The following is a 60,948-nucleotide window of genomic DNA, read 5'->3' as shown; positions in this document are numbered from 1 at the left end:
TGGTTCTGCAGTCCACATTCAGTTCCAGCCCTAAGGTTCTAGCTGGAGCCAAATGGCGCCTCTTTTTTCAGAGGCCTGATTTCAAAGGCCTCTTGATGCTCAGGGTGCTGAGAGACAGTACTGCAAGGCCTCGAAGAAAGAAAGGGGCATCAGAGCAGACATTCCAGTGTCGTCGGTGAGGAAGTGACCGGACGGTGTATCCCCAGGCTACTGTTTACTCCCTGCGGTCCCAAAGCCCGGCCAGCCCCAAGTGGGGCTGCAGAGGCACTGTCTGTGGGGTCAGAGCAGGGTCACCAGATTCTCAAGCAGGTCTCTGTTCCCTCTTTAATGTTTAGAATCATCAGATTAGAGGACCAAACCTTGTTCCCGACCACATGAAAAGCAAAATGAAGCCTGTGACTCAGACCGTACAGGAGGATGAAGGACGCCATGAAATCTCAGAACCACAGACTCCTAGAGTAAGCAGACACTGGCCAGGGTGTGACTCTGGCTAGATGCCAGCGTAAGCTCACAGTCCTCCAGGGACACCACCCTCTGAGGTGGCCCAATTCATCCATGCACAGCTCTGATTATTTCAAAGATTGCCTTTCTACTGATCTCAAGTCTTTCTATCCTGTAACTTGTAGGTACTTGTCTGAGTGTGTCCTCCAGGCCCACATAAATCACACATTTGATATGTTCGGTATGCCTAGGTCCCTTTGATTCTCTCCTGTTGATGAATTTGTCTAGATCGGCTCTCAACCTGGCTCTCAGATCTAAGCAGAGTTCTCTGGCCATGTGGCATGCTGTGCAGGGTAGAGCAGGACTATCATGCCCTTTGTTCCTGGTACCAGGGTGACCACTGTACTTTAGAATTCTGAGGACCATGTCACACTGAACATGTTGCTCACAAAAACCTCAGTCAACTATGAGCAACTGATTTTGAGGACCTAAGACAGAGTCCTGGGATCCAACAATGGGGTTCACATGAACACACTGATACACTGGTCACTCTCGAAGATCCCTCCCAGGTATGTCTTTGGTAAATATGATTACTTCAAACTCTACTAAGTTGCGTTTTTATGCAAATCATTGAAAAAAATGTACATTGGGGTAGAGGCCTAAGAAATAATGTTTTCACTTCTTCAAAGCACAAAGGACTACTGAAATAACTGCTTGAAGCATTAAATTCATTCAGATTACGTACTAAGGCCCCACTCTACTCCAGGTCACAATCTATGTACATTATAGACCAGTGTAGTCGACATTATAGGCAGCATGGTCGACAGCACACAGCAATAGCAAACCTATGCAAGCATTTATGGAGTGTTTCCCATGTGACAGACATTGTTCTAAACGCTCTTCGTGTTTATTCTTGATAAAACCTCATGTGGCGAATGCCACAATGGTCCCTGGTTATAAATAAAGTCCATGGAAACACAGAAAAGTGAACTCATTTTCTCTAGGTCACACGGATCCTAAGGCCACTGTACGTTTAGAATTCTGAGGATCGTGCCACAGAACTGATTCCCACTGAACGGACTGCTCCCAAAAACCTCTATCCAACTGGGCAGCCAACTTAGGTAATCTGGCTCCAGAGCCTGGACACCTAGCCACTCCTGACACATCTGTGAAAATAAGTATAAGCACACACTCATAGATACACACACACATGCTATCACATTCAAGAAAGGAATTTCTGGTCGGGCAGTGGTGGCGCATTTAATCCCAGTACTCGGGAGGCAGAGCCCGGTGAATCTCTGTGAGTTCAAGGCCAGCCTGGTCTATAGAGCGAGCTCCAAGTCAGGCACCAAAACTACACAGAGAAACCCTGTCTCAAAAAAAAAAAAAAAGAAAGAAAGAAAGAAAGAGAGAGAGGAAAGAAAGGAGGGAGGGAGGGAGGGAGGGAGGGAGAGAAAGAAAGAAAAGAAAGGAAGAAAGAAAGAAAAGAAAGGAAGAAAGAAAAGAAAAGAAAGAAAGGAATTTCTTTTTCTTTTCTTTTTTTTAATTTTTGAGATCACTAGGTAATTATGACAGCTCTCCCTTTACTTCCCTCTCTCCAAGCTCTCCCACATACCCTCCCCCACTCTCCTTCAACTTCTTTGCCTCCCTTTTTTTATTAATTGTTATTGCATGTGTATATGTATATGTATACACATATATATTCCTAAATATAACCTACTCAGTCTGTATGTTTCGTGTATGTATGTTTTCAGGACTGACCACTGAATACCAGACCACCAATTGGTGTGTACCTCTTTGGGGAAGGTCTGAAAGGAGACATTTTCAGATGGGGTCTGGGTGACAGGAAGACAACTTTCCATGGTCTTGGAAAGGAAGCGAGTATGGTAAGGGATGAGGCTGGGCAGGGGCTTCATACACTAAGGACTTGGGTTTCAGTAACTCAACCAGTTCAGAACATGACGAACTGCTCCAGCATCCAGCTCACTTACACCTACCTTGTCCACAAGTACACCGTGAACGATTGCACCATGAAAGACTTGCTGATTCTCCTACAAGACCCAAGAATATCCCTCACACTCCAAGCAACGCCCTGAAGTCCTCAACACCACTTTGCCCATCCAGTAGGCCACACTGGACCACGACTCAGAACCCATGAACTCCCCACCCTCCTCTGTGATCTTAGCCCAGTCACAGCCCATCTTACTTTTCATTTCCATGGGATTTGCCGTTGCTGCCTAATGTTACCGCATTTCTAGAGCCGAGCCACCGGGACCAAGCGGCGACACTTTGACCTCAGGAGGACTCGCTCCTCCGGCCGCCCCTCCCTCGCCCCTCTCACCCGTCTCCCTGTGAGGCCCACGTGAGCTGTGTCACCTTGGTGCAATGGCTCCTGTTCCTAACGGTGCCCTGGCCTGCTCTTTCAGCTCTCGGGAGCCCTGCTGGTCTGACCCCATCAAGTTCTACTTACCCGAGTGTTATACAGCCCTCCCCTTAATTACACACTCAATCAGTTCCTCCCCAGCTCAACAATTGGTGGTCTCTGAGCATCCCCAGCTGCTCTCCAGACGTGGCTCCCTGGCTGAGCCTTGGCAGCCTCTGAAGCCCTGACTGGGTTTCTGAGGCCGCGATGCCGGAGTTGAAAGCCTTGCTTCTATTTCACACCCTATTTCCTTCCAAATTAATTCTCTGATGAATACTGTCCTTTCCAGTGACTCAGTGTAGGCCAATTCCTTACATCGTTCCCTTACCTTCGAGACTTTTAGTCTCTCTCAAATCCTGATTTCTCTCTGAGAAGCCTTCCCCGGGGGTGGGGGTAGGGGGAAGCTCTGTTTGCTTATCAAAATATAGAAACCAATTCTACCAACACCACCCAACCTCAGCATATGTCTGCTGGTGTAATTAGGCCATATCTCTGATATCAAATTATGTACTTGCCTTCTCCAAAACCAGTGCCATGGGGCGCAACCCAATGTCTGGGCATATAGTAGCTGCTAAGTTCTGGGTTCCTTCAACCCCCAGTTCAAGCAGCTATGGATTCCAAATTTGTATTTAATCAAGTAAAACATTGCAAATACTTCTGCAGTAATTCTGTTTAACACCTCCCCACCGCACCCAGCCCTCGGCAGACAGCTTCATCACCCTTACCACACAACAGAAGCTCTGCAGTGATTTGAGAGTTGCCCAAGGTCCCAGGACCCAGGAAAGTGGCAAGGCTGAATTCAGGTCCCTGCCTGTCAACTCCAAGCAAGGTAGGTGTGTGGCTCATGCAGTCCTAGACCACCATAACCGCTAGTCACAGAAATCACACCTCCTGGGGGTATGCCAGCACCGAGCTCCAGCTGCCCACAGTGACCTGAAGACTCTGAAGAGCAGGGAGGGGCACACAGACTTCTCTGGAACAATACGAGCAAGGCCTTATGGTCATATAGCACTTTTCCTCTTAGGAAGAGGATCACGTACCTAACCTATGTGACCCTTAGACAATACCGATAGGAAGAAACCGTGTTAGAGCCCCTTCTACAAGTGAAGATACACAAATAATTTTGTTTGTATACATACAGCTGTGGTGCTAGGGATCAAACCCCAGGCCTTGTGTACGCTAAGCACATGCTCCACCAGTGAGCCACACTCCAGCTCTATACAGTTTAGCAGCAGGAGGTTAACCGACTTGTCCAAAATTATACCAGCAATACAGGCAGAGGGGAGGACTTTAACCCCACTAGTCAGGACTCCAAGGTCAGTCCCCCTCCAGTTCTCAGGCCTCGGTTTAGGCTTTGCTTCAGAACTATTGATTGTGCCCCTCCCCTACGTCTCCAGCGAACGCCACCTCTTAAAAATCGGGGAGAAAGGAGAAGGGCAGCTTTTTGTAACTGGGTTCTCGGAGGCTAGTGGGGCAGTCAGGCTTGCAGAGCCCCTTGGCCACTAGAGGGCAGGGCCTGAACAGAGCACAAAGCCAGTTCCCCAGAGATCCCCCTCCCTGCCGGCTGAAAAGGGACTCAAACATCCCCAGGACACACCATGCTAGCAGCTCTCCCACCCCACCCCCACCCCCGGCATGCAGCAAACACAGCAATAGACCCTTCACTTCTCAAACCCTTATTCCCACAAGCCTCTTTTAGGGCTCCCGAGGTGTCCAAAAGGTGCCCTGCAAAGGACTCCTTTAGTAGGGTGCCAGGTACCACTTAAGAGGACTTGAGTTTCTTAGGACCCCAACAGGCTTGGTGCCTGGTCCTGGTGTCTTGAAGACAGCAGTGGGAAAGGCGGGGACCCTGCTCTCTCTCTCTGGCTTGGGTTTCTGTTCCCTTGTCTTCCTAGAAGTTCCCTTTCTGCTTCCTAAGAGAAACTGCTAAGGAGAATCTGCACACAGCAAAAGCAGAGACTGGGTTTATCTAATGTCAGTTATTCCATTCCACTGACCAGCAGAACAGAGATCAATAAGACAATGACTGAGGCTCTCAGAAAGTTCTAGCAGCTAGGTCTCAGGTGGAGTTACAGCCTTCCGGCTCAAGCCAAGCTGAGGGAGGAGGCAGGGAGAGCTGGAAGAGCGAAAGCCTCGGGAGACCCTTTACTTCACTTGCCGCCCTTGAGCGGACATCTCTAGGAGTTCTTTAGCAGAGTTCTTGCACCTCCAGAGGAAGGAGTTGGGGCTAGGGGCAGAGGAGAAGCTATGAAGTATCTTCACACCCATCCTTCTCCTCCCACGAGGAGGCCAAATTGTCCGGTGGGCAAATAGTAATGCCCCTGTCTGGTTGATAGAAAAACACAAGTTCACAGAAGTTACATGACTTGCCCTCAGTCACACCAGAGATGAGGGAGGGATTCAGGCTATGAATACAGCCTAGGGCTGTCACAGGGAGGGCACTGCTTGCAGAGGGCTGGTGGGACTCAGGAGAGGTAAGCCTCACAGGCAAAAATGTAGTGGGAAGCCGGGAGACATCGAGAGAAGACAAGTGGGGGTCTTTCTGCTTGCTCAGTCGATCCTCACAACTGAGGCATAGTTATGAGGAATAAATAGCAATCATGCATCGCTGTTGCCATTTTACACGAAGAGAAAACAAACAAACAAACAAAAAAACAGGGTCTTTGAAAACGGAATTTGAACCCAGGGACAGCCTTGGCGTTTTCCTTTGCTCCAGGCTTCCCCCTAGTGGTGAACAGGGGAGGATGTACACAAGGAGACAGTTCTCACTTTCCTGGAGGGCCAGGTCATCTTTGCTGACGTTCAAGTCCTACCAATTCCTGCACTTGGCTGTAGACTACAATAACTTACCAGACCCAGAATGAATGGCCAGCTTCCTACGTGCAAGTGACCAACAGAAACGGATTAGCAAGGATCGGAAGACAAAGGTGACCTGTGTCCAGTGTGCCAGGGTAAAAAGAAAGAGGCCAGAGAAGTGGAATTTCCTTTTCTTAAAATACAGTTCTCAGGGCTGAAAGGATGGCTTGCATCGGGGGGGGGGGGGAGGTTGGGAGGTAAAGGCACTTGCTGCCAAGCCTGATGGCATGAGTTCGATTCCCACATGGTGGAAGGAGAGAACCCATCCCGGCATGTTGTCCTCTGACCTCCGTATGCACAGTGTCATACCCCCGGCCCATGCACACAAAATAGATAAATGTAATAATTTGAATATATATATTTCTTCCTGGCCGGGGAGGTATGTGAGGAACAAGGCTGGGAAGGTAAGGCTTCAGAGGATGAAGGGAAGCAAATGTGTGAAGCACTAGGCTGTCACAACAGTGACTTAGAAGGGTGAATATGAGTTCAGGAAAGTAGTGACAGAGAAGGGGACCTGCCACTCAAACACTGAAATATCCGAGCATGTGTTGGATACCATTCTGCTGCTGAGGACACATTAATGGATGAGATGATCAAGTCTGCCTTCATAGAGCTTACAGTCTAGTTGGGATAAGCAAATAAATGCAAAGCTCTGTAGTGGCAAGCGCTGATAAATACTGTGGGGGGCAGTATTTTTGAGTGCCGCCATAAAAGGACCACAGGCTGCCACAGAAATTCATTTCCTTAGTACTGGTGCAAGTCCAAGGTGAGGAGTGTGGTAGGGTTGGTCTCTTGAGGCCTCTCTCCTTAGCTCAGAGAGAGCAGCATTAGAGTGTGGTCCATGGAATTCCCTCTGTTCAGTGCCCCGATTTCCTCTTCCTATAAGGATGAAGTCATTTCGGGTCAGGACTCACCCATATGACCTCATTGCCCTTAATGACATCTTTAATCTGTCTGAAAGAAGAAGTTCTAGAACTTCAACACAGGAGTGTTTGGAGGACCTAAGCAGCTCATGGCACAAAGTGGTGGGCCGTAACAAAGGTTCAAAGCAGAGAGGCAAAGGAGCTGGTATGTTATTTACATGGGATGCTATGGAGCCATCCCGAGAAGACAGTGAATAGAGATCTGAACGAAGAGTCAGATCTGACCCCACGGCTCTCAGGATGAACACTCCAGGAAGAGACCAGCCTGTGCAAAGTTACTGTAGTAAGGACTTCTGGGCTTCTTGGCACACTCATTTCCAAAAGCAGCAAGACAGGGCAGGGGTTGGGGACAGATGGAGGTCAAAGGGCACAGACTTTCAGGTACGAGTCATAATGATCTGCTCAGTGTGGTGACCATGATTAAAAATGTGTTGCTAGCCTATGGGCACTTTTGTAACAGAATACCACAAATGGGGTGATTTTAAAAGAAAGACTTATCATATAGTCCTAGAGGATGGGCCATCCAAGATCAAGATGCCAGCCAGTCAGAGCCTGGCTCTCTGCTTCTAAGATGGCGACATGTGCATCCTTGAGAGAAGGAAAATCATGTGACAGGAAAGGAGACAGAACTGTCCCGAAAGTCCTTCCTCAGTGGCACTCATTCATCCATGAAATAGAGCTGCTATGACCCAAACACCTGCTTTTAGACCACAGGCCCCAATACTTTTACCTAGGGTGTAGGTTTCCACATAAAATTTGGACAGGAAAATGCATCCAAATCATGGCAACTCAAGTATAGATTTTAGTTTTCAGCATGTACAAAAAGTGGCCAAGGTGGTTATGTTAATTAGCTTGATTTAATCATTTCATACATAGATACACATCAAACATTATATTTTGCTTTATAAATATAGACAATCATTACTCATCAATTACAAATGAAGTCAAACGTTACTATTTAGGGGGAAAAAGAATGAGCAAGAAGACAAAGCATTCCAGGGCCTCGAGGACATTACAGTGACTGGCACTTACTTTGAGATGGGACCAGAGAAATCGGGGCAAAAGAGAATTGGGAATTGACTGTTTTTATTTTTATTTATTTTTATTTATTTATTTTTTTTAAAAAGATTTATTTATTTATTATGTATACAGTGTTCTGTCTGCATGTATGCCTGCAGGCCAGAAGAGGGCACCAGATCTCAATACAGATGGTTGTGAGCCACCATGTGGTTGCTGGGAATTGAACTCAGGACCTCTGGAAGAGCAGTCGGTGCTCTTAACCTCTGAGCCATCTCTCCAGCCCCGAATTGACTATTTTTAAAAGCAGCACCTGTGTTGGGACAGACTGGGGAAGAAGGGTGGAGAGGCAGGACTGGGTAGGGCCTTTTCAGGAATCCAGGTCGGTGGCGATGAGGGAACTAAGACAGTAGTCTTAGGAAGGGGTCAGTTCTGGGGACAGCTGGAAGACAGAGTCGGCAGAACTCGCTGATGATGCAGTGGGCATAGGCTATGAGAGAGAGGGGGGACTCAAGGGTGCCCCCAAAGGTCTTGGCCCAACCAACTGAGTGAATGGTGGTTTAGCTAAATAGATGAGGGAATTGTGGGATGCGAGATGGAAAGGGGGGCTTCCGAGCTGATGGCTTATTGTGGGCCATGGAAGGTCTCATACCCATGAAATATCTTTAATATCTAAACTGAGGGACTACTGAGTAAAAAGAAGTGAAACCAAAGAGTAATTTCATTGTACAGTTGATATTTAAAATTACAGAACTACTTGGGGGTGAGCGCAGGAGGAGAGGTGGGAAAAAAGGTCCCCAAACTAAGTTCAGGACTCTATAACACTTGGAGATCAGGGAAGGGGGGGATTCAGCAAAAACAGACAAGTTGAGGAAGTGGAGGAAGCTAGAGAGTGCCCTGGAAGCCGAAAGACGCCCAGAATGCTGATGAGCCGAGGAAGACACTGAAAATTGGCTACTGGATTTGCCAGAGAGGTCACTGACGATTTTGACAAGGGCTGTCTCCATGGAGCTTGGGGGTGAATACCTAATAAGAAGAATCAGAGATGGCAACTGTTTGAACAGCCTTGCTAGAAAGGAAAATGGCATAGCTGAACGATGGGGAGAAATTTTAAGACAGGAGATTTTATAGCTTATTTGTATGCTAATGGGAAAAGAACTCTGACGATGCAGAAAGGCAAAGCTGGAAGGCTGGCCTGGGGTGGAAAGAGGGAAGGTTCTAGTAACAGGAAGGAAGGAGGGAGAGAAGGAGACGGGGAGAGGGTGGAGGAGGGGGTCACGAGGCAGAGATGTGAACATTTTTTGGTTTTTCCCTTCTTAGGGAAATAAGGTTTGCAGCAAGCAGCAGAGTGAGCCGGACATGGAAGACAAGATGGAGAGATGTAAACAGATCCGAGAAGCAGGCTGGTGGCACGTAGAACTTAATTGACAGCACAGGATGACGTGAGAGGAAACACCGCCCGGTTTCTAGTTAACCGACTGGAAGACTGGAGCCTTCCCTTCAGGGCCGGGTGGGAGGGAAGCCCTCGGGAGCAGGTTTAGAGGAGGAAAGGGATTTTCTCAAGGAAGATCCTGTCTACAGGACAAGCAGGTGGACAGTCTGAAGCCGCCAGGGTCAGGCTTGAGCTCCCCATCTCAGCGGGTGTGTCAGACAGCGGTGGTGGTGGTGGGGGGCTCTCCTGGCGGCTCACTCTGCCTGAGAAGTTGGTGGTTTGAAACTGACTCTGGGAAAGAATGGGAATGTTGACAAGGGAACCGGACCATGAGCCGCAGCAGGCATTCATGGCTGCCCTGTGTAAGGTGAAGCTCTCGCCACTCAGCCGTGTCTCTACCTTTTTATATTAGTGTATATTCATTGTATTATAGTAATAGTCTTCATCGATATTTCATCCAATCATACCATATGCTTGTCTTAGTTACCCTTCCTCCCTTTCCTTTTCCTATATGGTCCTCTTCTTTCACATCATCTATCTTTAGATCTATAATTAACATGTAACACACACACACACACACTGTAAGACCCACATGCGAGAAAACATCTTTGTGAATCTGGCTTATGTAGTTTGATACGATGATCTACAGTTTGATCCATTTTCCAGTAAACGCCACTTTGTTCTTTTGATGGCTGAATAGAACTAGGTTGTGTATGCACACCACGTTCTCCCTTTCCATTTCTCCACTGATGGATTTAGTCTGGTTCCATATCTTAGCCAATGAGTACAGTGCACAGAAAACATGGATGTCCAGGTGCCTCTGTGGTATGCTTCAGGAATACCCCCCACGGCAGAGCTGCATTGGATGGCAGATCTGGTTCTAGTTTGTAGAGGAACATCTTTGGGATTTCCACACAGGCTGGACTAGTTTCTGTTCCCAACAGCAGTGTACATGACTTCCTTTCCCCACATCCTCACCAGCATTTGTTGTTGGTGGACTTAATTATAGCTTTCCTGACTGGACTGAGACGAAATCTTGATGTGGTTTTCACTGTCTTACGAGGGTTATGGTTGTTGAACCCCCCTTTTTTTTCATAGACGTCAAGGCACTTCTACATTACTGTCAAGGCATGCCCACTTACCGACTGAACTGTTCGTAGTTACTTTTCTACTGCCGCAATAAAAGACCGTGTCCAAGGCAATGTAGAAAAGAAAGCGCTTCATTGGGTTTATGACTTCAGAGGGCTAGAGTCCACGATGGTGGAGCAAAGCTAAATCAATAGAAATAGCTGAGAGTGCACATCTTAAACTGCAAGGGGGGCGGGGCAACAGACAGACGGGGGCAGGATGGAAATGGCAGGAGTCTTTTGAAACCTCAAAGCCCACCCCCAGTGACACACCTCCTCCAACAAGGCCACACCTCCTAATCCTTCCCAAAGAGTTCCACCAACCTGGGGACCAAATATCCAAACATGAGCCTATGGGGACCATTCTCATTCAAACCAGCACAGAGGACTGTTAGGTGTGTGTTGGGAGGTACGTGATTTCTTTGGGGTTCTTTATATAGACTAGGTGTTAGTGCCCTGTCAGACTGGCAGTGATTTCTCCCGTTTTGTTGACTGTCTCTCATTGCCTCCTCTGCTGTATGGAGGGCTTTTTAAACCCCCTTTGTCACTTTCAACTTCTTCTTGAGCTACGGAGTCCTTTTCAGAAAATCCTCCCTGGTGCCTCTGTATTCATGTTTTTCTTTCCACTAACAGAGTCTGAGCGTCAGGCCTCCAAAGCTATTTCTCCATTTTGAATTGATTTTGTACAAGGTGACAGATAGGGATCTAGTTTCATTCTTCTACCTATGAACATCCAGTGTTTCCAGCACTATTTTTTGAAATGTGTCTTTTCTGCAGGGTTTCTGACATCCTTGCCAAAAACTGGGTGCCTGTAGCCACATAGGTTTGTCTGGGTCTTCCATTCCATCCCACCGGTCTCTGTGTGGTTTTGTACCAGTATCATGCTGGCTTCCATACCATGGCTCTGGAGTGTGACTTGAGGTATCATGGTACCCTCAGCACTGTTTTTTGCTTAGTATTGCCTTGGCTATTTGGGATCTTTTGTGCTTCTGTGTCAGTTTTGGGGTTGTCTTTTCTGTTTCTGTGAAGACTGTCACTGGAATTGCGGGGTTTGCAGTAACTCTGTGGACTGCTTTTGAGAGTATGTCCATTTTCACAGTATTAATACTGTGGATCCATGAACAGGAGAAGCCCGTCTATCTACTGTCTTTGGTTTCTTAGTGTTTTAAGGTTTTCATGGTAGAGGTCTGTTCTAGTTAGCTTTCTGTTGCTGTGATAGACCAAGACCAAGCGACTCGGGAAGGAAAGGGTGTATCTCATCTTACACTTCTAGGTCACAGTCCATCACCGAGGGTCGCGAAGGTGGGGACACGAGCAGAAACCACGGAGGATGCTTCCTACTGGCTTGCTCCATGTTACTGCTCAACCAGCTTTCTTACATAACCAGGACCCTGTCTTAGGGATGGCACTACCCACAGTAGTCTGGGCCTTCTCACATCATCAGCAAGCAAGACAATGCCCCACAATCCTGTAACAGACCTATCTGACCTGGGCAATCCCTCCATCAAGACTCCCCCTTCCCAGGTACTTAGTTCTGCCAAGGTGACAATTAAATCTAGCCGGGACAAGGTCTTTCATTTCTTTGATTAGTTTTCTTACTTTTAAAACGATTTTTATTTTGGGGGCTATTGTGATCAAGACTATTTTTCTGATTTCCTGTTGTTATATAAAAAGGCTGCAGATGTCTGGATGTTGACTTTCTATCCTACTTTGCTAAGTGTTTTTCTGGTGAGTCTTTAGGTTTTCTAAGTACGGGACCATGTCGTCTGCATATAGAATAATCTGGCTTCTTCCTGTCCTGGTTGTGTGCCTTTTGGCTCTAGCTGAGGCTTCAAGCACCACGTTGGGTAAACAGAGTGGACGCATTTGTCTTACTTCTGACTCCAGCTTCTCCTCACTTACTACAGGTCTGACGTATGCAGCCTGTGCTATGCTGAGGCGGTTCTTCCATTCCCAGTTTCTTCAGGGCCTTAATCATAAGGAACGATAGACTTCGCCAGAAGGCTTTTCAGGGTCTATTGAGATGATTGCCTGATTTCTGTCCTTACGTCTGTTTACGTTCTGTATTGTATTGATGAATGCTGAACTTGACTCTACTATCCCATGTCAACTTAGACCAAGACAGAATTTCCCAGAAGGCTTCTTGGCTTGTCTGTGAGCCCCTACCAGGAGGAGCAGGTCTGTTCCCATGTTCAGAACACCCCACATAATACACTGTCATAGCTTAAGAAACATATGCACTAGGGCTGGAGAGATGGCTCAGAGGTTAAGAGCACTGGCTGCTCTTCTAGAGGTCCCGAGTTCAATTCCCAGCAACCACATGGTGGCTCACAGCCATCTAGAATGAGATCTGGTGCCCTTTTCTGGCATGCAGATAGATTACTGTATATATAAATGAATAAATCCTAAAACAAACAAACACACACAAAAAAAAACCCACTGCACTATAAGCCATTGATTGCCACCTTTCTGATAACCATGAATAGAGCCCAAGTAAAGTTGACAAAAAAAAAAAAAAAGCTTGAAGTCCCAAAGCAACACATTTCCCCAGGCTCACACCAACGCTCTGACCTTAGAAATCATGTCATGAGGGTGGAGAGATGGCTCAGTAGTTAAGAGCACTGGTTATTCTTCTAGAAGATCAGGGTTTGGTTCCCACCACCCATATGGCAGTTAGCAACCATCTCTAACTCTAGTTCCAGGAGATCCAACACCTTCTTCTGGCTTCCATGGGGCACCAGGCATGCAAATGGTACCAGACTTACTTACAGGCAAAACATTTAGACACATAAAATAAGAAATCATGTGACAAAGTAGAGCAAGCCCCTCTGATCTCAACATGACACTCTTTTATATAAAGGCACTTTATTTAAAAGTCAACCTGTCTGTGTAAATGAGTCACTCTCCGAGTTCCATTGTTCGGGCTTGGGAGCAGAGCGTGCGGTATTTCTCTGGGCTCACAGCATAAAGTGACACGGTGTTCAGGAACTTGTCCAGTGGACAGAGCTTGTCGGGGCAGCCCCTTGGTACTTGCTCCTGTGGAAGAAACCGAACCCAGCAGGTCTGCAGGGGACCCATCCTTCTGCTGTCTTCAACGGGGCCCAGCAGCCTCACCCAAGCAGTATGCATGGGCACACATGTAACAGCCAGGAAGACACCACTACCCCAACAGTTTCCAGAACAAAAAGCACTGCGTGCTGACTGCTGGATAGACTGGGAAAGCCTCGCTGAGTTCTGATCCTGGGCTGGAAGAGCTAACAGTCCCATCCCCGGAGAGTGCTCAGCCTCTCTCCTGGACATCAACAGTCATGGGTCGCCCAAGACATCAAGATGCTGGCAATAAAGACACCTCAGTGGCTTCCGAAACTGGGTCTCACAGTCAGGATGTACCTGGCATCACAGTGTGCCTGGCAAACACTCGGGAAGGCTGGCGAGCAGCCCTGTTCCTGGAAGGAATCTGTAACAGGCCTGAGATGTGGTCATGCTGTACCTTGCTACCACAGGCCAACTACTGCCCCAGGCTCTAAGGGATTCAGAAGGCTGAGGCTACCACTCGGGACGCCACCGGGCCCGAGAAGAGACACCTGACACTAGACCCGTGTGAGGGGGGTGGGTGCTCAGCCACCATCCATGCCCACCTCGGAGCTCTTACCTCCCCATGGTAATAGAGCTGCACAAACCACTCCTTAGATTCTCGATGCTGGTAGAGTTCCATGGTCAGGTCAGCAGCAAACGGAGGCCATTTGTGGTCAAAAATCCCCAGGGCCATTAGGATAGGCATGAGGGTTACATCGTGCGTTGCATACAGGTACAGCTTCCTGCAAGAAGAAAATGGCTCTCCACAATGGCTTGCTTTGGGATCAGGAGGCCAGAACGCTACCTGTCTCCTCTGAGTGAAAAACAGCAGCTGCCTCAGAAACAAGGGGCAGCTAGCAGCCGGCTGAGCTGGTTTAAAAACGCCTCTGAAGCAGACGGTGAGGACCTACTCCTACCCACGTCTCATGGAGAGGGAGGTGAGGACCTACTCCTACCCACGTCTCATGGAGAGAGAGGTGAGGACCTACTCCTACCCACGTCTCATGGAGAGAGAGGTGAGGACCTACTCCTACCCACGTCTCATGGAGAGGGAGGTGAGGACCTACTCCTACCCACGTCTCATGGAGAGAGAGGTGAGGACCTACTCCTACCCACGTCTCATGGAGAGAGAGGTGAGGACCTACTCCTACCCACGTCTCATGGAGAGGGAGGTGAGGACCTACTCCTACCCACGTCTCATGGAGAAGGACCCCTGGAGTAACTCTCCTCCCCTCTCCTCCCTGCCCCCCTCCCCGCTGGGAGTTTCGAAGGAGAAACAAATGTCCTCTGTGTCTCGGGTCCTACCTCTCTACCTCTCTTCCTCCTTTGAGTCCTGCCACCCATGGCCGACGCTCTACCTACTCTTGGCTACATGCGTATAGTAGGGCAACCCCTGCTCCTGGCAGATTTGGAAATTTTAATTAACTTCCCAAGAATATAAGCTGATTGGTCTTCAACACATTTCCCAAGCAGTTTTAGTCAGTAATACAATAAGCCATTTTATGGTATCTGCGTGACGGCAGCACGTCCCTCTTCAGGATGGCCAAGGACTTCACTGGCTCTCCGCCTAGGAGACTGGCACCAGGCCCTTCCTCATATAGAAGGCGCAGAGCGGCAAGGCAGCAAAAGGCACGACGTATGCGGTGCCACCGCAGGTGTGCGAAGGGCGGGGAGGGACATGGTGACGTGGTACTGTTAGAAATCCTGCTCCAATTCCAGGCCTGTTCCACCGCAGGAACTCGGCTCCCCGCACCTCTCACAGGCTTTTAGCCCTGCCCTCCCAACCCCACCCCTCTCTTCATGCCCCAGCAGCACCTCAGCACCAAGGGGCATCTAGTTACAATGCAGTTTCTGCCTTGGTAGGACAGAGAGGGGCCCGGGACAAGTCTCCAGGTTACAGCACTGTTGGCAGACCACAGTCTGCTCATCAGGTGCCCAGGACACATGCCACTCCAAATCTGGGGTCCCGACCTGGGGTCCCAGGCTCTGGCAAAGTGGGGATGGAGGCCCATGAGCCCTTTCCAATATTTTAAAATGTACACTGAACACATCTTCTGTACACTGAATAAAGGATTCGAACTGAGTCACCATTGTTTTGGACTACCAGAATAGCAAATCAGTGTGATACTAATGTATCAAATTAACCAGTGAGATATTAATGTATCCAGTTAGCCAGTATGATATTAATGTATCCAGTTAGTTTTTTTTTTTTTTTTTAAAAAAAGGAAAGTAACTTTGAGACATTAAAGTAAAAACACGCATGGGAAGCTACAGCTGGAAAAGTAAAAAAACGTCATCACCTGCCTGGGAACACACGGCCTGGGAAGCATTTCCTTGCGGCCACTGACAGCCTGGTTCTTGACCCATACCCTGGAGTCCCTCCCTGCAGCCAGAGGCCCCTCGGCTCTCCCTGGCATAAGCAGTCACTGTGCCGGGTACCTGGTCTTGCTGGATGGGGTCGTGGGGTCCGCAGCTTTGAGCAGGTTTCCCTCCAGGAGGTGTAGGAATGGGCCCACGGCCATCTGGATGCCTTCCCTGTGAGATGTAACATTCAAGCACCCAGCAGGCACTCGGCACCCAGGACAGGCATCAGTTCTGCCTCTGAGGACCTCAGGAGCACAGCCAGACGAGGCAGAGAAGAAGGTAAGTAAAGCGGGGGGCACAGCAAGGGTGGGGGAGAAAGAGCTTCGCATCAACTTAGAGGGTGCGCTGTGAAAAAGAGCCTTCCAACAATAAAAACATCAGGACGCACATCTACCATGAATGCTGCTGAGCTGGAGACACTCAGGGAGCTGGAAGTTCTAAAGGATGAGGCCCTGGGCTGGGACGGGGCCCAGGGGGTGGAGGCACTTACAAAAGGAAGTATGCGTGGAGGAATAAAAGCAAAGCCGGGAAGAGCAGAGGTAACCAGACTCAGAAGTCCAGAAAGACCCCTGGAAGGACACCTGCTAACTGTCCCTGCATGCGCTCTACCTTCTGGAGCTGAATCACAGGAAAGACTCTCCTTTAACTTTGCGAGTTCAGAGCTCTGCCCCCGCCACTTTCACTCTGGGTCATCCCATGACCGCAGGTAACTGTGACGCAACACCTGCCCTCTCACAAGCAAAGCAAAGAGAGGCTGGCAAGTGACAAAAGGCTGGTCTGTGAGTGTGCCTCACACTTTTTATTGGAGCGGGGAGGAAGGCGCTCTAAAAACTAAAAGTAAACCTACCACTCTTGGGAGTCCCAGCACTCAACCGCACAAAAGAGGAGGCGGCCGACATGATCGGTGGAGATCTAGTTTAGAAATGGCTACCTCTGTAACTGAAGGGATGGTAGGAATCCATGGGGGAGGCAAACAATACTGCATGTGGCATGCACCTGCCAGGTACAAGGCCAGACAAGCCAGACTGCATTGCAACACTGTACCATTTATCCTTGAAGAAAGCGTCAGCTTTATGAAACTGATACAAATGGAAAGAACGATGGGTCTGAAGGAAGCAGGCCGTGGTGCAGCCAAATTACAAGCTGCCTGCCCGTTCTCATAAAGTTTTACTGGAACATGCCCATGCCCATTTGTGTGCATATCCCCCACGGCGGCTTCATGATGCGTACAGATGAAGTTGCAATAGAGCCGGCATGGCCCACGGACCCTGAGGTATCCACCCAGTGTGTTTATGTGTGGACTGGCAGGAGGGAGGGCAGTGAGTGGCGGTTGAGGTCTGGTGGGACCACTTCACGAACAACACTTGGAAGCTGCTGTGTGCCCCGGAGGGGCAGCTGAGCAGCTTGGCTGGAGAACTTCTGGATGCCCAAGGCTACTGCACAGATGGGCACGCTGACTCCAAGCCAATGTGACCAGGGGCTCTTCTCTCATGCAACAGACCCTGCAGATTCTTGGAATGTTAACTGTTCCCCTCCCCCAGCACAGCCCCAGATTACCCTTCCCTCTGTCTTAACCGCTTCCAAGTCACCTATCCTTACGGCAAACCGAACGCTCTCAGCCAGGAAAAAAGAAAAAGCAGTCGGCATTCCGGAACAGAATCCAAGTACCAAGAAGACACAGCAAATGGGTCAGAGGATCTGGGACCAAGTCCTAGCTCTGCCTCCTGCCAAATGAGCCCAGGAAAAGTAGCTAGCTCTCTCTGCCCAGTCCTCCCTCCCGAGCAGTGCTAAGGATCGAACAGGACTTTGTGGATTCTGTCTAGCTCCTTTACCTATGAAGGCAGCAAAGAATAAGCGATACCTCCCACCCGGTGGGAACGGGGACTGTTTGTTAACTGAGCTGCCGTCAACAGAGTGTAGCACAATGGCGCCTCCACTCAACCTTCTGAAAGGTGAAGCCAAAGAGTGGGAGACTCAGTGGAGGTCCAGGTCACCAGCCCCAGCTTAGAAGGAAGAGCAGAGGCCTGAGGGTAGGCTAGCAGAGAGGGGCTTTTCACCTCTTCACACGAGGATGCCAGCTGGCAGGTGAGGTGGCCTGATGACACTCCAGCCCGCCACTGACCAAGTATGACTTAAGGAGAGCCCTCCCGTCGCCATTCACCTGTCTTCCTGCTGCAGCATGTACAAGGCTGTGTCCACAGCCCTCTGCTCAATCATCTGGGCAAACCTCTTCAGCGCCGGGCAGCTCAGGAGGCTGTGCACCTGTAAGGGTCCCCGCAGTGTTACAGGAGAACACGTCCTGCCTCCTAAGGCCACCAGTCAGCTTCCACGTTTCTTCCTGGGAGCCTAGGTCCCCACGGCCCTCTAAAACTTTGTATTAATCGAGATCTACAGGCATAGAATTGTGGTTGTTTTTAAGATTTATGTATTTTTATTTTATGTGTATTGGTGTTTTGCCTGCCTATATGTCTGTGTGAGGGTGCAGATGCCCTGGAACTGGAGTTACAGACAGTTGTGGGCTGTCATTGGGAATCGAACCCAAGTCCTCTGGAAAAGCAGCCGGTGCTCTTAACCACTGGGCCATCTCTCCAGCCTGGTATAGGCACGGTATTGTAAAGACCGCTTCATAGTCATGACGGCTGCCATACACTCCAAGTTTTAAAAAGCCAATAATTTTTAACTTTTAAAAAGAACAAAATATAAGTTAAGGAATTCAAAATTTTCATTTGATTTTTATTTTCCCTAAAATGATTTTAGAAACTGGATGCCATATAAATACTTTTTATGAACCATTGCCATATAACCTTAAATTTACTACACATAAGCACAGGCAGAGGGATGCCTCCGGGGCATCGTCATCATTGTAAGAGAAGGAAAAAGACCGGCACTGCCTTCGGGCATCCAGGCTTTCAATCCACAGAAGGGTTCCCACTGTGTGATGCTATGATTGCACGGAATGTAATAGCTATCTCAATGCATTTTAATAAATGTACATATTACATAAAATGTTATATGCATTCATAAAATGTAATACGGACAATATATTTTTAGTACATAAAAAGATTCTATGGCTAAATCAATTTGAGGAAAACAGACTAGTGGATTAACCAGATTACTTTACAGACCTCTCAAAATTTTACACTGACCGATACTGACTGTGTATGTGCACGTGCACGTGCGTGTGTGCGCATGTAAGTGTGTGTGAGTGACGGAGTGCCACACTGAGCACATGAAAGCCTGGAGACAGCTTGTGAGCATCAGTTCTGTGGTTTCTGGGAATCAAATGCAGGTTGTCTGGCTTGGAGGTGAACGTCTCTACCCACTGAGCCCTGTCACCAGCCCCAGCCCGAGACTTAAACATAAATAAATTCTCTCTCTCTCTCTCTCTCTCTCTCTCTCTCTCTCTCTCTCTCTCTCTCTCTCTGCAGGATTTCACTATGTAGCCCAGGCTAGCTTCCAATTTTTGATCCTCCTGCCTCAGCATCTTAAATACTGGGATTATAGGAATGTGGACCACACCTAGCTCAGATTTTTAAAATATGCTGATACTCATACAGGCTCCCTAAAAAGTGACACAATAAAGAGGAATCCCAAAGGTGTTGAACCCTAAGAAATGCTAAATGTAAAACTGACTCATAGAGCATGGCCGGGGCACACCTGTAAGCCCAGCACTCAGAGAGAAAGAGCTGGAGGCAGTTCTTAGACACTGCATAGTTAGACAGGGTCTCAGAGAAGGCAAAGCTTGGGCTGGGAAGGTAGATCACTTGGTAAGGTGGTTGCCATGCACGCTTGAGGACCTGAGTTTGATCCCCTGGACTGGCTGTAGCGGTACAAGTTTACAATTCCAGTCCTGGGCTATAGAGACAGGTGGATCCCTGGAGTTTCCTGGGCAGACAGCCTAGCATCCGTGGTAAGCTCCAGATCAGTTAGAGACTGTCTCAAGAACCAAGGTGGATGTCTCCTGCAGAAGGACATCTGAAGTTGTCCTCTGGTTTCCACACACAGGTGAATATATACACATAGAAAAAATGGTATGTATATTCGTTAACATATTCTTTTCTCATAACCATAACCCTACCCAGTCCCCACTCTCCCAAACACATACAGGTCAGGTAATGTGGAAAACAGACTTTCAGAAACTGATCTAGAACTGACTGTCTGGGTCCTGAGTGAGGAGTCATCTGACTGTTCCTATCCCTCCTTGGTGGCCCTTCGATCCCCACATCCATCCCATTTGCAAATCCTATTACACAGCCTCAGACCAGAGGGCTTCCAGCTAGCTCTAAGTTAGGAGCCAGCTCATTCCCACAGCTCCAAAGACTCACGACCCAGGGGAAACAGTTATCCCACCTGCTCAGCAGCCACATTGTCCAGGAGAACGAAGAAGTCCACTTCGTCACTACTGTTGATGCCCACACCTGCTTTCACCTTTTCCAAATCCTTGGAGATCCCTGGCTGCAAAATGGCAGCCTTCTTCCGGTCTCTGCCAAAAACCACAAGCTCTTGTATTACTACTGTACAGTGATCAGCAGTGATCAGTAATTTACAAAATGTATTTTGTTTAGCATTTACGATCCCATGTAATCCTTACAACAGCTGGTGTGGTTAGCAATATTATTTCCATTTTACAGATGAGCAAATTAGGGATCTAAGAAGTTAAATGACTTGTAAATGTAAGTTAGCAAGAATTAGGACTACAATAAAAGGCTAAATTTTCCAAATCCTATTCTTCTGATGTTTCTACCTATCTTACCAAAACTAACGCATAACTCAGATCTGTGTAGAAACCCCATTCTTTCTGCTCTGGAATACAGTTTTGGTGCACCCTAGAAATGCCCGAGCACTGGCAGACGCCAGCAAGAACTAGAAAAGCCCGCTACCTGGTCTTCTCTCTCAGGCTCCAGCAGTTCTGGTAGTTGGGATACAGGACTTCAGAGCTCGCCTCATCCGTTTGGATGATGACAGATCCTGGAAGGAGGAAGGTAACACAGGTGGTAGGGGCCTCAGATCACTCTTCCAAGACCCCACTTCTGCCTTCTGTGTCTCTCCTTGTCTACAGAGCTGACCTGAGCGGCAGATCCCAAGGTCATTCTCATGGGCAGTTCCCGCCCTGGGTCTGCTCCTAGTTTTCCTCCAAGCACTGGATGAAGTAGCAGCTTTGTTCTGTCTAGCATACACCTGCCCCTGGGGCCACAGACTAGAACAGGCACAGACCTGGATCAGACTGGTGCTTCCCTGACTCATTCCAAAGATTCCCTGCCCCAGGCACAACCAGGACAAGCATGTGGGCATTCTAATACAGAATGGCTGGCTCACCTCATCAGAATTGAACTAGTTTGTCGTTTCCCAAAATTCACTTCCGTAGGCCGATATAGTGACTATCACAAGGCTATTACCTGCTCAGCTCAGAACCCATAGTGGATTAAGGCAGAGAGATTCTGATTTTCAAAGCAACAGAACACCCCTCCACCCCGGCCCCCACTCATTACTATATAACATAATAAATGTGTTAAGTGTCCACAAGGTGGGGGCCCAAAGCAAAGCCCATGTACATGTCCCATCATCCTTATTTCTTGTAGTTCCTGGGGTCCCTCTGAAGAATTCTGGGGTCCTGTAGGATATGTTCGGAAAGGAACAGATTAAGGTTGGGCATGGTGATGCAAAATTGTCACCCTAGTAAAGGCAGAAGTAAAGGGGAATAAAGGCAGAAGGACCAGCTATCCAAGACCAGCCTCCACTACATATTGAGTTTGAGGCCAGCCTGGGCTACCTGAGACTCTGTCTCTCACACACACGTGTGCACACACACACACACACACATGCACACCCACCATTTGTGAGAATGCTCAGTGGTTAAAGGCACTTGTCACCAACCCTGACAACCCGAGTTCAGTCCTCCAAACCCACAGCATGGAAAGGAGTTCTACAAGTTATCCTCTGGTCTCCACACATGCATGAAACAGAAACACACATAAGTAAATTGAAAAACAGAGACCAGACAAAACTATCAAAGACCCTGCCTAGATGTTCCAGATGTGCAGATCCTCAGAGAAGCAGCTGGCGAAGGTGATGGATGTGGATTTTAAAGCCAGACAGTTGAGTCTGAATCCCACCTACATCATCTCCAGATCTGGGTTCCTGGGCAAGCTCCTCAGCATCTCTGCATTAATTAGTTCTCGTATCTGTAAAAGGAGCCGATGGTGTCTGCCCCACAATACACGCTAAGTTCTCAGAACAGTGCTTTATGTGTTGACAACAACCATGACGGAAACCTCTAACACAACACTACAAACCCCTGTCCCTCTGTCGTCTGCTCCTGACGGCAGGACACTGGACTACAGCTGAATAGACACTCAATCTACATTCAAGGAATGACTGACAAGTGACGACAGGTGGACAATCTCCAGCGTCCCGTACAGCCTGCTGCCCTCCAGCTTCACACCAAGCCAGCTCGGGCACTCTGCAGCGGTTCACTCCAGAGCCAGTCTGCAGGTGCACTATTCCGTGAGTGGCGGCAGCTTCTGCAGTTCCTGGTACTAAGAAAGGCACAGATTTTCTCTGAGGGAAGTCCTACCAGGCTTCCACTAATTCAGGGAGTCGCCGCCCGAAGCCGCTGTCCCCTCCTCGCTAGAACCTGGGGCACCCTCAGTGTGCAACCTGCCTGTGGAGAAGGGGCCACAGGTGCCACGGAAGCTTCTTCCTGAGTCACACCAACGGTGTTTCTGGGAAGGGGCCATTTGCCTTTTTGGAGGTGAGCAAGGGAGGAACTTAAGAAGGTCAGACCTTGTGGACCATTTCCAAGCCCGAGGGCTCCCACAAAGGGGCAGCCTGCCCTATTTGCTTCGTTTGCTAGACACACAGTGTGTGAGGCAGCCGGCCTGAGGCAGGTTAGGAGCAGCCCCAAACCAGTTGTGGGGTAAGGCCAACCTCCTCCTGCCTGATGGTCCTACTGTCCTTCAAAGTTTGATGGAAACTTTATTTCCATTTAAGATACTTCTAGAAGCAACAAAACAACAATTTTTTGCTACGTAGCTGCAATCAGTATCCTAATACCTGTTCAACCATACCAGTTAGGTCATGATTATCTGGAATTCAGAAGGGTGATTACATGTGGATTTGAATCAATTACCAATGACAAAGACGTAGCCTCATTTGGTGGCCAAAGGCCCTGCTGGGGTTTGACTCTGTAATTGTGGTTTGAATCACAGGCTCCTGTTTTGAACACTTGTTCCCTAGAGAGGAGGTGAAGAGTGGGAACACGTGGAGCGTTGACAGAGGGGGGTTGTGGAGGCAGGCCCCTGCAGGCTACACCTGCCTCTGCCTCAGCATGCGTCCTGGCCTGTCACGATGTGAACACTCACCACCTCACACCCGGGCAGCCACAGATGGAGACCCAGAGGAACCTCTGCAGGATGCACCTGCTGCCCTGCGTCTACCAACTCCCCTTCCTGTCCATGGCAGCCTCCCACCGCTCTGAAATCGTGAGCCAGAATAAACCTTTCTTCCCTTGAGTTGTTTCTGTCAGGTGTTTGGCCACAGCAGTGTGACAGTGGCTAACACAGGCCTCACATGGGACCCAGGAAGAAGACACGCAGCCCTCGAGGGTGAAGAGTTTTGGACTCGATGACTGTAATCTTCACCGACTCAATACGGTAAGACTCAAACTCAATGACTTTCTCAACTAAGAAAGGCTTAGTGGAACACGGCTGACGGAACCTTGGCTGGGCAGAGGGTTATCACTAAGATCAGAGCAACGACAGCGTCTTTAGTCCCAGCTGAGTGTGCCCCTGGCCCTCTTTCTCAGTGATGGCCCACTGCTGCTCACAAGACTGGACAGAGTTACCTCTACAGCTTGTGTGGAAGCCCGGGGAGTCAGGAGGAGGAGGTACACCCAGTTCCTGCTCCCAGGGGAGGTCAGGTTGGCAAGGGCAACCAATGGATGGACGGTGAAGGACCCCCCTGCCGTATGAGCAACTAGAAGTCACGCGTGCAGGAGGGACCACGAGAAAAGGCATGAAGAGCAAGGGCATGGGACATGAGAAGGAAGAGCTCCTCTGGCACAGCGGTGACTTTCAGACCCAAACACAAACCTTTCTGATGTTGGAAAAGCCCAGCCAGCAAGCACCGAGTAGATTCCAGATTCCGAAACATGTTGGTGGAGCGAACACTGGGGGGAAACGAACATGCAGAGGCAGAGATGCTCATACGGGAACGCAGAACAGCTGGGAAGGGAGCAGGCAGAAACCACGCATGGGACACCACGGGAAGGAAGCCTTTCCTCTCTATAGACTGGCTGCCCCCAGGGACCTGAAGGCCATGGCTGTGACCTTAACCTGTTCACAGAAGCTTATGACGTAAGGGTAACTGCACTGTGGCAATCTGTCCCCTAAACCACTCTGGATGAGAGTGGGGGTCAGGACAGTTTACGCATGCTCGAGACCTTAAATGAGCACCCCCTTGTCTATGACTCACAAGACCTCTTGGGGATTGAAGACAGGTGAAAGGAAAGGAATGTCTTCCACGTAATTCTTCCTCAGTCTCTCTCCCAGGGCAAACATCTGCTGCATGCCCACCTTGGTCAGCTGCCCGGCAAACACGCCACCCTGAAGCGGAGCACAGAGAAAGAGAAGAGAGGTTGGACACTGGACGGCTCAGCTCGGTCCCGAGAAACCTCCCTGGGGCTCTGCAGTGGGCCTCACTGTCACTTACCTTCAAGGTGGTCTTGTGGTATTCGGAGTCGTAAGGAGAATGAGGCTTCGGGCCACCAGCTAGATTGGTGACCCTGTAATCAAACCGAGTTTGAGGTGGGATCTCTAAAAGCTTGGGGCTCCACTCCACCTGTTGTGGCCATTAAGAGAGAGAGAGAGAGAGAGAGAGAGAGAGAGAGAGAGAGAGAGAGAGAGAGACATATAGTTAAATAACAGTTCTTAAAACTCACAGCCCTAAGACCCCGTGACCTCTGGGACACATGACTGGAGTCATTTGACACTGAGCCTGCAACCTCCCCTTGGAAAGGAAGGAAAGAAACTTGGACTCACCTCTAACTAAAGGAAGAAAGGACCATAATTTATCACCCCTGGTGTCCTTAGCTCAAGCCCCATTTGTGACACCCTAAGACTCACAGTAACAGTGCTGCTGTCACACTGAGCGCATCCGACTAAAAGGGAGAAGTAGCCAGGCTGCTTGGAATGTAGCTACTAAGTGAGTGAATGAATGAGTGGGTAAGTGAATGAATGAGTTAAACGTGATCTCAGTGACTACCACGTCAGTAACAATTTCTGAGGAATTGATGTGTAGTTTCTATGCCCCACACCCACACCTAGGACTCTGCTTAACACCCAATGTTACTATTGCCTATTTCCCGTTCTCTTCTCTAGCTTTTGAAAGTAGTGGCTGCCATCTACAGACACCTCTGGTTCCTTCTCGTCTTCCTTCAGTCCTCATAATCTGGCTCCTGCCTCAGCTGGATGATTTTTCAAAGCATCACAGGTCTCACACCTCAACCGAACCATGAGATGCTTACTCCTGAGGAGTCAGATGTGATGTTCTTCTAGGGCAGTGGTCTTCAAGCTTCCTAATGCTGCGACCCTTTACGGTTCCTCATGTTGTGTGGACCCCAACTATAAAGTTATTTTTTAATGTTGCTACTGTTATGAATCATAACGTAAATATCTGTGTTTTCCAATGGTCTTGGGCGACTCCTGTGACGGGGTCGGTCGACCCCCAGGCTGAGAACCGATGCTCGAGTTCATACACTGGCTCCTCTTCCCAACCGACTAATTCTCTCAAAGTGAACACAACTACACACTCTAACACTCTAACCTCTGACTCCCTTCTGTCCCAGTCCTTGAAGCAAACTCTCAATCACAGCACATAATCAAGAAGCTGTGGCCATGGCCCTAGGCTTACACAGCAGTTTCACCGGCTCTTTAAAAACCTTCATCAAATTGCACCTGGCAAGCTCCTTTACTGGTCTGTCCTGTTCTGTAGATGGCTTCCAGAGAACAGAGACTGAGTCATCCACTGGTTTTCTCGTCAGGATGCTATGAACAGTTCCGATGATCTCCCAGATCCCACGGAAGACAGCAAACGTCAGGTAACCTGACCTGGCCTGGCCTTTCCTGGGTTTCAGCTGAGAGGCAGCAAGCCATGCACAGAGAAGATAATAATGACACTGCAGAAGTAGGTCTGTCTGTCCTCCAAGATGCCAAACACTGTCAAAGGCCGACGCAGCTCTTCTGGCTGCAGAGTCAGAAGAAGTTTCAAAAGGAATGCTATTTGCAGAGTATGCAGAGAAGCAAACACCTGAACTCGTAGGAGCTGAATCTCAGAACGGTACAGAAAAGGGAAAATTGCAGTTTTCCCAGCTGAAAATTGCAATGCCCCAGCCTCTCGGCACACCACCAGCGGTGAGAAAGGAGCGTGGCTCCACAGAGTAGTATGAATGCCAACAGTGCATGTCACAATCACAACTGACATAGAAGAGCTGGTTCCAACATGCCAGCGAGACCTACAAGACTCCATCTAAGGCAATCCAATAGAGGAAGCGAGCAAACACAAGCTCCACTGGGGGCGGGGCCGGGAGGTAAGCGGAGGAATAAGGATGAATACGGCTTTGGTTTTGAGCTTGTGTGGCTACTGGGGGCGGGGTGCAGGTACATCCTGACAAAACTAAGACAGCGCTGAACAGCAGGAAAAGCTGTGATCACTTGGCGTCAGGTTAGGGTTAGCTACCTTCTTTGTGTTCCGGGGACTCTCAGCACATTCCCATGAGTCAGATCTGGATGTTTCATCTCTCTCCTTCACCATATGTAAATTCTTTTAGAGCTGAGACTAAGCCTCTCTTCTGGTTAAGTCCAGTGTCGAGCACAGAACCTGACACATATAGGTCCACAGGGCCACTCGGACTCACCAGGTAACCTCTGAGCACACTGATCAACAGAGGACCTTTGGCATTTCCCAGGAACAATTCCTGCTGTCCAGGTCATACTGAGTCTACGCACGTGATTCAGATTTTCATGCATGGACGCCATATCCATTCATACACGCTGCCCGCCCCCCACCACACTTACCCTTATTTCTGCTGTTCGGTTTCTGAGTGGTAAAGACGAACTGAAACCAGGCAATAGTGAAAGGAGGCTAAGGCGACACTGCTCTGAGTCCAAGGCCAGCCTGAGCCACAATAGTGAGTTCCAGGCCAATCTGGGCTTCAGAGCGAGAGCCCATTTCAGGGGAGGGGGGCGGGGGCGAGACGTCATATATACACATCATCTTTAAAGAGAAAACTAGGGGGCTGGAGAGATGGTTCAGTGGTTAGGAGCACTTACTGATCTTCCAGAAGTCAAGGACTCAACTCCCAGCATCTACACGGAGGCTTACAACCTCCTTCTATAACTCCAGTTCCAGGGAATTCAATGCTCTCTGGCCTCCGTGGTCTGTGCACCAGGGTACTCTGTGGTGCACAGACACACACGAAGGCAAACACACATATACACATAAACTAAAAGAAAAAAAATCTTAAAAAAAATTAGATCATGGCAGAATTTTAATTTAACGAATTCAAATAAGTAGGAAAGGTGCTAACAAGCAAGTGTGGGGGCAAGAGGGAACGCAGGGGTAAGGCTACTAAAGCCGCGCAGGGCAGAGCTGCATGTTCCTGGTGGGAGAGCTGCCTAAACCGTCTGGCTGTTAGAGCGCCGCTAGACAGCTAGACAAGTTCAAAGACACCAGCAAGACAAGGGCTCAGGAGAGGGACACCACCCCTAACGTTAACAGACAAATGCTTCCCACGGGCCTTGAAAAGAGGACAGCGGGATGTAACGGACATCTTTCCAATAGTCACAGCAGTGAGTTCTGGGGGACTGTTTCTCCCTCAACATAGCATAAACATCCCACCACAGCATAATACCCCAGGAAGGCAATTCCACAGTGGGATGGGTAGGGCACAGCCCAGGTAAAAGAAAAAAGTACGTAAAAACACACCAAAACCTTCCAGGTGAAGATTTTAGGAAAAAAAAGCAATTTAAACCTTGGTTGTATTTGAGGCATCACAAGGAATTTTTAAGTTGCTGATGCCCGAGCCTCATTCTAGGCAAATCGCATCTAGATTTTTATGGGGTGCAGGGTCTCCACTTCTCAGTGCTCTTCAGCCCAGATAATTCTAAAAAGCACCAGAGAAGTGACGTTTTTGCAATGCCTGGATACCTTGCACCAATTAAATCTGATCTGCAGGAAGACCCAGGCATGCATACTGTGTGTGTGTATGAATGTTTTGCCTGCATGTATATCTGAGCACCACATGAGTGTCTCGTGCCCACGGAGCCCAGAGTACTGCGGTACCCCTGGAACTGGACATACAAGTTTGAACAGCCACACAGGTGCTGGGAACTGAACCAGAGTCCTCTACAAAAGCAGTAAGTGCTCCTAACTTCTAAGCCATTGCTCCAGCCCCCTGGGCATGAATACTACCCCAGTGGAATTCACTACCCTGCCAGGGTTTAGACTCATCAACACAGAGGAGTGAATGAACTGGCACATCTTTCATAAATATGTCTCCCAGTTGAGCCTTAGGCAGGAATTAACAACACAACATGCTTCCCAGCTCATCTACATTGAAAGACAAACAAGAACTTAACAAGGAACTGGGGGAGGCTGATCTTCATGTTATAAACGTTGATACATCTCCCAGTCGGGGGTCACCTTGTCACTGTCCTGAAGAAGCCAGGGGAAAGTTGAAAGCAGAGTCAAGAGGTTTTTGCTTGAAAGTGAATTTCAAGGTCAGAAATATGTTCAACAAGTTCTATAACTTTATTTCCAAAACACAATCTTTTGGCAGGAGAGTACAACTGTTATCCAAACCATAGGAAAACAATTCTGTAAAACATCTCCTTTTACACAATGCCACTTTGTAAGGGTCTGTGGGAAAGCTGCAACAATAACATGTTTATATAGTCTGAAATCAGAAAACGTGGCAAAGGTAATTTTAGTTTTAAAATTGTTGACACGTAGTCTGTTCTGACAATAATAGCAGAATAAAAAGGGCTAGAAATATCAATAACCGTGGGTATTGAAAAGAAAACTTGAGAGAAGAGACCCAGAATCAAGTCCTAGGAGGCTGATGATGACATTTACTCATACCCAGAGTTGGTTCCACCCTGGGTTTTTAAGCACAGAACCTTATCCAAGAAAACCAGGCATGTTTAAAGCTTCTACCTAGGGCTGGAGAGACAACCAGCAGCCAGGAGTGCTGGCTTTGAGGGCTGCAGTCTGTTCTCAGCAGCCGCATCCTGTGGCTCATAACCACCTATAACTCCAGTTCAGGAGATCTGATGCCTTCTTTTTTGTTTGTTTGGTTTGGTTTTTTTTGAGACAGGGTTTCTCTGTGTAGCTTTGCGCCTTTCCTGGAACTCACTCTGTAGTCCAGGCTGGCCTTGAACTCACAGAGATCCGCCTGGCTCTGCCTCCCGAGTGCTGGGATTAAAGGTGTGTGTCACCACTGCCCAGCCAGATGCCTTCTTCTGGCTTCTCAGATAGACAGACAGACAGACAGACAGGCGCGAGCGAGCGCGCACGCACGCGCGCGCGCGCGCGCACACACACACACACACACACATTTTTAAAAAATTAAAGTATCAGCCTACAGTCTGCAGGGTATGCAGTAGGAAGTTAAAGCAACAGTTCTTCTCAGACTGCAAAGCTTTAATCCCAGCACTCGGGAGGCAGAGGCAGGTGGATCTGTGAGTTCAAGGCCAGCCTAGTCTACAGAGCGAGTTCCAGGACAGCTAGAGCTACACAGAGAAACCCTGTCTCGAAAAACCAAGGAAAAAAAAAAAAAAAAAAGGAAGAAAGAAAAGATAATGAAGCCAGGATTTTCAGTATCTCCACCATAAATGTGTAAGATTCCAATCAATACTCACTGGTACACGAAGGGTCCAGGAATAAAGAAATATAAAATTGTAAACCTAAAAAATTAAAAGCTGACAGTCACCATTTCTAAAGGTTAACTGCTAACAATGACTCTCTGCTTTACAGCAGCTCCTCTGTCTACAGCCAGGGGTTAACTGTTAATACAGATTTCTATGTGAGTCCTAACATGCACCCATGCCTGATGTTTCTACATGACTCCTAGCATGCACTCCATGCCTGGTGCTTACTTTTGCTATAAAAGGGGGGCTTGAAACCCACCCCCTTCACCATGCTTCAGAATCCCAAACTCTGGCTGTGGTCTCAACAAGCTGATAAGCTTTTGTGCTCCAAGGTTCTTTTCTTTTCTTTCTTTGATATTTTTCTGGAATAAAGTTTGCTTCTGGTTTAAAAGACTTGGGTGGTCTATGCCCCATTATTGAGTGACTCTGGACCCAACAGTACACACACCACACATCCCTGAAAGGATTTCAATCTTTTTTTTTTTTTTTACAATTCAAAATGAGGCTGGAGTAATGTAATGGATCTTTCCAGTGATTTGATTGGGATTGTTTCTCCCAGTTCCCTCAACAGAGAATGGTAACATCTTGTCCAGCATGTCAGTGAAGCCACTTCTATACTAGAATCCACCAGCGCAGGCTGATATAAATAGGTACTTGCACTGTTTGTATACACTGGGGCCAGATCTAGACAGACAAACTTTATTCTCTGCTGTCACTGATAACTTTGTCTAAAACATCCATCTTTCTTTCTAACACTCTGTGATAAGAAGACACAGAGAAGAATAGGGGTACAAAGAGATGAGCTGCATGTGGGCAAATAATAAGAAAACTAAAGACCCTACATGGAGGGGGTTGGGGATCAAAAAAAAAAAAAAAAAAAAAAAAAACAGAGAAGATTGCAGTACCAGCCAGAGAACAGTACAGCCAGAAAAGAAGCTAACTAGAGACCTGGTAATCAAGTGCCTGCTAAAATGTCTTTATGTGAGAAGTCCCCCGAGGCCCCATGTTTTCATGTGTGACCCTCTTTAAAGACCGGATCTTGGGTTGCACGGTATGAAGATAACATTCATAAGCATTTCAGGGAGGCAGATATGATCATGAAGAATATATCCAACTGAACAAACACAGTCCACGGGTAAATTCAACATTTGGGGCCTTAGGGACTTCTGGTGCCCTCTTCTTTTTCACCTGACAGGCAATCATTTTTAAAACAAAAAGCTAATTTACTTGTGCTTTAATCACAATTATCCTGACTTACAGCCACAAGGCTAGCCAATTTATTTTTTATTGGCTTCCATATTTCTAAACCCAAACAAAGCCCTTCCAGATTTCTAAACCTAAACCGTAAAGAACCCCAAGATACAGTCCTCAACAACAGTAAGACTTCATGAGATACCAAATGGTCTCCAGCAAGCCCTGAGAAAATCTGGATTAAGATCTGGTCCCAAAGGCACCGGCCTGTTCTGCACTCTGATAGCACTTACGGTGGCTCCTGGTACAAAGGTCTCTGCAACTAACATCCAGCGGAAACAGGTACTTACAAAGTCCACTGCATCCTTGAACTCAAGTTCACCAAAACACAGAACTGCTAAATGCAACCCAACTCCACGTACACTGAATTAGAATCTGCATTTAAAACAAGATGCCCTGGGCGATTCCTATGCATCTTTAAAAAGTTACTCTACACCTAGAAACTGAAAGTTTGGGGGAGCTGCCCTAGCCAGGAAGGTGGAGGGGGGATGAGGGATCCAGGCCACAGCCCGAGAGCCCCTCTGCGCCAGGGCGAACCCTAAGGTGTGTCCCCACAGCACCTACGTGGACCACCTCTCACCTGCTCCTCCAGCGGGAGCGGCTTGAGCGGACTCCGCGCCCCGTGTCGAAACACAACCTGCACCATTTTCAGCTCCAGTAGGCTGCGGTCCACCGGACGCTGGCCACCAGGAGCCCGATGCTCGGCCAGGGCCACCCGCCGCTGGTGGAAGCAGTAAGCCAACGAGGCCAGGACGCCCACGGGGGCCCACACGCGCATGCTGGAGGCTCTGGAAGCTGAGGGTTCAGCAGGCGCCGGGGCTCAGCAGCTTCCCTGAAGTTCGCAGGGACTGGAGGGCACGTACGTACATCCAGCCCTCAGAACACGCGGCTCTGGAGGGGCGACCCGGCGACACTCAGGCCCGAGGGGCGGGAGCCTGGTGGAGAGAAAGCGGAGGGAGCAGAAAGACTGCCTGGTTAGTTTAAGCCCAGCCGACGCCGGCCGCTCTCGCTGCAGGCTCAGCCAGGGCAGCAGCGAAGACCTGAGACTTGCACTTCAAAGCAGGTGGAGGGGAGGCCGCAACAGCAAGAGTTCCACGGACGCGCGGGACTCGGGTCCACATTTTATAACTTAAGCTCCCATGCACTCTCTTGCCCTCCCAAGGACCTGCCCCATCTAAGTCCGCGGCACAGGAGCACGGGAAAGTGAGTCCAGAGACTTCATCCGATCTGGAAACTCAGACCTGTAAGAACTACAACTCCCACAATGCTGCGAGCGGCCGAGGTCCCAGGGAGGGCAGTTCGGCGGGCCGTCAGCCATGCTCAAGGTCCCGCCCCACCTCGCGCCCCCTACCTCCACCACCCCCCACTCCGCCAATCTTCAGGCTAAGGCAGCCAAGGGGCCCCAAGTAATTAATGGGAATGCGGCTAGTTTTTTTTTCCCCCTTGCTAGTTTGCCAAGGGTGAGCAGGGAGGAAATGAGGGTGAGGGGAGGCAGGGTTAGGATTTGGGGGTGGAAAGGCGGAGAGTAGTTTGAATATGGGAGAATTCCCTGAAGTCATCAAAGCAAGATTGCTAAAGCCGAGACCTGAGACATCTATCAGCTGAGTGCTTATTATTTACAAAGCTACTTTTTCCCATTTTGTTTAAGAAAGTTGAGCTAGGGATGTAGTTCAGCGGTAGAGCACTCTCCGAGCATGCGCAAAGCATTAGAGCCGGAGACTGGGAGAGAGGGAAGAAGGTTGCTTTGGGATAGAGACACCGAGATGTCAGGGTTGGTAGGGAGGAATGGCGGCACAGTATGGCTCTGCTGTCAGTATCCTGAGGCATTCTCTTAATCGGTTAACTCGGGCACAGTAGTCTTGACTTCATACTCTTGGCTTCAACTCAGAAGTGAATTTCAAAGCAAACCAGTAAGAAATAGACTTGAAGTCTGTTACTAATAGAAAGAAAAGCAAAGAAAGAGCAAAGCACACTTTAGAGCATGCATGGCCTGGCTGTGGGCAACTCACAGAATTGTCTCAGCATATTAGAAGCCATTTTACACAGATTTTAGGCAAAAGGATTACGTCAGAGAATAAGACACCCAAGAGTGGGTCTGAGCTTCCTACAAGAGATGCACAACAAAGTGTCTTAGCAGTTGCCATAAATACTGTTTTAGTGGCTCTCAAGATACATCTGGAAGGGTGTTAATCCCACCAATCGAGAATAAGACCACTACCACAGTTTAAAGCCAAATTTGAAGCAAGCTTTAACTAAATACTGGCCAAGTGGATGGGCTCTGGCCAGGGCCATACCGAGGTTCCTGGAAAATGGCCCAGAATCAAGTATGGCAAGGGCTTAAGAAGGAAAACCCATAATTCGTTGCATTTCCCATCAGGTTCAATCAGGGGCAAGTATACATCCTGACATACCTCCATCCTACATCTAATCAGGGGCAAGCGTATATTCTGCTTTTGAACCTCCCACACATGTGATCAAGCACATTTGGTGCAGATGGGTCAAACAAACTTGTTTAGGGGAATGAAAAACATGTGGCTTGCTCTTTCCCATCAACAACAGCCTCCAGCATTTCAAGAGCTATCTATCCTTGGGCAAGGGGCTTTGCAGATCAAAGGCATTTTTGTTTCATGGAAATCTAAGGCATAGTAATTAAAACTTAAAATGTAACCTTGGCTCTCACAGGGTTGCTAAGAAACTTAATTTTCCCCTTTTCTCTTTTTGGTGAGACTACAGGGCCACTTGAACTTCTAGTAAGTCTTAGAAGACTTTAGGTTTACAGCTGGAATGAGAGAATGGCCTTAAGCAAATGCCAGGCTCTGGGACAGGGGTTCCTTTTTCTTCTTGTGTCCCCATAATTTTCCTTGTCCTTCTGTCCTGGCTCAGATCCATATCCTTTGACTAGGGCTTACCTCCTGTGTCCACCACTTCCCAGTAGCCAGTCAAAGTAAGTAGGTTGGAACCTTTGTGATAGAGTCACCCCTAAGAGATCCACCTCTGGACACTGCTGTATGGGAGCCTGAACTTTCAGTGCATGAGCTTTGGGTGAACACTTAGATCCAAATCATAGCGCAGAACAAACCAAGACCTTCAGGAGCATCAGAAAACACTGCTTTGGGGCCTGAGTCATAAAGCATAACTCCAACAGCGTGGGGAGTGTGGCTTTCAGACAGGTGAGCGAAAGCACAGAAGAGTCAGTACAGACAGGTCCTGGGATGGGCAGCTTCAGCCTCGCTGGCATTGTTAGCATGCTGGAGAGCTGACAAGTCAATGGAAGGCTGATAGCTAGCTGCCCTACTTCCTCCAGGGTGGACAAGCAACCCTCGTCCACACCCTGCTCTCTGGCATCGTTGGCACTGCCTAGGTAAGCATCGCGAGCACCTTTGGCCTGAGTGAGCAATAGCGGTGCCATCGGGGCAGTGGGGGAGGGGCGGGATGTAGTGGGGGAGGGCGGGATGCAGTGGGGGAGGGGCAGGATGTAGTGGGGGAGGGCAGGATGTGTCAGTGGCGGATCTCTGTAGGAAGCCACAGCAGGTGAGGCTGGCAAATGACAGATTCCATGTGCAGCTGAAAGCAGTTTGTCAGCACTCAGGAGTCCTGACAGTGTTTAGTGTGTACTGCACAGTAGTGATGGGAAGCTGAAATAGAAAGAAAGGCAAAAAGTCCTGAAATCATGCTCTGGAGACAGACCCAGGAAGGGGATTCTGAGAAATGGTTATTTTGACCCTAGCTTTACTACAAGGTAGGGCTAGTTTGCGAAGCAAGCTCTTCCCCCCCAGCAAATTTTCCTGAGAGTTGCAGTTAGTATTATTTGAAACTGAATGTTAGCCATGAGATTAAAACACACACACACACACACACACACACACACACACACACACACACACATTTACTGCTTTATTTCCAGTGGTGAGCATGGTGTCTGATTCATTGTGAGTACTTGTTAGATACTGATTGAAAAAAGATAGACTATGATAGACTATGCCATAGCAATAGTGTAGAGGTCATTGACTGTTATGTTATTGTCGCTTCCTGCGTAAATCTTCTGAGTAGTTTGATTTAGAACACGGTATTAGTACTCAAATGAATATCAAGAGATATGAAGATTACTTTCCCTTGACTTTTGCCTTGATGGTCTGGAAGCCAGTAGCCTAATTTGAAATCAAACTATAATGTAAATGTAATTTTTCCTCCATGGTGTGGGACATTGTGGATTGGAAGGGATCAGAAATGGAGCACAGTTAGTTAGGTAGCCAGGGCTGCAGTCCAGGTAGGAAACATGGGAAGCCATTAACAATGGAAGTTCAGGGGAGGCAGGAGGGAGGGAAGGGTCAAGGATAACTGTTAGGATCCTGCTCTCACTCTTCCGGGTCTAACGTCTTACATCATCAACATACCCGCTGCGTGGTCACACAATCTCCACCTTAAAAAGCCACACATGGACCCCCGTGTTCTCTCTCTGCGCTCCTCTTTCTGTTTCCTCTCTGCTCTGCTCCTGCCATCTTTCTGTCTCCCCAGGCCTGGTTTCTCACTAATAAAGCTCTTTCTAACTCTGGTAGTTTGGCCCGTGATTTTTCCGCCGCACCGCTGACCAACTAGCGCCATTTCATCCTTTCAGTAACCATTGAGCTTTTGGTCACGTAACTGCGGATGACATCATGCACCTGGGAAGGAGGTTAAGCAGAGGCTTGCACGTTAACTTGGGTTGTCTAGATTACAAGGTACTTGAGAGGCATCTCTGTAGAAATGCCCTCCATACAGCTGATGGAGTAAGGGTGGCCAAGGAACATATGTGTGGGACTTCTCTGTTCGTGGCTTATAGCTGCAAGAGTTTGAGTGAATAAAAATCTCAGTGCGGTAAGATGGCAAAAGGTGAATTGAGACCTGAGATACATCTCTTGAACTCTTTGTTCAGGACTTAAGTGTGAAGGAGAGCAAGAAAAGAAAGGTTTTAAGAACGAATGGATGCTGGATGTGTTTCATCCCAGCCCTCCGAGGCGGAGGCAGGCAGATCTCTGAGTTTGAGGCCAGCTTGGTCTAAATGTGGGTTTCCAGATCAGCCAAGGCTGCAAAGTGAGACCCTTTCTAAGACAAAAACAAAAGGAAAGCAAAATAAAAAAAGAAGGACTGAGCAGCAGTGTCAGAGGAAACAGAACGAAGTGATAGTAATGTAAGGCTGTGGGATTTAACAGCAGTCATCTGGTGATGTAGACAGAGCGGCCTTGGTGAAACATCAGTGGGAGTGCGTGGGAAGGTAGTGTCGACATCATCAGGAAGGTGAGCAAGAAGAGGAGCTGTGCTCAGGGATTGGTGGTGCATGGTTTGTGACATGAGGAAGATTTGTCTTTTGAAGAGAGATTTGTGTTTGTGTTTAAATGCTGACAGACACAGGGAGAGGCTGAAGATGAGATGGGATAGAGGGTTAAGGCAGGACAAGAGGAGAGATGAACTTAGACCACATAATTAGGATCAGATGGGGCGATTTTATGTTCTCTATACAGATGAGAAAAATAATAGGCACCTCAGGGTACGCTGATAACAGGAACCTGAAGAGCTTTTTCTCTTTGATGGCTTCTTTTCTCTGGAAACCCCCAGTGTACTGGTAGGTGGTGATTGGCACTATTAGTGATTTGAAGTACGTAGAAGGTGAAGGAAGAGCCTATTGTGGAGAGCCCAGAACAGTTGACTACACACTACACCCACACTGCAGCATTGCCTGGGGGCATTTGCAATTCAAGAGCATTAGTGCCATTCTGGATCTGAGTCAGCCAAGGGCACCCAGTTGATTTGGATAGAGTAGCTCTTCAGACCCCGCTTTGAAAACTACTGGTGGAGAGTCAAGGATCCCTCCATGGATGCGAGATCCTCAGACATTCAAGCCCATTACAAAAGCTGGGTTAGTATTTGCAAAGAACCAATATCCACCCTCTTGTCACTTCAAAGCATCTCTAGCTTAACTATAATGCCAAATACAGTGAGACCGTGTGGCAAGTAGTTGTTACACTGGACTATTTAAGAAATAATGACAAGGAAAGGCCAGAACATCTGACTAGAGTTTTTGATGTGTTTTGTTTTGTTTTGTTTGTTTGTTTTAAATATTTTGATCCTCAGTTGATTGGCTCAGTAGGCACATGCTGTTTTGGGTGACTGTTCCCCAGAGATCCGTGCATTAAAAGTGGGAAGTGGCATAAACCATTGAGAAGTGGGACCTTATTAGAGGTCTATAGGTGACTGGAGACATTGCTTGCATAGGTCTATGGGATCCACTGTCTTCCTCTTGTTCTTTGTTCCCTGGGTCTTGAAGTGCATGGTTTCCTCTGTCATGTGTACCTGCCAGAAGCCCAAAGTCACAAAGCCACCCGACTGTGGTCTGCCACCTTCTAGAACCATGAGTCAAAACAAACCCTTTCTCTTTATAAGTTAATTGACTCAGATATTTTGTAATAGTGACAGAAAACTGATAAGTACAGTGAAAACCCCATGAATTCAGAGGTGTGACAGTATTTTAATATGGAGACTTTTAATAAATTGGAAGGACTTGTCAGTAGAGAGGCAAAAATTAAGACCAAAGGAATAACTGATAGACAAAATTCCTAAGAGTTGAATCAAAGGTCTGGGAGAAAGTATGATAAAGAAGAAAGGAAAGATAAACCTTGGACGCAGAAGGATTATGTCTTTCATTAAAGGTCATCACCCCTCAGGGTGAAAGGACAAGGGACAATGATAGCTATCAAAGCGAGTAGCATTGGTAATTTAAACTGCAACAAATTGTCTTCCTCCCCAAAAATGTGTCCAACAGACTTGGAAAAGTGTTGAAAACAGTAATAATAATTGAATGTTATTACCATATATCTGATGTTCAATGTGCTAATTAATTCTTATTGTAACTCAAGTGGCAGATGTATCCTACTACCATTTCATAGAAAAAGAACGTGAGTTTAGACAATAGAGAAATAGCTTGGCCAAGGATGCACAGATATAACAAGAATCTTAAAAGGTCTTATAATAAACCTGGAGCCAAATATTGGGGTGAAAGCTGAAAGATCAGAGAAACAGAACAAGCCACCCATAAGTTCTTAACCCCTATGAAATCCTCAGTCTAAAGAGAGAGAGTTCCTGTTTCCTCATGCCTTATATACCTTTCTCTGCCCAGACATACCTTCCTGGGATTAAAGGAGTATGTGCTTCCCAGTACTGGGATTAAAGGCATGTGCCACCACTGCCTGGCTCTGTTTCCAGTGTGGCCTTGAACTCACAGAGATCCAGATGGAGCTCTGTCTCCCAAGTGATAGGGTTAAGAGTGTATGCCACCACTGTCTGGCCTCTATGTCTAATCTAGTGGCTGACTCTGTCCTCTGATCCCCAGGCAAGTTTAGGGTACATAATGTCACTACATTTCTCCTTTTTTGTCTAAAATAATAAAAGAAGGTTATAATAAATATAAGAAAAACTATATACAATAAGTACAATAACTATATACAATATATACAATCAATAAATACTTCAACAATGTCTAGTCTATTTGCATTTGACAAATTAAGTGAAAATACTCCAAAATATCTTATTTTGGTGAGTCCAAAATGTTGTACATAATTCACTTTCTATCCTAACTTGTATTACCAACCAAAAACTATCTTTTGATGTCTTTCAAACTTACACACTTTACACCTCTTTAGTGAGTCTCTTTTCTAAATTTGTTAACAAGCAAAACTATAACTATAACTATCTAATCTTCAACTCCCTCAGAGACCCGAGAAGGAAATAATATTATCTGAGTAAGCAGGAAGTGCAAACAAGCGACTTCCAAAAAATGTGAGAAATGACAGAAACAGCTGGCTACCTGGACAGTCACCCAAGATTTCTCTGCAACATTGGGGCATCCATCTTCAGCCTACATGCCTAGCATATCTGACAGACTCATCTAGGAAGCAGGATTTTCTGAAGGGCCTTCCTACCTTGTCATGGTAAGGTTTGGCAGTCCTTTCTTTTGTGTCCTGCTTGTCCACTTTGGACAACATACAGTCAGCAGTCAAGGCAAGGGCATTTTCTTGCCCAGTGGCTAACTTGCCACAAAGAAAGTAAACTCCATATGGAGTTTCTTCAATGCCCATCATCTTCTCTGAAGTAGACTGGTGCTGCCAGGAGCAGACATGTCTCATAGTCATAAAAAAAAGAAACTATGTTATTAAAACATCTTAAATGCCATATATTCTGTAGATCTCTGAAGTGTTTGAAGATGACCTGCTTGTCTAAAATATATTTCTGTTTAACCTTGAAAACATACCTAATATGACTACAAGTTTGATTGTAATGACTATTAACTTGCATTTCTTATATCCTAATTAGTTGATAATAATAACTTTCAAGGACTAGCAATTTGTATTACATTATTAAATGAACTGTATAGGTACAATACCTTAAACAAGATTAGAAATACATGTATAGTATTTTCTAACAAAATCAATCTCAAATTTGTATCGGTATACATAATTTGTATGCAATATACAAAAATCCAATCCAATGTAAAATATTTAAAACTAGTAGTTGCTTTCTAAAAGTAGATTCAATAATCTACCTTTTATCTTATCATATCCATATTCTCTTTTTTCTTTTCAGAGAAGATTCAATAATCCACCTTTTATCCGTCATTTCTGTATCTTTTTTTGTGTTCAGAGTAGATTCAATAATCTACTTTTATCTATATCCTCTCTTTTTCTTTTTCTTTTTTTCCAAACAAGAAGACTGAATCTAATCTTCTTGTTTAGCGATTTTTTTTCGACCATTAACAATAACAACTTGTAACCAACCATCCTAAACAATGACAATTATCTATAACCCATTGAATGACCAAAATTCACCCATCCCACCTCTTGGGAATGTGGGCATCTCGTTTTTAAAATTACTTTCTGCTGTCTTGGGGTGAAGGCATCTTTAGGGAATCCTGAGAAGAAAATTTTGGGGTTAATTGTCAAGTCCTGGGAGAGTTAGCTGTATCATTTGTCCAGTCTCTGCATAATGGGAAAATGCAGGGCTTGTCTCAAGTCCTTGCTGGAATAGTCTGTGAGGCTGGATCATTTCAGCTAGCCATCTCCATATTGTTCTGAGCAGTTTGTAGTCCAAAACCAATCTTTGGGTGGTGTTTATCATAGTCCATATGGAGTCATCGTTGTGGGATCGCATCATCTTTTTGGAGACTTCAGAGTCGCTGTTAGATGTGGTCATGGTACACTGCAGAAAATCTTTTTTTTTTTTTTTTAGATTTATTTATTTATTATGTATACAGTGTTCTGCCTGCATGTGTCCCTTCAGGCCAGAAGAGGGCACCAGATCTCATTACAGATGGTTGTGAGCCACCATGTGGTTGCTGGGAATTGAACTCAGGACCTCTGGAAAAACAGCTAGTGCTCTTAACCGCTGAGCCATCTCTCCAGCCCCAGAAAATCTTTTTCATGGGACATTTTTTCTTGATAATTTGTCCTTTTTCTTCAGATGCCTCATTTGTCCAGTGTTCTTCAGATTCCTTAGCCTTCATTCTCCTGAAAGACAAAAAAAAAAACAAAAAAAACAAAAAACAAAAAAACAAAAAAACAAAAAAACCCCTTCCCCAACCCTAACTTTGAGGAGGTTCCAAATCTAATCTTTATCAATTTTCATTTATGGTTTATCTTTAAATTTTGGTTTTATTTTCTAAAGCTGTTTTATCATCAGAGCAGTATGATTTTTTCAATAGGCATTAGGTTCTTTAATTGCTCTGGGAAGGAGTTTCTTCCATGATGACAGGAAAGGACCGAATGGAATTTGACATGAGGGCCTTCAAGAGGTCCCTCAGATGGCAAAGGCAAAGGATTACCTTGTCTGTCTCTTGTTGTTCTACATTTGTTAGTCCAATTTCTGCCTTTGCTATACCTTCTGCATAATCCAGAAGGGAGGGGTATTCTGTTGTGATTATTCCTTGAAAAAACATTGCCCTGTTTACAGTCTCTTTTTTTAGGTGACCTTGATACCACATTTGAAACATCTGACATTCCAATTTTTCTTCAAACCTTTGGAAATCACCTCTCCTATCCAAGCATCATCATGATCATGAGATTCAATATTAATTGTATCTCAGATCCATTCCTCCAAGGGTGCTGATCTTGCCTTTAATGGCCTAATTACCCTTTTGCATTGTGCATTAGAATTTTCAGAAGCCAGAGATTCCATTGTTGTCTAGCTTTTGGATTTGGTATCATTCTATTTACTGCTGAAGACAGCCTTTGTAACAAATCAGTGAAGATTTCTTTTGGGCCCTGTATAACTTTTGTAAATGACTCAATTTTTTTTCTTATTTCTTCAATTCTGTCCCAAGCATTCAAGACTGCCATTCAGCATAAAGCCAAGGTATAGTCATCATATAGAGCTTGTCTTTCTACATTAGCACAATCTTCCTCTCCAAGAAGTTGATCTTGGGAAATTTCCATACCTCTAGCCCTACTTCATTGTTCAATGGTCTAAGCCTCATCCTTCCATCAGGTCCTCCATTGTAATTGGGGACCAGCTTCTAAAACAGCTGTAACCAAATCTCTCCAGTCTTGAGGGATAATTCTATTACAAGTTGACCACGATTTTAACATCTGCTTCACAAATGGGGAATGCATACCATATGAGACTATTGCTTCTTTGAATCTCCTCAAATCTAACATTTGCCAGGAGTCCAGTCAGCTCTTACACAGCCTTGAGCATTTGGCAGTTTCTGTAAGGTTACTGGATAGATTAAGGTTAGCTGTTTGAAAGCCTTAGACTGTTTATCTGTAACCATAATGCAATGTTGAGATTGGCTCACCTTTAAATTCTTCTGTCTGGGTCTCAATATCTCTATGATTTGTTTTAACAAGTTTTTCTAAAACTTCTATCTTGGCATTCATATTAACCAACTTTTTTAATAATAAAACAAAAGTGATCAAACAGGTAATATTTATAATTGACATTATGTAAATCCCATCTACATTAATTATCTTCTCATTTAATTGTTCCATTTTCAGACCATCAGTTGTATTATCAAACAGAGACCAAACAATCTCCATTGTAAAAATGTTTCCCATTTTTTAATGTGGGGAAAAATTCTCTTTTAACTAATTTCTCCCTTTAAGAAATCTTAATTGACTCACCAAGTCTGCTGACTGTGTAGAACAATGGAAGTCCGACAGAGTTTCAAGGCAGCTACCTAGTGTGGTAGCAGCACAAGATTGGGATCCAGGGAGAGTCCACAACCCACCAGGAGAGAAGAAGCCAGAGAGACTCCCCCACGTGGGGCGGAGACTCCAGACGTGTGCAGCTCGTGCTTGACCTGGGACCTGCAAGGCCACAGACAAGCGACTTTTTCATGAATTTGTGCCACAAACAAATGTTGGGTGCCAAATGTAACATGAATCTTAAAAGGTCTTTTTATTAATAAAAAACCCAGAGCCAAATATTGGGGTGAAAGCTGAAAGATCAGAGAAACAGAACAAGCCAGCCACAAGTTCTTACGTCTATGAAATCCTCAGTCTAAAGAGAGAGTTCCTGTTTCCTCACCTTATATACCTTTCTCTGCCCAGATATCACTTCCTGGGATTAAAGGCATGTGTGTCACCACTGTCTGTCCTCTGTGTCTAATCTAGTGGCTGGCTCTGTCCTCCGATCCCCAGGTAAGTTTATTAGGGTACACAATATATCACTACACACAGATCTTATGTGATTATGACTTAAGTCATCTAAATTTCAACCCTGGAGTTCACACTATGAGCTGTATACATTTCACTAATGAACTTAGGAAGGAGTGGTAAGTTATATGAAAGTTACTAGGGTTAATAACCTCATCTTTTCTGTTGCTGTGAGAAGATACCTGTGACTAGATAATATATTTTAAGAAATACAGACTTATTTGGCTCATGGTTCTGGAGGCTGAGAAATCCAGGAGCATGGCACAGGTATCCTCTTGGCATCTGGTGAAGCCCTGCTTGCTGCATTACAGCATGGCAGAGGGTACCAGAGGTTGGAGGGTGAGATAACAGGGGGAGTTAACAGATACAGAGGTGGAGATGGAAATGACACTTTTATAACAAAACCACTCCCACTGGATCTAAGCCATCCGCACAGGTCCCACCCTCATCCCTGTCACACGCGGGCACAGTGGGGATTCGAGTGCCAGCACATCAGCTTGTGGGGGAGACATTCAGACAGGAGCAAGCTCTGTTATATGTGAGGTTTAAGCTTTATCTGTGGTGACCTCACTTCAGTAAGCCTCTTTCTGCCTACCTCCCTTCCATCCTGGTGGAGGGGTTCCTAACTGATTTTTGTCTACACTGAAAATCATTTAGGACTTTCTGTTGCAAGTCACCGAAAATCCGACTCACTCAAGCTGATTCAACAAGGAAAGAGAGAAAAGAAGTGGTTAGCCCACATCATCGACAGCTTCGGGAGTACTACATCATTGACAGTTTCAGGAGTACTGCCCCTGTGCTTAGCTGGATACAAGCCCAGATGATCCTGGGTTCTGATTTCTTTGGTGACTTCTAGCTTCAGCTCTGCCCTGTTCTCTTTATCCCCAGGCTGTCTAGTGACAGATGACTTGCCCGTGTGTCACACAATGGCTGCAAGCAGTTTTGCTTTCTTGTCCTTCTATCTAGCTAGATAGAAGGAGCCTTCTCCACCATATGCGCAGAAATCCTGGGCTTCAGGATCACTCTCCAGATGAAGTCCTGATCCACTGCCAGTCACCTCTGGAGTGGAAGGGGAAGTTGAATCCAGCCACATCACAAGTGGTGGGGTCAGGCCATTATTTAGTGCACACTAGGAGCATGAGAGGAAACAACAGAAGTCTCAATGTTTTTCTGCCCTCTCCCCCTCCCCCCTCCCCCCTTGCCCCACATTAATCAACTTCCCCTGTGCCTTGTCAGTGGCTCATGCTGAAGTTGCTGACCTTTAGACAGAGGGAGGGGAGCTTAACACTGCACAATTCTACCAGGGCATGTCTCTGTCTCTTCCTATATATATCTTTGACATTTCCTTGTTTAAACATCCTGATTGATGCCCCATTACCCACAGAAGAGGGAGTCACAATGTTTTTAGTGTTTCACCGCGCGGGTGTCTCATGCTGTTTGAAATGACTGGAAGACTGGGCTGTGAGATGGCTCAGAGGGTAAGAGAGCTTGCACTGCAATCCTGAGGACCTATGTTTGAATCCCCAGCACTCATGCGAAAGGCCAAGCATGGCTGTGCATGACTGTGGCCACAGAATAGGGAGCAGATACAGGCAGATCTCAAGAATCCCCTGGCCAGCTGAGGTTCAGTGAGAGACCTTGTCTAAGGGTAATAGTGTGGAGAGCAACAGGGAGACACCTGATGGCTACTCTGGACTCTGCATGCAAGTGTGCAGATGTGTACACTGGCATACTCATGCATGCAACACACACACACACACACACACACACACACACACACGAGTGGGATGAGGGAGGGAAGGAACTGGAATACGGCTAATTTTGTAGGTATGATTCTGTTATTCTGTAGTATTGAAAAATCTAGAATTCAAATCATCTGTGTCTTGAGACATACAAGTATACTTCACTAAATTAAATTTGGAATCAAGAGCTTGGATGGATCACTAGAACCCAGGGTTTTGAAACCACTCCAGGTAACATAGTAAGATCCTGTAGTCAAAGAACAAAGCAAAAATGATTATAACCTTGCATTCATATATACATGGGCCTGTTTAAAAACCATCTTTGAGCAAAGGTGATGATAGCCCAGGGGTAGAGATCTTGCCTATCACAAGTGATCCCTGGATCCACTCTCTAATATGCTGAAAAATAAAAAGTACAACAAAAGCCATCTTTACTCCCACCATCAAATAGCCAACGAAGCAAACCCATGAAAGAAAAATTTTTATCAAAAAACATTTTTCCATCAGTTAGACTGTGAACACCCTTTTTGTAGTTGTTATTGATGATGGTGATGGTGGTGGTGGTGGTGTTTTGTTTTTTTTAACTTGTTTGTTTTACTGTGTTTTTGAGACAGGTCTTTTTGTGTAGCTCCAACTGTCCTAAAACATGCTATGTAAACCTGGCTGGCTTCAAACTCAGAGATCCGCCTGCCTCTGCCTCTACAGTGGAGTGCTGGGATTAAAGGTGTGCACCACCGCAGCCAACCTTGAACACTACACTGTTGAGGTGGTGTTTGCCTTAGAATTTTCATTTATATAAGATGGAAAAAAAAAATGAAGGCAATCAGAAATGGTTTCTCTGAGGCAAAAAAAAAAAAAAATGCACTTTGTGACTCTCTAGATCATTAAGTGCTATAACAAAATAGCCAAGACTACTTAAGTTAAAAATGTATAAACCCATTTCTGATAGTTTAGAAGCTGGAAAGTCTGACATCAAGTCACCAGCAGATTTCATATTGGGGAAAACTCTACTTTTGATTCATGGATGGCTCCTTCCTGTGTCTTCACTTGGTTAAAAGGATGAAAAGTCATGGGGGGAATAAAGCCAACTCAAATTCATTCCCTCAACCCTTTTAAAGGGCACAATTCTCTCCAGAAGTCATGTCCTAATCACCCCCATAAATTTTGTAATAAATAGTGAACAGAAATTTATTGTGGTTCCAGAGGCTGAGAAATCCAAGAAAGAGGAGTAGCATTCAGCAGGAGTCCTTTGCCACAGTGCTGTGTATATGTGCACGTGCGTGCATGAGTGCATGTGAGGGGCGGGAGAAAGAACAAGATGAGGCCAAACCATTCTTCAATGAGTCCACTCCCACAATCCATTCATTAGAAGGCTTTGTTTCCTCTTAAAGATCCCACCTTTTAACAGTGTTGATTGGAGACTAAATATTTTTTTAAATTTATTTAGTTTTATTTTTATGTGTTTGAGTGTTTTGCCTGAATGTATGTCTGTACCACATGCATGTCTGGTGCCCACAGAGACCAGAAGACGGTGATGGATTCTCTGAGACTGGAGTTACAGATGGCCGTGAGCCGCTGTGTGCTGCTAGGAACAGAACTGTCAGGGCTCTTAACCACTGAGCCATCTCTAGGCATCAGGGCTGAATTTTTTGACAAATAAACTTTGGCAAACACATCAAACCAAAGCAATGTATCAGAGAAAAATATTTGGAACTATTTCCTTTTATTTCTCTTAGTAGAGATACAGAAAGAAGGGTTCAGCAGTGCAAAGCTTTTCACAGCTCAAGGCTGGACCTGGGTAATACATGGGTTAATCTCGTTCTGAAGACAGGGCCCATAGAGATCACCCCAGTGCTGGACACTGAGAACCTGGGAATAGTCTGTGCCAGCCTGAGCCTGGAGACTGAGTGTGGAGGCTGGTCTGGCCCTGGAGTGGGCTTCAAGTTTGGAGCCTGTGGGGCCAAGAGTCAGCCTGGTAATTGGGTGGGCTTGAGGCTCAGGATGTAGGTACTGGCCTGAAGTCTAGGTCTGTGGGAACCAGATCAGCATTGGATTTACTGCGACAGGCCCAGTGTCCCCATGCAAGCAATTGTTACTGCTGACATCCTTATTCTTTTCCTAGTGGAAGGAATGCCTCTCCAGTCATGCTTTCTGGGGGTGGAGAGGGAGGCTGGGTATTAAACCAGCCATTCCTATGTATCTGTGCTACACTCGGGTGTGATCACCCATGTGGTTTCCTTGGTTCTTGTGGAGGAATTTTCTCACATAGATAGAACTGGTATTTCTGTGAGAAAATGAGCCTCGGGAAGCTCTGATCTGTCTTTTTCTGATGAAGACATTTAATACTACTCAAATACAAAATTCTGTAAACATAAGGAAATGTCTGTTTATGTATATATCAATGTTTTAATATAAAAATAAAATATTCCTTAAAATACTTCGTAAGGTTTAACTGAAGTTGAAGATGAAAAACTTGAAATGAAGCACTAGGGATATATGTCAGTGGTAGGGCACTTGCCTACCATGTGCTGGGTCCTGGGTTCAACCTGCCATCAAGAAAAGAAATAGGAATATGATCATCTTTAAAGTGTACTTACTTCGTTAATGATGAGCTGTGTGGACAGGCTACCTGATGATGGTGTTTCCCAAGTGAAGTCTGCAGACTGGAGCACACCCCCCAGACACTACTCACTTCCACAGGGCAGATACTAAACTTGGAGTGATACAGAGACAGTCATAGGAGGTTCCTGTGCAAGGATGATGCACGAATTCATACAGCAGTCTGCATCTTTTAATTAAGAAGGTAACATATATGACTTGACAACACGGGGGGGGGGAGGCTTCTAAGGGGAGGAAAGGGAGGGGCAGGGAGGCTGAGGGTGGAAGTAGGGGAGCAAGAGCAGCAAGACCAAGTATGTACGAAAATACTATAATGATTCCTATTACTCTGCATGCTAATTAAAAAAAAAAAAAAGACCTAGGTGTTGGGGGTTAAGCTCAGTGGTAGAGCGCTTGCCTAGCAAGACTAAGGTTCTGGGTTTGGTTCTTGGCTAGAAAAAGACAAAATTAAAAACAAAAACCTAAGAAATATAAATTTTTAAAAGAATGAACAAGAACCAATACATGACCACAAAGATAAAAAATGATGGCCAGAGAAATATGTCACTGTTGAAGGGACCAACAAAACACCAGCAATGTCCCCCCAGAATGAAGGTACACAGATTGCCTGACAGATATTTTAAATAATAATCACAAGCTCAATGAACCTCAAGGAATCGCAAAATCAAGGAAACAATGGCCAAATAAGAAATCTTAATAGATTGAATCTATCTTTAAAAGAAATCAAACTCTAGAACTGAAAAGCAGTGAGTTAGATAAAGAAAATGCAGCAGAAAACATCCACCGCGAAGTGAACAAGGGAAAGAAAAAGGCTGTGAACTAGAAGACAAACAGCTTAAAAATATAATCAGGGAAGAAAAAAGGGGGAAAAAATGAACAAAACCTCCTGGGGTTTGAGGGACAGCGTCTAAAGAAAAGATGTTTGAATAATAGGAGTCTGGAAGGAGAAGAGACCCTGTTACATGAGAAGAGTCCCCAACATCGAAGACACCCCAGAAACGGATCTCAGAGAAGCAGAGTTTTTAGTGGGCAGTGAGAAGACAGACACTCAATGACTCACAGAAATGACATTTGCTGTGAAGGCTGAATTCCTAGTTGAAGCTGTTTCTTCTACATCGGTGTCCACTGTAGCCTGGTCAGAGCTTGCAGCCCTCAGAAAAGCTGGTAAGAATGTTTGCTGTCTCTTTATGTTCAATTTACCTGTTGATTTACTGGAATTTTCAGGGTTTAAAAAAAAAGAATTATTATTATTATTATTATTATTATTATTATTATTCACATGTATGTATGTGTGTATATGCATGTGAGAACAGATGCCCCCAGAAGCTAAAAGGTGACAGATTCCTGGAGTTATACCTGGTTGTGAGCCGCTCTTTACGGGAGCTGGGAACCAAATTCAGGCCCTCTGAATAAAAGGTATGCACTCTTGACTGCTGAGCCAGGCCTCTGGCCCCAGTTATTTCATTACTAACCCTTTTTCTCTTCTCTTTTCTTTTTTCATTTGTTTTTGTTTGTTTATTTGTTTTGTTTTTCGAAACAAGGTTTCTCAGTGTAACAATCTTGGCTATCCTGTAATTTGCTTTGTAGACCAGACTCGCTTTGAACTCAAAGATCTGCCTGCCTCTGGCCCCCAAAAGCTGGGATTAAAGGTGTGCACTATTACACCTGGCTCACTTTTTTTTTTAATTATTAAGGAAAAATACAATGAGGATCTTAAATGTGAAAAATAAGTTTCGCATCAGTTTTTACTAACATCAGTGTGAGTTAATAGCTTGTTTTACAACAATGAATTACTTTTCCCACATAGTATATTTTAAAGTTTTATTGGAATATTTATTGCCAGGTTTGTTCACTTGCTGTCAAATATGGAATTATATCGTCTTCGTGGGGTGTGAATCACATCTGTTTGGAAAATAGCATGAACATCAAGAGTTTACAACACATTTAAGAAATATATGACTCCAAATGGACTTCATGTACCAGTTGTATATGTGATTTAAAAACAAAGTGTTGTATTATATGATTGGTTTCCAAGTAGCAATGTTTTTTTTTTAAACAGAAATGAAAGAAAATGAATCAAAAAAGGTAGAAAACTCATTTTAAAAAAGTGATAGCTGAAAATTTCCCAAACCTAGGGAAAGATATAAAAACCCAGGTACAGGAAATTCAAAGAACTTTGATTTGATTCAGTACAAAGAAGACTACACCAAGAAGTAGAGTCATACTGTCAAAAACAAAGACAAAAAAGAGGGTCTGAAAGCAGAGAGAAAAGGAAAAAGATAGATGGAGGAGATCCAGAAAGGTAAGCAGTGGGTCCTTTAGCAAAAACATTTAGGACAGAAGTCAGTGGGATACTGTACTCCAAGTGCTGTGGAAACAAAACAACCCACAAAGAATTCTGTACCCAGCAAAGCTGTGCTTTAGAAATGAAGACAAAATAAAGACAGAAACAGAAGTCAAGGGAGTTCATCACCACAAGATCTCTTTCCTACAGGAATGCCAAAGGGCAGTTCTCTAAGCAGAAAGACAAAGTGATTGGTAACAAAAACATGAGAAAGTAGGAAATCCTCTGGGAATAAAGCAAGCTAAGTAAATTGCATACATTGTTAATATGAAGTTTAAATCAAAGCCTTCAAGATACTAGCCAGAATAATTTGTTAATGACATGCAATACAAAACATGAAAATCTGCACATCAAAATCAGGATGGATATTATGAGGTTAAACTGTTTATTATTTTTTATGGCTGATACTATCATCTTATCAGCTTAAAATATCCTATTTTATGCAAGTGTTATGGTAACCATAAAGCAAAAGGCTATAGTGAATACATAAGAGAGAGATAGTAAGGAATCAAATCATATAATAGAGAAAAGCATCAAGTCGTTATGGAGAACAGCAACAGAGGAAAGGAAAAAGTATCTACAAAATAACCTGAAAACAATTAACAAAGTGACAAAAGGAAGTCCTTATCTATCAATAATTTATCTTGAATGTAAATGGATTATCCAACCAGAAGTTAAGATGCAAAGCTCAACAATATGCTGCCTTCCAGAAACTCACACAGTCTGAAATTGAAAGGATGAAAGGTACTCATGCAAAAGGAAACTGAAAGATAGCAGAAACAGCTATACCTACATCAGAAAAAAAAAAATCTCCAAGTCTAAAACTGGAAGGGAGGGAGGGAGGAGGGAGGGAAGGGGACATTATATAATGATATTGAAATTAATTCATCAAGAATAAACATTATAAAAATATGTGCACATCACATTGAAGTACCTAAACAGATTAGCAAATGTTGGGAGCCAGGTGGATCCAAGGCTCTCTTAGAGGCCCTGGTGAAAGGACAAAGAGAACAATAGTTCTGTGTCTTTGCCCAGGGGCAGACTTGGCAAGGTCTGGGCTGGGGCTGGGGCCAGGGCCTTGAAGGAGTTAAGGTTTTGGTTTGTGGAAACCTGACTTACCCCTCCCCCAAAAGACTGCAGTTATCAGTCCCAAGACTGCTGTTTGCTCAAGTCTATGGTGCACTTGAGATCTCCTGTGTTCCCTTAATGCAGCATTGCTTAATTAGCTTCCTCTGACTTTGTTCTGTTCCCCCTCCCCCTGAAAACTGTGAATAAGAAGCTACACTTCTTAATAAACTTGATTAGCATTAGCTGTCAGCCTATGCAAGACCTCCTGGTCCCAACTTTCCTATTTTCTCTATTTTCTCATCCTTGGTCCTCCCCTTTAGGATCTTGTCACTGAAGAATAACCTGCTGGTCTAGATCTAAGAGATATAGATAGATAGATAGATAGATAGATAGATAGATAGATAGATAGATAGATAGATAGATAACAGTAATAATATCAGTCTTCAATACCCTCTTTCAATAATGAATAACAACCCAAACAGATAGTCAGTAAGGAAACATTGGTCTGAACTACACTTTAAGCCAAATAGAACATTCTGTCCTACAACACAAGATGAAATATTCTTCTCTAGTATATGTGGAACATTCTCTAGGGTGAATCATAGGTTAGGCCATAAAACAAGTCTTAAAAAAACTTAATAGAGTTGAAATTATATAAAATATCTTTTTCTGACCGTAGTGGTGTGACTCTAGAAATCAGTAATAGAGGCAATTTCAGAAGATTCACAGATGTGTGGAAATTAAACAACGTGCTTCTAACCACCAACAGGTCCAAGAAGTAAAAAGTGAGGATGGAAACCACTGTAGAAGAAGCCATGACCACATTATACCACGACTTACACAGTGTGGCAAAGGCAGTTCTGAAGGACTCATAAAGACAAATGCCCACCTCAAAACAGGACAGTCACACTACCTGATGGAATAATTTAAGGAACTGGAAAAGGAGGAAAACTAAGCCCAAAACTAGCAGAAGGAAGGAAATAATATTCAATAAGAAATGAAAACAGGCCGGGCAGTGGTGGCACACGCCTTTAATCCCAGCACTCGGGAGGCAGAGGCAGGCGGATCTCTGTGAGTTCGAGGCCAGCCTGGTCTACAGAGTGAGTTCCAGGAAAGGCGCAAAGCTACACAGAGAAACCCTGTCTCGAAAAACAAAACAAAACAAAACAAAACAAAACAAAACAAACAAAAAAAAAAAAAACCAGACCCTAGAAATGGCCAATAGAACAAAGAGTTGGCTTTTTCTGAAAAATAAAACAATCAATCCTACATTATCTAAGAAAAAGCAGGGAAAACTGAAGACTCAGAATTGGAAATGAAAAAGGAAACGTTCAACTAATAGTACAGAAATAAACAGCTAATACAATGTATGTAGACAATTGCGTGCTAATGAATAGGATAATTTAGAAAAGAAGATAAATTCCAAATACACTAGCAGGACTGAGCCATAAAACAATAGAACGTATGAACACAAGGAGATTGAATTAGTAATAAAAAGTCTTCCATCAAAGAAATCCCAGAACTTGATTGCTTTATTCTAAACCCTATCACATATTTATGTCAGAACTAATGTTAGTTCTTCCCAACCCTTTCCCTAAAATGGAAGGTATGAAGGTCTAAATGCTGGCGCCCCCACCTAAAGTCCATGTGCTAGAATTTAGTCCCTAATGTGACAGTAAGAGGACATGTCACCCTTTACAGAAGTAAAATTGGGAATACCGATCTTAGGTTTAAAGGAATATTTACCCACTTCCAACACATAAGGATGCAGCAAGAAAGTGCCTTCTTTAAATTAGAACTAGACACTATATGAACTGTTGCTTGGCTTCATCTTGATAGCGTTGAGAGCTATGAGCAATAAGTTTGTATTAGTCAGAAATTATTTCAGTATCCCTAGTGAACTGATACAGAGGGGAAACTTGCAAATTCATTTGACAAAGCAAGCATTAACCTGACCCAAAGTCAAACAAAGCCACCTTAAGGAAAGGAAATCTCAGGCCAGCATCACTGGTGAACATGAATTCAAATCAACTAGCAACCTGGATTCAACAGTCTTTAAAAGGCTCATTCATCAATCATTCAGTGAAGCATCTATCACTGAAACAAAAGGATGGCTCAATATAAATGAACCTATAAACGTGATATGTGACTCGCAGAATGAAGTAACCACATGATCATCTCAATATATTCAAAAAAGGTTCTCAATAAAGTCAACAGAGTTCCGTGATAAAAATTCTCAACAAGTTATCTTTAGAAGAAATACATCTCAATTCAATAAAAGAGTCATGGCAAGCCCCTAACTAGCACCATACTCAGTGGTGAGAAGTTAAAAGCTTTTCCACTGAGATCAGAAATGAGGCATGAATGGCCATGCTGCCATTTCAATTCAGTTCGTTACTGGAAATCCAGAGCACTTAGGCAAGGGAAGAGAATAAAAGGTATCTAATGTGGAAGGGAAGAAGCTGAATTGTCTTTCTAGAGATGGTACAAAATCATAGAGAAAATCCTAAGATAAAAAAAAAAACTGAACTAATAGAAGAATCCAGTAGAGCTGAAGTACAGAAAGTCAATATCCCCAAACCAGTGTGTTTTGTACCCTAATAATAAACTATCTAGAAAATGAATCAAGGAAACAATCACATTTACAGTAGTAAAAGAGGAATAAGTTTAAAGAAGGCTGTAAAATCAAAGGGAACTATAAGACATTAATGAAAGAAACAAAACAGATACAGATAAGTTGAAAGAGGTTCTGTGTTCATGGATTGGAAGAATTAAAATGTCCATCTTACTCAAAGAAATCTACAAACTCAATATCATCCCTACCAAAATTTCTATGGAAGTTTTCACAGAAATAGAAAAAGAATCCTAAAATTTACATGGAGCCACAGAAGACCGCAAATATCAAAGAAATCTTGAACAAGAAGAGTAAAGCTAGAGACAATATGTCACTGGATCGGATATTGTACTGCAAACAAACAAACACACATACGGTCGTGTCATGCCAACAGTCATGCAGACCAAGGAGTCAGAACAGAGAGCCTAGAAATAAACTTACTCAGGGTTGACTGATTGTCAACAAAGATGCTAAGAACAGAAGAGAGGCACAGGTAGTCTCTTCAATAAGCAGCGATGGGAAAACTGGCTATCCACATGCAGGAGATAGAAATTCTGTCAGCAGGCTGTCCAAAGCTCTGTATGGGGGCAGGAGCACCTATCCTAAGGCGTGCATGTGAGTGTAAGGGAGAACACACACACACCTATGCACGCATGTATGGAGGCCAGAGTGCCTCTTATAGTCTATTACTCTCTGTCTCATTGTCTGCAGATAGGATCTCCCAATGTAGCTTTCTGTTTCAGCTTGCCTGTTGGCTGACCAGCAGCTCTATAGATCCTTCCATCTCCACCCTACAATGCTGGGGTTCTAGACATGAGCAGCCATGTTCAGCTTTTTCTCTGAGTGCTAGGGATTTGAACTCATGGCCTCATACTTTTAGAGAGAATGTTTTTACCTAGTGAGGCATCTCTCTAGCTTGAATAGACATTCCTCAAAAGAAGACATACTAGTCGCTATTAAGTATATATTTAAAAGAACTATTAAGTATATATAATTATCAGAGAAGCACAAATTAAAACTACAAGAAGAGGTCATTTCATATATGTAAGAATGGCTGTTACCCGAAAGACTAGTGATACCAAGTGCTGACCAGGAGAAGGAGAGAAAGGAATTCTCATGCCTTGTTAATAGGGAAGTAAATGACTGTTTACAGAAAACAGTATTGAGGGTCTTGAAAATTTTACAAATGGGCCCTTGGTGGCCACTGAGACCTGATTCTTCTCATTCACACACCTTGCTCCACCCCTTGGGCACCCATGCCTGACAAACCCGATATGGCTGAAATCAAGAAATATGCTAAGCCGAAATTAAAGCAGAAAGGCAAGAGAAGAATCTGCCTTTGAAAGAAACGCTTGCCCAGGAGAAGAAAGCTGGTACACCATGAGTGCCAGCATGTACGGTACTCCCCACAAGCACCATGAGTGCTGGTATGCACGGTACTCCCCACAAGCACCATGAGTGCCAGTATGCACGGTACTCCCCACAAGCACCATGAGTGCCAGCATGCACAGTACTCCCCACAAGCACCATGAGTGCCGGCATGCACAGTACTCCCCAAAAAGCATCGTAAGTGCCAGCATGCACGGTACTCCCCACAAGCACCATGAGTGCCGGCATGCACAGTACTCCCCAAAAAGCATCGTAAGTGCCAGCATGCACGGTACTCCCCACAAGCACCATGAGTGCCAGCATGCACGGTACTCCCCACAAGCACCATGAGTGCCAGCATGCACGGTACTCCCCACAAGCACCATGAGTGCTGGTATGCTCGGTACACCCCACAAGCACTGCCTTCTTATTTACATCTTTTAGCTGTTTAACCTTGTAGGATGTAAGGAGTTGGGTCAAGTTTAAATGACTGTGCTGTCCTTTCACAGCAGAGAATCGGAACTGCTGCTCAGGAAGGCCATGCCTGCCTCTCTGGCCCACCTGCACCTCAGGCTGGAGGGAAGAAGAAACTGCAGGCTAGTGGGAAAAAACTGGGTGGGAAGTGGTGAAATCTCTAAAATTCAAGATGGTTCAAGGTGTCCTGCAGGCTGTAAAATACAGTTTAGTCAGAGTGGCATTGTTTTGTTCAAATGATTTAATTATTGAAATGCGTATTTTAAATATCAAAAGAAAAAGCTTTAAAACCTGAAAAAAAATTGCAAATACAGCTACCATATGATTTAGTCACTCCTGTTGTTGGGGTCAACATCCAAAGGGAAGCAGATCAGTATGTCAAGGAGATATCCAAAATCCCAAGTCATGGTAGCATAATTCATGATGTTCAAGATGTAAGAAATAAACCCATATTTGTCATTGGATATGTGAATGAAGAAAACATATGTATGCATAATAGAGTACTGTTCAGTCTCAAAGAAAAATGAGGATACATTGTCACTAGTAACAACATGGATGGAACTGGAGATACTTTGTTAAGTAAAATAAGCCAGGCACATAAAGACAACTACTGCACGATGTAACTGGAAACTTTTCTGTGTCCTGCCAGGCCCACAACAGCTTATAAAATAATAATTCAGAGGCTTAATATTAATAACAAGCTGTTTGGTCTATGGCTCAGGCTTATTGCTAGCTAGCTGTTACATCTTAAATGAACCCATTTCTATTAATCTCTGCATTGCCACGTGTCTCATGGCTTTACCTGTGTTCTGTTACATCTTGCTCCCCCAGCACTGGCAGTGTCTCCCTCAACTCTGCCTTTCTTCTCCCTGTATCATTGTTTGGATTTCCTGTCTGGCTGTAACCTGTCTTGCCATAGGCCAGGGCAGTTTCTTTATTAACTAATGGCAGCAGTGCACATTCACAGTGTACAGAAAGACCGTCCCACAGTAGCACAGTGTCACTGGTATATTGAGTCTTAAAAAAAGAAAAGGACTCATAGAGAGTACAATCTTGGTCATGGGAAGCTGGGGTGTGTGTGACGGAATGAAGGAGACTGATGGCCGAAGGACCCAAACCTTCAGTTACGTAGGAGGAGTAAGATCAAGAAATCTATTGCACATAGTGGTTACTATAGCGAATGACAATATATATTTGATAACTGGTAATAGATTTTTCAAAGTCCTTGTCATAAAAGTAAGTGTGGGCTCCTGGGTATCAGGGAGCCCACTGATCCCTGGCAGCGTATCTGACCCGTGCTGGCTCTGCTCCTGAATAAGTTTTCCTTACCACTTCACAAAGGTAACCAGTGTAGCGAAGCACCTGCTAATAATTTGACCCAGCTGCTATGTATACACATATCAAAGCATGGTTACACACAAAAGATGTGTATATACTGTAGTATTTCCCATGGTGACTGCGCCATCTTACATTCCAACCTTGATGCATGGGACTCCAATCATTCTGTCTCTATCTGTATTTGTTTGTTTTACAGTACCCATCCTTTTGAACATCTCATTAGCTTTCATTCTCAATTTTCTTAATGATTAGCAATATTAACATCCTTTTCTTTTTCAGGTGCTTTTGGGGGTTGGTTGTATTTCTTCTCTGTCTTGAAATTGGCTCTCATTAGGCAATCAAGGCCTGAGCCTCCAGCATGAGCCTCCTGAGTGCTGGGATTGCAAGCGTTTACCTCCATACCCATGTTGTATTTCTTTGGAGAAAGGTATGTGGGAGTCCTTTGCCCATTTTAAAATTAGATTGTTTGCTGTTTGTGTTGTTGAGTTTGGGGTGTTCTTTACATATGTTGGATATCAATCAACTCTTTATCAAACAGATGATTTTCAAAGACTTTTGCCATCCCGAGCATCACCATTTCGCTACATTGAATAGTGTCCTTTGATTTAAAAAAATATTTTTAATCTGTATGAAGTCCAAGGCATCTACTTTTCTTTTTGTTGTACGTCTTTTTGGTGTTATGTCTAGGAACTGCTTTTGAAATGCAAAGAGTATATTTGGGCAAACAGTGCCTTGTTAGCCACAGACGATATATGTATTGGTCATTCTCTATCTTCATCTAGTTGAGATTTTAGATATAGAAAAGGGGGGGGTACCAGAAGGGGTTTGGAGGAGGCTGCTACAAGGAGTGAAAGGACTTTTTTTAACCCAATATTTGAGCTATGTCCATCTCACAGGGAAATGGAGGAGAGCTGCTTGTGGGGGACAAATGATGTACAAGGAGTGCTGATGTCACCACTTCAGTTTCTCATAGGTGGAACTGTCTCATGGGAGCATGGTGATATCAGCAGTTGTAAAAAGGCTGTGTGGTGCTTTTTAGAAAACATTCCTGTTTTCTCCCTGGTTCAGCACTATGAATAAGGATAGCATGTGCTGATATATGCAAATGCGTTTGTAAAAGCTACATAAAGTTGTATTAACAACTGTCTTCAATAAATACACATAAAAATTGAGCATAAGAACTGGACCTAGGAGGGAAGTGACAGGTATAGGAACGTACCCCAGCTCTTCTTTGCCAAGGAGAATAATCAGCCGAGAAAACCAACCCAGCAAGGTCCCTTGTGTAAAGCCCTCATTTTGTGATCCAGAGAGGTCAGGCCACTGTGCACAATGTGCGGCATTCTGGTCTGCAGTGCACTTGTCCAAAGCTCCCCATGGTGGGGACTTTGGCTACCACAAGTGCCTCTTCGCTCGCACATTGCATTCCTCTCTGCACCGGAGGAAGCTTTTCCCTCCGGGTGTCAGTGATGAAGGCAGATGGTATTTGAGAACTTGAGGAATTGCCTCTCAAATCGGATGCCTCTGACCTCCACTAGAGGGCGCTTGCTCCCGATCTGCAATAAATCCAATAGGGGGCGTTGCTGAGGTGTTTGGGGGAGGATGACCGGCTAAAGCTAGATTCTTACACACATACAAAACAGAACTCAAAGCAAAAATTCTGAAGCTTGGTTAGTTTGTTCCAAGAAAAACAAAAACGGCCAGTAACCTGTTTCTTCTGACAGCTGGGGGTGGGGGAGAGGCTTAGGAGGACACAACCCCCCCCCCTCCCGCCCCCCCCCCCCCCCCCCCCGCCCTCTTTACTCTCCCTGCATCCCCTCCTCCCTCTGCTCATCCCCTGGCGGGTTCTTCAAGCAGCCAACCTTCCAGAAGACGTGGGCGGAGGGTGGTACCTGCCTTCGTGAGCAGGGGCTGTGCGCAGTGCGGCTTGGAGCCTGTGGTGGTTGGTACACTCACCACGGAGGGCTTGTGAGAAGTCTGCCTTAGAACACACAGGAGAAAAGAGCAGAAAGCCGGCATGCAAAGATTTATGAGGACAGAGACACATGTAAGAGAAGGAAGTTAAAAACCAAACTGCGCCTAGCAATGAAGTCTCCATGACCCAGGCTAGAAAGATCTCCTTAGTAATTTATGTGGCTGCTCTTCCTCTGCAAACAGTCTGGGGGTGCTTTGCAAATGTTTCCCCTTTGTTCCCTCCCCTCTTACCCGGAAGATGGCCATGTTGTTCAGAGGATGCCCCTGATGGAGCAGCAAGCTCCAGTGTCTGTCGTTGGCCCGAGGTAACAGGGAGGTAAATGCACTTCTGAAAGCAGTGGGACATATGGAGAGATCGGAGGTCCTTCAGGCCCCCCAGGAGGGTGGGACCGCGGAGGTCAGCAGATGAGTGGGCCTTGAAAGGGAGGCAGCCCTGAGACTGTGTTGGGTTCCTCTGGGAAAGATGGGACAGAGCCCTTCTCCACCGGGGTGCTGTCCCATTGGTGTACAGTGGCTGCACTCCACCAAGCACCAGTACCCTAACCCGGTGCATTCTGCAATGCACCCCAGCTTGGAGCTGTTCTCCCCAGCTCTACCCTCTCCCTTATAGTCTGTGTTTACTGCTACTGGGAATTTCTCAAAACACTGGCTCTACTAAAAACAAAACAAACAAAAGGAACGAGTCGTATCAGTGCTGTATGTGTGCTTTTGCGTGGTCTAGCTGATATTTTGGGTTATGTAATTAGTGTTCTAAAATGGCGGACAACATACTGGGTTTCGTGATGGCATTTCCATACATGCCATTATACTTTGTTCTTATCCATCTCTTTTCTTCACTGTCTTCTTCCTCTTCCTTGTCCCTTATTGCCTGTCTCATTCCATCCTCCAAACAGTCCTCCCTTCTGCTTTCCTGTGGATTCCATGAGCACTCTACCCTTTCTGTCCACTCCCTTAACAGCTCAACTCACCCACCACCCACCCCCATTTATATTTAAGAGAAACGGTGGTATTTGTCTTTCTGAATCTGGCTTGTGTCATTTAGCATAATCTCCTCTACTATCCGTTTTCATACAAACGTCATGATTTCACATTTCTTTATGGTTGAATACAATTCTATTTATTTATCTATCTATCTATCTATTTATTTATTTATTTATTTATTTATTATTTATCTATTCGGTTTTTTGAGACAGGGTTTTCCTGTGTAACAGCTCTGGCTATCTTTGATCTCACTCTGTAGACCAGGCTGGTCTCAAACTCAGAGATCTGCCAGCCTCTGCCTCGAGTGCTGGGATTAAAGGCTGTATCAAACACCACCCAGTGCTGAATACAATTCTACTGTGTGTATAGGCAGCTAGGCAGATTCTGTTTTTTAGTTAGTGTGAACCACATAAGGAACAAGACCACGCATGTATCTTTGTGGTGTGCTTAGAGTACTTCAGTACACAACCAGGAGTGATATATAGCCAGGCTTTTACAGTTTTGTTTTTTTAGCTTTCCATGGAACCTCCACACTAACTTCCATAGTTAGTGGCAACATCAGTTTACAGTCCTATCTGTAACGAGTCTTTCCCTGTATCACCAGCCAGCTCCCAAATAATGACACGGAGATTGATTACAATTATGAAAGCTCGGCCTTCACTTAGGCTTGTCCACTAGCTCTTGTCCACTAAATTAACCCATATTTTTTTTTAATTAATCTACGTCCTACCACATGGCCTTTATCTCTCTCCCATTCTGTGTGGTTGACTCGTTCCATGCTTCCATGGCCTCTCGGCTTTTCATCTTCCCAGAGTCCTTTCTGTGCCTGGAAGTCCCGCCTATTCCTGCTGCCTAGTTATTGACCTTCTAGCTCTTTATTAAACCAACCAGAAGGCACCTTGGCAAAGACACATCTTCACAGTGTACAAAAAGATGACTCCTCCACGACAGCCACCAGCACCGTTTAAGGGCTTCTTCCTCACATCTCACACAACATTTGTTGTGGTTTGCTTTCTGGGTGATTGCCGTCTGGCTGGCACAGAATTCCGAGATGGAATCCCCAAACCGCTGAATTTGCATTCCCCTGATTGCTAAGGATGTTGAACACTTGCTCAAATACTGGCCGTTTATGTTTCTTCTTTTGAGAGCTGTCTACCCAGTTCATTGGCCCATCTGTTGATTGGATGTTTTCTTTTATTGGTGTTTAACTTTTGCAGTTCTTTATGTACTCTCTATATTAACCCCCGTCTGTGAAATTTTTTCTCCCATTCTGTAGGCTGTCCTTCCACACTGGAGACTGTTTCCTTTGCTGTGCAGAAGCTTTTAAATTGGATGTGATCCTATCTGTCAATTGGGAGTGTTTCTTGTGCTATCAAAATCCTTTTCACAAAGTCCCTGCTATGACTATGTATTCAAGTGTTTTAGCCTGTGTTTTCCTCTAGAAGTTTCAAAGTTTCCAGGTGTGCATTGAGGTCTTTGGTACATTTTCAGTTGACTTTTGTGCAGGGTGAGAGATATGGCTCTAGTGTCTATGTGTTCATATTTTGTTTTCCCAGCACCATTTTTTTGAAAAGGTGTCTTTTTCCCCCCTGGTATATTTTTGACATAGTTGTCATAGCTATGGCTGTGTGGGTTTGCTCCTTGTTCTATTGGTCCACAGGCCTTTTTGTACCATTGCCTTTTAGTTTTGCTACTCTGGCTCTGTATAAAATTTGAGATCACTGGGAGATCCCAGCACTGGGAGGCAGAGGCAGGTAGATCTCTGAGATTGAGGCCAGCCTGGTCTACAGAGTGAGTTCCAGGACATCCAGGGCTACACAGAGAAACCTTGTTGTGTTGTGATGCCTCTGCCATTGCTCCTGCTGCTCAGGATACTGTGGCTATTCAGGATCTGTGATTCATATGTATTTTAGGATTT

The 60,948-nt window shown here is 45.4% G+C and overlaps 1 protein-coding gene, 1 long non-coding RNA gene and 1 pseudogene across 2 annotated transcripts; 2 read left to right on the top strand and 1 right to left on the bottom strand.

Moving 5' to 3' along the window:
• The first annotated feature begins 900 nt into the window (after positions 1–900).
• On the top strand, positions 901–10,306 carry LOC131912592 (uncharacterized). The gene is made up of 4 exons (XR_009379655.1): positions 901–1,010; positions 2,196–2,327; positions 8,980–9,169; positions 10,190–10,306. It is a non-coding gene; the product is annotated as an uncharacterized LOC131912592 (long non-coding RNA).
• A 2,751-nt stretch (positions 10,307–13,057) lies between these two features.
• Acp6 (acid phosphatase 6, lysophosphatidic) lies at positions 13,058–32,019 on the bottom strand. The gene is made up of 10 exons (XM_059265928.1): positions 31,414–32,019; positions 24,367–24,495; positions 24,130–24,260; positions 23,748–23,824; positions 20,538–20,625; positions 20,008–20,140; positions 17,819–17,919; positions 15,733–15,828; positions 13,871–14,036; positions 13,058–13,254 (listed from the first exon to the last, which is right to left on the bottom strand). The coding sequence occupies exons 1-10, from the start codon at positions 31,609–31,611 to the stop codon at positions 13,117–13,119; spliced, it is 1,257 nt and encodes a 418-aa protein (XP_059121911.1). The 5' UTR covers positions 31,612–32,019; the 3' UTR covers positions 13,058–13,116.
• Positions 32,020–54,154: 22,135 nt separating this feature from the next.
• LOC131913818 (thymosin beta-4-like) lies at positions 54,155–54,282 on the top strand (annotated as a pseudogene).
• Positions 54,283–60,948: the final 6,666 nt, after the last annotated feature.

Source organism: Peromyscus eremicus, chromosome 6 (assembly GCF_949786415.1).
Source record: "Peromyscus eremicus chromosome 6, PerEre_H2_v1, whole genome shotgun sequence".
Classification (NCBI taxonomy): domain Eukaryota; kingdom Metazoa; phylum Chordata; class Mammalia; order Rodentia; family Cricetidae; genus Peromyscus; species Peromyscus eremicus.
Note: the sequence above shows the minus strand (reverse complement) of the source record. Positions and strands in the feature narration are given on the sequence as shown.

Coding starts and splice junctions, on each gene's coding strand:
- Acp6 (XM_059265928.1), bottom strand. CDS start 31,611: ATGCGCGTGTGGGCCCCCGTGGGCGTCCTGGCCTCGTTGGCTTACTGC. Junction 14,037..15,732: donor ACCCCATCCAGCAAGACCAG/GTACCCGGCACA, acceptor TTCTTCTTGCAG/GAAGCTGTACCTGTATGCAA. Junction 13,255..13,870: donor AGCTCTATTACCATGGGGAG/GTAAGAGCTCCG, acceptor TTTCTTCCACAG/GAGCAAGTACCAAGGGGCTG.